The 72,089-nt window shown below is 32.3% G+C and overlaps 6 protein-coding genes across 6 annotated transcripts; 1 reads left to right on the forward strand and 5 right to left on the reverse strand.

The window, feature by feature from the left end:
* Positions 1 to 15,241: 15,241 nt before the first annotated feature.
* LOC125811827 (uncharacterized) lies at positions 15,242 to 20,394 on the reverse strand. Its single transcript, XM_049491383.1, has 4 exons — positions 20,041 to 20,394; positions 18,726 to 18,921; positions 17,384 to 17,515; positions 15,242 to 15,560 (listed from the first exon to the last, which is right to left on the reverse strand). The coding sequence occupies exons 1-4, from the start codon at positions 20,355 to 20,357 to the stop codon at positions 15,438 to 15,440; spliced, it is 768 nt and encodes a 255-aa protein (XP_049347340.1). The 5' UTR covers positions 20,358 to 20,394; the 3' UTR covers positions 15,242 to 15,437.
* Positions 20,395 to 21,687: 1,293 nt separating this feature from the next.
* LOC125811892 (cold-regulated protein 27) lies at positions 21,688 to 24,377 on the reverse strand. The gene is made up of 4 exons (XM_049491444.1): positions 24,124 to 24,377; positions 22,667 to 22,849; positions 22,322 to 22,559; positions 21,688 to 22,237 (listed from the first exon to the last, which is right to left on the reverse strand). Exons 1-4 carry the CDS (start codon positions 24,202 to 24,204, stop codon positions 22,101 to 22,103), a joined length of 639 nt encoding a protein of 212 aa, XP_049347401.1. The 5' UTR covers positions 24,205 to 24,377; the 3' UTR covers positions 21,688 to 22,100.
* A 2,252-nt stretch (positions 24,378 to 26,629) lies between these two features.
* LOC125811475 (uncharacterized) lies at positions 26,630 to 33,291 on the reverse strand. The gene is made up of 12 exons (XM_049490977.1): positions 32,671 to 33,291; positions 32,403 to 32,577; positions 31,519 to 31,602; positions 30,651 to 30,892; positions 29,508 to 29,739; positions 29,185 to 29,349; positions 28,773 to 28,904; positions 28,442 to 28,555; positions 28,061 to 28,108; positions 27,803 to 27,881; positions 27,356 to 27,412; positions 26,630 to 26,886 (listed from the first exon to the last, which is right to left on the reverse strand). Exons 1-12 carry the CDS (start codon positions 32,865 to 32,867, stop codon positions 26,825 to 26,827), a joined length of 1,587 nt encoding a protein of 528 aa, XP_049346934.1. The 5' UTR covers positions 32,868 to 33,291; the 3' UTR covers positions 26,630 to 26,824.
* Positions 33,292 to 38,375: 5,084 nt separating this feature from the next.
* On the reverse strand, positions 38,376 to 46,582 carry LOC125811342 (glutamate receptor 2.9-like). The gene is made up of 5 exons (XM_049490848.1): positions 46,274 to 46,582; positions 42,166 to 43,472; positions 40,543 to 40,858; positions 39,479 to 39,873; positions 38,376 to 39,062 (listed from the first exon to the last, which is right to left on the reverse strand). The coding sequence occupies exons 1-5, from the start codon at positions 46,566 to 46,568 to the stop codon at positions 38,640 to 38,642; spliced, it is 2,736 nt and encodes a 911-aa protein (XP_049346805.1). The 5' UTR covers positions 46,569 to 46,582; the 3' UTR covers positions 38,376 to 38,639.
* Positions 46,583 to 50,047: 3,465 nt separating this feature from the next.
* Positions 50,048 to 59,825, reverse strand: LOC125813594 (glutamate receptor 2.9-like). Its single transcript, XM_049493073.1, has 5 exons — positions 59,546 to 59,825; positions 55,651 to 56,954; positions 52,151 to 52,466; positions 51,061 to 51,455; positions 50,048 to 50,540 (listed from the first exon to the last, which is right to left on the reverse strand). The coding sequence occupies exons 1-5, from the start codon at positions 59,823 to 59,825 to the stop codon at positions 50,160 to 50,162; spliced, it is 2,676 nt and encodes an 891-aa protein (XP_049349030.1). The 3' UTR covers positions 50,048 to 50,159.
* Positions 59,826 to 63,394: 3,569 nt separating this feature from the next.
* On the forward strand, positions 63,395 to 67,931 carry LOC125811866 (protein DCL, chloroplastic). The gene is made up of 3 exons (XM_049491418.1): positions 63,395 to 63,919; positions 65,168 to 65,282; positions 67,447 to 67,931. Exons 1-3 carry the CDS (start codon positions 63,537 to 63,539, stop codon positions 67,621 to 67,623), a joined length of 675 nt encoding a protein of 224 aa, XP_049347375.1. The 5' UTR covers positions 63,395 to 63,536; the 3' UTR covers positions 67,624 to 67,931.
* The last annotated feature ends 4,158 nt before the right edge of the window (positions 67,932 to 72,089 follow it).

Here is a 72,089-nt window from a genome sequence, read left to right on the forward strand (position 1 = left end):
CTTTATGATTAAATATTAAACCAGATTAGGAAGTGACAAATAGCTAACACTCATCAAAAGAAATATTAAGTAAAGATTTTTGCATTGTTTTCTTTCTTATGAATAAACAATCAGGTGAAGTAATATTTTATTTAATTCCTTTTACCAAATTGAAATTATAATAATATCTTTTGTATTTCTTGTAAAATAATCCAAATCTCTTGAATAACAGGAACAATTCAATATTAGCTCGTCGAAATGTTATTTTGTTGGATAAATGCTTAACATTTCATGCAAATTTTATTTTATATCGAGAAAATACGAGAGAGATAATTAGGTATATAAGAATTAAGAAAGCAACCTTTAGATTCTAGCGATGGGTTCTAACATTGTTTGGACCTAGATGTAAAGCGGATAATATCACTAGTTGACTGAGCTATTACAGGTGGTATCAAAGCTACTACGCGCAATGAAAGAGCCACCTTAGGCTAAATGTGTGTCAATTTGACACCCTTTCGTCGAAAAGTACACCGTTTAGCTAGATAGCTTAAATTTTTCGGTTTATGTATATACTTAGATGTTGACTCTCTTTAAAAAAATTACGTATATCTACTTTTTCATATTTTAACATCTTTTAGTAAAATTTATGCCTCCATCGTTTACCACGCGTGCAACCTTGAATGACGTGGAGCAAATCTCACATCAACAAAAATCACAGAAGAGATATTGAGTATATAAGAGAGTAAGTCTTAGATCCTAACAACACGTTTTAAAATCATGTTGGCTTAAAATCAAAACAGACAATATACTGATGAGTTGACCTGTTACAAATAAAAATTAGTAATTCTTAGTTATAATAATGGGAATCTAAGCAATATCAATTTATTGTGGGGGAGAAAGAGCAAGTTGAATGGTCATGTACTTCCTGAATAGGTAATGGTTTAGGGATTCGGCTCCTCTCCATTTCTCTTCTCTCCATTTTCTCCAAGTTCTAGCTTGGATTGAAGACAGATGTCATAGTTTAGAATTAATGATTGAGATTTAATTAATTAAAGCAAAGTCCTAACCATAACTATTTACTTTCATATATTTCCTTCTTAAATATTTTTGCAATCCAACAATTCTATATTTACATTATATTTTTCCTAAATATATTTAAAATAATTTCTTTTCTTAATTACTTGAGTAATTTTTTGCTGATTTTTTACCCTTTTCCCTAACGTTTGCCATTTCTCAAATAATATTTACCAAATAAAAATTAAAAATTGTGACCTGACATTTTTTTTTTTAATTTTAAGAGTAAAATAAATTTTGTCACTCAATTTTAAATTCTTTCTTACTCCCTAAATGGAGTCAATATTGCTCTATAGATATTGTAGCTCTTAATACTCTATTAGAATAATAAAAACGTTAACTGTATTACAATTTTTTTTCAAAAAAAGTAAAACTATTTAATAAAAGCTTTAAATATGTATGCAGGCATTAAAGAAAAGTTTTAAATATATTAAGGGAAAATATAATGGATTGCAAAATATTTAAGAAACAAATATATGTGTCACACCCCGAGCCTACACCCTGGACGTGGCTGGCATTCGAGAACCATTGATGGCCCCAAGCGAACCCTTGGCCTGACTTACTTACTCAGCGAAAGACTTAACTCATCAAACATACATCTATGAAATAAACTGAAATGTTATAAATAAACATTCAACTGGCCTTTAAGGCAAACTTAAGTCTCAACATAAGATAATGACAATTAAAAGATTAAAGAACTAACATCTGACTATCTATCTATGAAGCCTCTAAACAACTTAGATGGATGTTGGGACAGGCCCACGACATCCTAATAAACTAACTAATAAAACTGAAAGTAATATCCTCCGGAAGCAAAGTTGCTCACCACAAGACTCTGAGTGCTCAACTGGATCAACGATGCGCTGAATGATGATCCTGGTTACCTGCGTCTGCATCATAAGAAAATGCAGGCCAACTGGCATCAGTACATTGAATGTACGAGTATGCGAATTAGAATGCTAAACATAACTTAAGCTTGAAGGGAACTGAAAAACTTACCTGGCTCAACTCAACTCAACATAACTGAACTCATTTTAATATAAAGCAGTTTAAAACAAGTGCAATATAAAGAAAAGTTGTTTAAAACATGATGTCAACTCTGTATGTATGCAAAGATTCATATTACTCTGAAATGTATGTAAAAATACAAATAAACTGTGTATATAAGAATACAATTACTTATGTGGGAGTTTCTCTAACCGACAACCATCACTTAATAGCTATAGTAATGATACAACGTTTTACCTCACGCTGCCAGGGCCGTCCTATACCTTGCCGATGGTATAGAATCTGAACTACTAAGTGGATCCACTAATCTATGCTAAAAAGCACTAAATGAATCATCTAAAAAGTATGACCCTTTTTAACCCATGATGGCTACATGGTTTACGGGGGCTGTGAGTTTGTCTAAACTCTCCCCCATATCGATGTTCAATACTACTCCCAAAATATGATACTAGCTTTTATGTTTAAAAATATACTTCTTTCTGTGATTTGAGATAATTGCTCAAAAACTTAGCTCAAAGGCTATCTTGAAAATCAAAGTTTCCTCTCTTGCTTCATTTAGAAAGTGATTACTCTTTTCTGAAAACTAGCTCAAAGGCTCTTTGGAAATCTCAATTTCCGTTCTTATTTAAATGTGAAAACATTTTAAACTCTTTGGGAATACTTAGTCCCCATATACTTCTTTGAAGAAATGAACTTCAAACTTTACTCTTTACTCTTTACTCAACTTGAACTTTAAGTCTTAAAACAAAGTTAAAAGCATTTGCGAAAGATTTCTTGAAAAGACTCTAAGAACTTCCTAGACTTGGATCTTGACTTTCCTTGAATTTGAATTTATGGATTCAATGTTATGATTCATGTTTTCTGGATGATTTCTAGATGTTTAGAATTCGTTTAGAGTAGTTAGAATTAATGGAAAGTGTTAGTACACTTTAGAAGGACTTCAATAGGCTAAACGACGAAAAACTGGTGAAAAACGATGATTTGGGCGCGCCGCGCCAGCCCCCCACTTTCTGGGGCTCCTTTTGGGTTCACTGCAGGCGTGCCGCCCCAGCCTCTCTGGTGCTATGGGGGCGCGACGCGCCTGGCCCTCCCCAGGTGCGTCTGACGAATTTTTCAACTCGTTTTCTGATCCTAAATCGTTTTAAATCGATTCATTTTCTCAATACTTTTTTAGATTCAGATACTCAAAGCATGTACACTAGAATCTAACTCGAAACAACTCTTAACATTGCTAAAACGTCTCAAGAAAACCCATCAATCACATGTAAGTTCAAGAATGAAAACAATTCAAGAACACAACTCAAGAATATCTAACTCTAACTCTTTTAGGACGAAAATCGTTGAATTAAATATGTTTGGCGCGTGGGTGAATGGACCCAACGCTATATGATCTCATATACCTCGTAAGGATCACCCCTTGACGAAATCCACGATCTTAGCTTCAAGAACTTGATGATTTCCTTGTTTCTCTTTCTCTTTTCTCCTCTTATTTTCACTTCTCTAAAACACTAACTCAATTTCTCCAAAGAGTAAACTGACCAAGTTCAGTTTAGACCCCTAAGTGATTACCAAAAACGAATTAAAATAAAAGGGTAAGTAAAAGACCAAACTACCCTTTAAAATCCGGATTGGACATTTCCTTATTTGAACAGCCCAACTTTCAATGGGTATATCTCACTTATACTAACTCAGAATCGCGCAAACTCGGCGGCGTTGGAAAGATTGTTCCAAGATCTTTCCTACGATATCTGGAGACACACCCAACTCATCCTGAGCTAGAAGTTATAGTCGTTTGATGTTGACCAAAAACTCAACATAACACACTTAACAAATTTTCCAGATTTTTAAATTCTTTCCAAAAATGATTATTTCCACTTTTTAATTTCTTTCTAGTTACGGGGTGTTACAATATGGAAGTAAATAACTATAATTAGGACTTTGCTTTAAATAATTAGATCTCAACCACTAATTCTAAACTATGACACGTGTCTCCACTCCAAGCTAAAACTTGAGAAAAATGAAGAGAAGAGAAATGGAGAGGAGCCGGATCCATGGTCATCAACTAAACTTACCATAAATGAAAGTTTCAAAACCAATTATTCAATATTGTCTACCTATTTTAGGAAACAAAATCTTCATAGGATCTCAATAAAATATTACAAATGAACACCTGTCCCAACACATAATGACACATGTAACATATTTCACTTTTATAATATATAGTGCAATGCAATGCTATTTCATGCATGTCACTCTCTTCATATTTATTTATTTGAAAAAGAACTCTAATATGTGGTGTCGTTTGTTCATTTGTCACTCTACTTTTAATTAATTAGTGATAACAAAAAAGTGATTGATATAATTAATGTCACCAACCAAGAACAAGAAGAAAGAGAAAAATCGAACAGGCAGGTGATTTTTTTATATGATTTTGAGTATTTTTCAACCCTTGAGCTAATGTTTTGAATTGAATTAGATTTAAAATTCATTTAATATATATTAGAATTGAATTTCAAATATTGCACATTAGTCCATCAGAATAAATTGTTCACGCATTGAGTATCAGATAATGTCCGAGTGTGTGGGGAGTTTGATGAATGAACCAAAGGTCCATTTAACAACTAGATTTTAATATGAAAAGTCTATAATTTACATGTCTGAACAAACTCTTTGTTTTAAACTTGAAACTAGCTAGCTAATTAATCTACATATGTAGATGCTTTATTATAAACACATATAGGAATGACTTTTTTTTATTTATTAATAGAAATTATCTATGTTAAAAGGAATGATGAATGGATAATTATGTATTTAAAGTGTGTGATCAGTGATATTTAAACGTTAAGATGATATGGTCATTAAATTATCAATGTAGGTAAAGGATCTTAATTCAAATTACATCTTTATATTCAACGGGTTTAAACCAATAAAAAAAATGTCAGTCTCACACATTAAGAGCGTGATAAAGACATTAAAAAAAGGATTGTTTAAACTTTTGATACTTTAATTATTGAATAAACATAAATGTTATTTACAATTGTAGAAGATATAATCAAGTCGAAATTGTCGATTCTGTATGTGATATCAGAATTAATTAGGTCCATCAATAATTTTAAATTTATGTGATATCAACACGCCTCTATATTAAATTGGCCACACTCTAGTCGAAAGATTTGGACAGGCAGGAAGAAGACATTAGTGTTAATAGTCCTAACTACATTTGTTGGATGGACAATTATCAGACTTGCTTTATTGTCTTCGACGATTGTCATTTCATAGCAATTTTTTTCAGGGTTGAATTAAATTCGAGATTATTTTCTTAATATGTTATCAGAGCAAAATATGTGTTATAGCTTCGAGTTTCATCACTATCCATTATTTATTTATTTTTTAAAAATACGTATTTAGTCAATGAAAAAGAATTAAACTTAGACGTGAGTAACCATATTGAAACTATAATAATTATGTAAACAAAAGTGCACACACCCCTCTCTACAATTTAAACTTTTCAATATTATAATATAAACGTTTTTAACAATGAATGATACTCAAATCCTCTCCCACTTGTCATACCCAAGGGCTCGTTTGGTGTGAGGTATAGTAACAAATAGTCCCGGGATTAAATTATAGTACCGCTTATTTTGTTGTTTGGTTGGCAAGTTCGGGATAACTTATCCCGGGATTAATAATTAGTACCGGGATAAGTTATCCCTCTCCTTGGGTGGTATAGTAATCCCGGGATAACTTATCCCGGGATAAAATAGGTAAATGACAAAAATGTCTCTTTCAACCCTTTTGTTATATCACTTTTTACATTAATGAAGGGCATTTTTGTAAACAAATAAATTGTTCTTAAAATTTATTATTTTGAATACAACAAACCAAACACTCAATAAAAAATAATCCCAACACAACTTATCCCATCATAACTAATCCCAACATAACTTATCCCAACATAACTTATCCCATCATAACTCATTTTCAAACCAAACGACCCCTTAATGGTGAGTTACCTTATATTTGTTAATGATATGAAATGATACAAGTAATCAATGTACGTACAAATTGATTGGAACAACATTAAGTTCAATTCCAAGAAAACAATCATGAAAGTTAATAATGGTATAATTTTTTTATATATTTTTTTTTAAAAAGAACGTACGTGTTGAACAAACAGATGTCGTCATGTCCAACTATCTGAAATTTCCAAATTTGTTCTGAGGAATTAGGCAGGAATCTTTTTTAAGATACTGTTTAGGAAGTTCTTGTTTTCCCAATTGAAGTAGAGGATACGTGTCGACATTTTGTTTGATAATTTGTACTTTGTAATACTCAAAATTCGACACCTAGCTAAAATATATTGTACTCTTTATTCTTCTCTATTAATGCTACTGATATTTTGCAGGTGAAAATTCCAATTATACATATTCAAGTATCTATGAGATGCATGATTAATTAAATATAGTAGGGTTGCGATATTGCTTTAATTATATTATATTCCTCATCTAGGTACATAACCCCATTATAATATTATTGAATGAAGTAGAAAATATTCCAGCTGAGTCAGGTGTTTCCATTTCCGTACGAATCAATATGAGTTGCCGTGGGATTGTTGGAATGATGAGAATTAAGATTCCTCTATTTTATTTAAGAGGTTTTGGGTTCAAGACCTGGATAATGAAAAAAAATCCTAAACGTTATCATTATAAATATTGTTTTGTAACGTGGAATTTGAATTTAATTGAATTCTCATATGAATATCAAAAGTCGAAAAACAATATATGTACTAATTTGACAGTGCATCGATGAGGTGACGCAATTGTAGAGTTGAAAAATTATGGTTAGAATTGAAATAATGAAGGTGTGTCATGTAAAACGGTAAAAGATAACATTTTGGAATAACGATAGTCGATAAATGAATTTTTTTCAAAAGAGACGGTAATAAATTGCATGGTTTAATTTAATCTACGTATCCGTAATAAAGAAAAGGTACAAAAATATCGAAACAAAATTTTCCTCCTAAATATTCCAGTCGAGTTCTGTACTAATTTTACAGTGCTATCATGAGGTGACGACGCAATTATAGAGTTATAAACTTGTGATTTTAAATGTGATATATTATTTTTGTAACTATAGAACTTTTGAAATATATGATCTTAATCAGATTAGAAAAAAAAATACATGTACTAATTTGACAGCGCATGAATGCTATGAGGTGACGTAATTGTAGAGTTGAAAAATATGGTTAGGATCGAAATAATATATGTGTGTCATGTGAAAGGTAATATTTTGAAACAACGATAGTCGATAAATAAAAAATTTCCAAAAGAGACAGTAACAAATTGCATGGTTTGATTTTAATCAACGTATGAGTAATAAAGAAAAATGTACAAAAATATCGAAACAAAATTTTCCTCTTAAATATTCTAGGCTAGGTAGGTGCTTCCATTAATTCTGTACTAATTTTACAGTTCTTTGATAAAGTTGTGATATTAAGAACGTGACATACTTGTTTTGTGATTACAGAACTTTTGAAATGTATGGTCTTAACCAGATTAGAAAGTGTACAAAAATTAAATTGATCGATAAATCAATCGAATTGAAAAAAATATTATTGGTTTATTGTTATTAGGTTATTGGATTAACAAATTTTAATGGTTTTATAAAAAAATAAATTATCGGGTTATCGGTTCGATATCGATTTTTAATATTGGTTATTGAGTAAATCGATAACTCATTAAGACTATAGTAATTTACTACTTTTACCTTTACCTAAATATTAAATATTAATCTCAATACCTTACTAGTTATTGTCTTTGCCCTTTAGCCCTCAATTCACACTTTACATTGACTTTGAGTTTACAACTTCACATTATAAAAATCAAAACCTAAAGTAAGAACCCTATTCCTCTTAATTTATTTTGTGTTGCACTTGTATAGTTCTTTTCATATTAGTTATCATTGGTTCTATTTTATGAGCAATTGTAAAGTTACATTATTATCTTGTCGCGTATAATTTGTTAGAAAAGTCATATATTTGTTTTATAAGCATTTTCTTATTGGTTAAATCGAAAACTGAACCGTTAAGAACCAAAATCGGTAAATTGAAAAGCGATAAAAAATATCTTATTGATTTAGCCTATTTAAAAATCAAAAATCAATAAATCGAATCGATAATACATAAAATCGAACCGAATCAACCGATCGATGCACACCCAGTCACATAAATTGAAATAAATATTAATAGTATTTGTAGAAATCTCACGTCTAGGATTAGAGAAATCAAGGATTGTATTGATAAAAATAATGTTGAGTTACAACCTTCTTATATAGGGAGAGAATTGTAGAGTCTTAAGTTAACTATACTTAGAGTCCTACTACAATACCTATTACTACTATAATAATAATAATGCAATTATAAATAATCTAATCCTAGTCGTAATATAATCCTAATCATAATATAATTCTAGTCGTAATATAATCCTAATTAATATAAGTAGTCTAATCCTAGTGCGACTAGATCTAATTCTACAACAGTGATGGAAACTCGTAGTCAGCTTCGTTGGACCTGTTCCTTTGACATGTTCCAATCGTCAGCTTCATTATTCTTCAACACTTCCCCTCAAGCTAGTGAGTAGAGGAACGGTTACTCCTAGCTTGATTCGAATACGCAGCAAAAAAAAAACTTTGAATACCCAAAAAAACTTATTTTTGTCAATGCTTAGGTATGAATGTGATGTCTATTTCTCTGGAGTTGATGTTGTTGTTTCTTCTTCCACTGCCTTTTTGGGCAGAGAATACCATGTTATGGTTTTGTTGTGACACATTTTCTTCATCTTCCCTTATATCAAAACTCGTGAGAGTATAAACAAATTGACTAAGGGTGGAATATGGTGTCTTACCTAATATGACAAAGGTCTTGTATTTGAGACCTCTAGCAATATTAATTATTTTTGTTGCTTGAATATAAGCTTTTTCCAAGTATTCCCACATCTCCTTGGCAGTTGAGCAACCCACAATTAGGTGCATTCTTTCTTCGGTCAAGGTGCTTGAGATCCAACTCCTTAGTAATACATCTTTCTCCTTCCAATCATCAATGGTGCCACTATCTTTTGCATTTTTCTCAACCGCTACAACTTTCCCAGCAGTCTGTCCAGTGGAACAATTACTTGTACTTGGTTAATTCTCTGTGATTTGAATCAATTGGGATATGTGTGTCATCTTTATGAGGTAGTTTGCTGGCTTAAGTTTAATAGAGCAAGCGACAATGAGTTGGTGAAGTAAGGAAGACGACATATTTTTGGTAGAAGTGGTCATTGCAACGTGTAGTTTTTTTTTTTTTTTTATCAATACTCAGAGAGCGGAGGAGATTTTATGCTCTGATACCATGTAAAATTAGGTCTTAGGCCTAACTCACACACCTAAATGCTAGCTCTAATCATAATATAATTCTGTCGTAATATAATCCTAATTAATATAAGTAGTCTAATCCTAGTGCGACTCTAATTCTACAGCAGTGATGTAAACTCGTAGTCAGCTTCGTTAGACCTGCTCCTTTGACATTTTCCAATTGTCAGCTTCCTTCTTCATCAACACGTGTTGTAAACACGTCAGTCGGCTGCGTTGAACATGTTCCAATCGTCAGCTTCCTTCTTCTTCAACAGTATTGAGATTTTTTAAATAATAATAACTCATTACAAATTATAAAGTGTTCGATATTTATTTTGGGGTTCGATTAATTTGAATTTGCGTTGGAAAGCTTCACTTTGGAGGATAATTTCAGAATGGAAGAGTACTTACAACTAAATCATAATTTTCTTTTATGATATACAATTGAGTGATTTATACTAGTGGTAATTTGAGGAGATTGGACAATTTTCATTGTTGATTTCTCCATGTATTGTTAAACACGAATTTTAAAAATAACGTATTGCAAAAATATAGGATAAAATTAAATCGAGTATAATAGATTTTTAAAATATTAGTGATCAATGCGTATCTTGAATAGATATTCTGAAATCTGGAAGTTATTGACAATTGGAAAGGCTACTATATAGGATATGTTCAAACCCTATCTTTTTTGTGTTCTATTTAGAAAGGGGTTTCTCTTTTAGTATTTTATCAAATTAAAGTAAAAATGAAAGGATGTGTTTGGTATGAAGAAAAATATTTTTTCAAAAAAAGAAGTAAATTTTTTATTTATTTTTAATGTTTGATAAATAAGTAATATTATCTCAAAAGTATTTATAAATCTGACAAAACCCAATAGGGGTGGAAGGTGGAGGCTTGGAGATAGAATTGTCAAGGAATCGGACGTGTTGGAGGGTGGGGAGGAGACAATTAATATGAAAAATAACTTATGAAACTTATTTTTCCTATTTTTATAATAGAAGTCATTTCATTTTTAAGAAATTTATTTTTCTAAAATAAAAATATTTAGATAAATACAAACATGAGAAAATCACATGCCAAGCGCACCCAAAGTCTTTCTGGATTTTTCTTTCCTTAGAAGAATGACTATTTTGGATAATAAATGATTATGAAAAAAAATTGAGGTTAAGGAAAATTAAACTCTATAACCAACTTCATTTGTTGGATTAAGGGACAAATAAAAGGCGAATACCATACATTATATTGTTGATGAAAGATTTGGACATGAGTTTTAACCTATATATAACTTTTAAGTTAGACATTGGCGTAGTCATAATTTTTTATTAAAAAAATTCAAAATACAAAATATAATATCAACATATGAAAATGTTTAAGAAAGTTCTACACTAATATATATACATATAAAATAACTTTAATTATATATATAAAAACGATACTTTGTTTTTTATCAAACTTCAAATGAACCCCGAATCCTTGTTAGCTCTGTTCCTACTTCTTATTAACTAGGTGCATCGTGGATTCTCACTATTCCAAAAGCAAAAGTTGCTGCATGCATGAAGCATATTTAATTATTATATGCTACTCTATAAATAAAATAGGTACTATATATATATACCTATACAAAAGCAGATTTTATACGATTCCCACCAAGATTTCTATACGATTCCCACCAAGATCCTTCTATCACCAACATTCAACACGATATATACATAAATGTACTAGATGCAAAGCTCCCTGTGTCAGCACGGACCCAACAAATTATATCAAATGATCACTTTTTGGATTTTACTTATTTGACAATATTCTTTTTATTGACATGGGACTTAATTATCATCGGAAAAACATTTATGAAGTATCTTTAAAGCATAGACATTAAAATTTTAGAAATATTATTTATATGAAGTAGACATATTGATAAAAAGGTGTCTATTTTTAATAGAAATGACTAGTTATATAAATTCGAATTTAAAATAAAAAGTGTATAGATTGACAAGCAATGTAAAAATATTATAGTATAAATTAATCTTCTCAATGTTGAATTTACTTTGAGTAAAATAACATGATTATGAAATTATATATATAGTCTATAACAACGTAACCATGCACTCTTTTTTGTTTCACTTGGTTTGATATTATTTTCTTATTAGATCATTTTGAAAAGATAATTCATTTGTTTTAATTTATTTGTCATATTTAATATTATTTTAAATTTATTTAAAAAAGAATATTGGTTTTCTCTCTTTTTAATTTGACAACTCTTTAATTTCAACTTTACACGTGATATGTTTAAGACCATAAGATGAAGGATATTTTGGTACATTATTTATATATTTTAAATTTAAGACTACAAAATTCAAAAATCTTATTTACTTTCTCAAATATGTGTCAACTCAAAATTAAATAAACAAATTGAAACGAAAAAAATAACATGTTCAGATATATATTTTCTTAAGAAACGGTTACACATTTTAATTCATAGATGAAATTTCCATAATTAGAGTTTTCTTCTTGGCAATGTATGATTCAAATGTTGAAGATATATATATTTAGTGGGATCCGTTTATGATTCTACATAAATATACTAGTACAAGCTATGCGTGTTATCTTCCCTATAAATAGGTACATCATCATGAATTACTTGATCTTCTTTTCCTCCAACAAATATATAGATAGAGTGAAATTGAATCGTCTTCATCGAAAAATTATATATACTCGTCAAATAAGAAAACAATATTTTTTTTGTATGTACATAAATTTTGGTATACTTTGATAATAGAGAAGTATAAGTATAGGTGAATCTTCTTGTCAGAATTTAAGTTATCCTGCCACTAGCTATCAATTAGTTTATCATAATAGAAATGAATTTAAGATTTGAACATCGAGCTTAGGATTCTACCACATCTAGCCTATTTGATTGATTTTAAAAAGCTTCCTAATTTGGTTTATTTGGGATTTGATAATTTACATGTTTTAATTTGGTCGGCTCAATTGGTTACAACAAAGTTGAGATTTAAGTGAAAATAGGATTGCAAAGTAATATTATGATCCTATATTATAGTAGTTCCAAAATATATTTAAAGACAAAAATAAAGAGATAATTTTAATTTTAAAAGATGTTGAAAGACATCATTAGAGGAAATCTTGCAAAATTAACATCACTATCTTTATCATGTTTAACTGTCGAAACATATACATTATTAAATGAAAGTGTCCCTTTTTAAGTGTTTAAATTGATTATTCCGTAAAATAATGGAGATGCATCCTAATGTGATCATTATAACAAATAAAAAATCAAGTCACGTAAAATATTTTTGAGACCAAAAACATGTCACACAGTTTGATAGTGGAAGCGTAGATAACAACAACAATAATATATTCTGTGTATTTTCACAAGTGGATACGTATGCAACTTTATTTTTCTTTTATGAAGATGGAGGAATTATTTTCGATAGACTTCGGCTCAAGTGAAACATAACAAAAAGTCAAAAAGTAATGAATAGATTTATAATTAACGAAATACATGTATTATTTGCGTGGACCCTGCATGCATAAAATGTCTTTATCTTTAACTAAAAACAAAATGTGTATCTTAATACAAAATTGGCGTCTTTATCATTGATATATAACTAAGATTGAGACAAAAATGATACTAATACTATTAGTATCTACATTTCCCCATTTGCTATGAATTTCTCCAATCTCTATCAAGCCGCAATTTATTTATCTTTTTGTATCGTTCCAATTTTATTTCTTCAAGTTGATAATGAATATTTATTTTTGAAAAAAAACGGCATTTTTATATAAAATCTCATCGTCAATATTCGAAGATAAAGCATGACGTAGGTGACTTTTTTTTTTCTTTCACCAAATTTTCCAGGCTCAATGGATGCAATATGACAAAAGGGGGGACTACTAAAGAACAATAATAAGGTAAAAGATGGAAATAATGTGCACTTATTGAATGCTTTGTGTGGTTTTATTGTACGGTATGGAATATTGGATAATATTGATCTATCATCTTGATTGGTCGAGTAAAAAAGAAAAAAAGATAGGATATTAAAATGATGTTATCATAAGTCAAAAGAAAAAAAACAGTCCACTATCCTACACTAAGATCCCGCTATACGTGAGGTCTGGAGAAGAACATACTATTGTACTTTGTCTCACATGACAACAATTTTATCAGAAGAATTATACTACTGGCTAGGGTCTATTGTACTAAATCTTATAAGATGTTTTAAAGCATAGTTCAAACTCGTGACCTCTTAGTCACATGAGAACAACTTTACTAGAAGAATCATACTACTAATTAGGGTCAATTGTACTCGGTCTTACAAGATGTTGTTTCCACAATTCAAATTTACGACCTCCTAATCATATGACAACAACATTTACCAGTTGTGCCAAGACTACTTCGATGTTATCATTAGTGTACAACATAAATTTAAAAAAAAAAGGAGTATTTTGTGGTTGAAATGAAAATCTAATTGATATGAGTATCCCATGAAGTCCACTTTGACCAATGAGATTTTCATAATTTACGGGCCACACAACATACTTTTTTTTATTTTGCAATCAATTTCCAGCTGGAGGGAACTTTGAAAGTGAATGAATTATTGAAATGGATAGTGTTCTTGGTAACATGGATATTATAGGAAACAAAAAAAATAAGAAAAATCTCTAAGGTTGTTGTAAAATGTAAGCAAATCAATGATTAGTTATTTTGGAGTTTGACAGCTCCTTCATTCCCACTAAGTTCAGTTATGTGAATGAAACTGTCTTGAATTTGGTTTGTGACTTACTTTGTGAATGTATGGACCATTTTTTGCTGCATAATTGTAGAAAGATGAAAGTGAAAGAACAGATTATTCTGAGACTCATCTACATAGATATTTACATACATAACACTTCCTCTGATTCAACCTACCTTTAACTTTTTGTCATATTCATGAATTTGTGCATCAAAATCATGGATATGCAAGGACCAAGTGTAATAACTCACTCCAATCGAAATTTCATGTTCAAAACAACCTTTTTTTCATAAGAGTGGTGTTTCTGCACACCTCGACTAATGCTACCGGGTATGTGCTACATCCTACTAGCACAGGTACACCAAGTGACTCTGTCTCCCAAAAGTTAAACAGATGGAAAGAAATCATCTAGTGTTCTCAACGAGTCAGTTAGGTAGATTCAAAATAGCAACAAACTTTCAAAGACCATGAGTTACCCAATCATAATCATTTGTATTTCCAAGTTAATGTACCTTACACTAAAGTTTTCAAGAGTTTATAACTAGAGACTCTCAACACAACATTAGAGAGAGTTATTGCATTATCTAGTTATGGTGTGGAGGCATCTCCTAGGGAACTGAGAGTATGAGGATCATATCAATAAGGATTTCAGAATACTTAACATTGGGTTCCAATACATGCTCTTAAGTACACAAACTAAATTCAATTCACAGTTAGAAACCTATATTTAAAGTGCCCAGAAAATACTCTGTAGATTTAACAAGCAATTTTCGCAACCATAAAATGTAACAACTATGGGATATATGACTTTTGAATTACAAGAAGAGAGCTCACTCGACTGGAAATGTAAGTGTTGTAAGTTTACCAGCTAGGCCCAACGATTAAATTCCATAAAAGAAGTAGAGTGCATAACTGCAAATTACATCGATTAATGTCATTCCTATACCTATAATGTAAATTCAATGAACAAGTATCATTGTACGTAAAAACAAAATGGTAACCTTAAATGTTACAAAGGTATCCACCACCACCAAACCCCAACCCTCATCCCGCCCGCCAAAAACAAAAAAGAAACAACCCAGTAAGTTTAAGAAATTGGGAATACCAGGGAGGCTGAATCAGCTCCTTCCCAAGTTTTGAATTAACTCAAGAATTAGAATGCAGTTGGACCAACTGGTACTCGGAAAATTGAACTGGCCCATGCTTCATTTCATCACAACCAAACACCAATCTTCATAACCTCTGTTGATATGTATCCTCACGAATAGGAACCCCTGGTCCATATATCAAACGGCAACGATCATGGAAAGAACCAACTAGTTTAGAGACCACCTCCTTAAAGAACATGTTTGCTACCTGCGAAGGAGTATTGCACCAATGCCTTTAACTAAGTTAAGATGATACAACTTAATCAATCAACTGAAAAAGGAAAAGGAAAAGATAAAAATAAGGTTTATGAAACTTCCCGACAATTTTTCTTTAACAGAAATTACAGCAGAGAAAAATCAACTTCATAGTAAATTCAACATTCTCATTTCTCTTTGTTGAGGTGCCTCTAGTTAACCAAATCCCATATCCAGCCTAAACAGTTGAACTTTTATTTTTGATAACCAATAGGAAAAAAAAACCAAAATGAAGGAGTATTTATAAAGTACAATAACTATCTAGGTAGCTCAGGTTACCATGTTGGAGGAGAGAACTGGCTTCATTTATCATGAATATTTGAAACAAGAATTAAAAGATCTGATAATTAGTTTAGAATATCATCCAATTTACTATAACAAGAGCAAGATTTTCTTAAAATTCACTCTCAGAAGAAAGAATGGGACAAACAGCTGGAGAGAAAAAGGAGGGATGCATCTGCCTTGTACCATCAAGAAAACTGAAAATGGCTTAGCCACCCCAAAACATGAGGAAATTGAAGCCAGATAGATCACCTCTTTAGGATAAAAGACACGATGTTGGGGTTCTACTATTATAACTGCTACGACTCCTTAGGCGAGAAAGAACCTTTGTTATAATAGTGAACAAGAACTCTTGCTTGAATATACCACTATTCCTGATATCATATTCCTGATGAGATGTGCATCGGCCCTATGGTTTAACTCACGGTGGATTCCGTGCCTGAATATAACAGTTTCGCCTTCAATTTGATTAGGGGCATGTTGTCCTTTCTCCTACACCTAGTGCCTTATTTCTTAAAGAAGGCATCTGTCAATTCAATTGGGATTTCAATTTCTTGCAGTTTACTCCATTTAGCAATATCCAACTTATCTTCCTGAAAGTCAAGTGCCACACTGGATACGCATACAGTTACCTTTCTAAAAGCTACTTTCATTTCTACTCTTTGCTTCTGATTCAATAGCATGGAGACTCATGCAAAGGGTTAACAGAGATAGGCAAGTCAAGCGGTAAAGCAGTAAATCTACTTAGAAAGGCACTAATAGCTATTCACCCACCAACAATAGCGGCAAGGCAAGAGTGGAAGGAGAATAGAAAGAAGGATCAACCCGAGTGTTGTTTGGTGTGAGGCTGAGGAAGTTGTTCTAGTTCTGGACAGGAAGGTAAAGTATGGGCTTAGGGCTTTTGAATTTGAAATGGACTTGCAACCGAGGGAGAACAGAACTAGAACAGCTATAAGTCACAGTTTCAAGTTGTGGAATCAGATAAAGATGCTTGCATCAGGGTAGGTTGCCTACATTACACCTCCTTAGGGTGCAGCCCTTCCCCAACCCTGTGTGAATGCAGAATGCTTCGTACACCAGGCTGCAATTCTGCTACTGTAGTAGCAATAGATGAGTCACAAGCTGTGAAATATAATTATAGGAGGTTAATCGATAGAAGCTTTTAGTGGATGATTTTCACATAGAAACAAAAGAGTGTGAAAACTGAAATGTGATTTCTTCAATTGTATTCAAAATAGTACAACAACCAACTGTTATTTTTCAACCAGACTCTTATGGTTTGATTCCACAATACATCAAGCATATGTAAACAATTAACAGAAGAACAACTCTGAAGTGCAGGGAAGGCAGATCTACCTCGATAGAATAAGCTAAAGATCTAGAGTACCTCCGTCTAGCAAACCCCAAAAGTTTGCATCAGTGTAATTAGCATCTTCAAGATATTCTTACTCACATGGTATTAAAAACTTACTATATTAAAAATGGAAAAATTACCTGTCGATATAACGGAGATTGGAACTTAAAATCTACCAAAAAGTTAAGGTTACAAGATCCTGGAATTGGTCCTGGGTTGAACTCCCAGATGTTAATCAAATGATCAAAAAGGCCAGTATCAGTAGCAGTTGTCTGCAACAATGAAAAAATTATGTGTGATAGAAGGTAAATTCAGATATTTCAGAATGGTCATAGAGGTAAAAGCACCCAAAATCATCTGATGAGAAGAAGGGCCTCTCATTAATAATACATATATCGTAAAGCTTTGGAATCTAATAGACACATCAAGTATGTTTAAATTGACTTATTTAAGATATAAACAATAGAGGATAGTAACTTTTCATCCATGAACCAAAAAAAAAAGTATGGACCAAGTCAAAAATCATCGTGACCTTCAACCACATTACTTAAAATTCCTATCATCAATAGGGAGAGTCGTGGGCTAACTCGACCAAAGGGAGAATCATTCGATAGGTAGGTTGATCTCCACTTTTGGATTCCTATTAAGGGAAAGAGTGAGACTTGTCTATTCCTACGATTGGACGTGTCTTTTAAGGCAGATTAAGGTTCTCTAAACCTCGTAGATATCCCTCCACTGGGTAACCTTCACTAATATACATCTACAACCAAAATAAAAAAACCCTGTTAGATACAGGCCTAATGTAAGCTTACAAAGAACGCCTAAACCTTGACCTAACTAGTTGGAGTCCCCTACATGGATATTCTGCTATTTATGCTTGGTTTTTTTCACTAGATCCGCATTAAATAAAAAATATCGTAAGTTGTTTGAGACAACTTCCTTTCTCATCTAAAATATGAATGAGAAATATTCCTTTTTATGGAAATTATGGTTGTTACATAGTGCTTATCCCAGAAAAAGAATCGGAAGAAGCTGTAATTGTTTGAAAAGAGAGAGTGGATGAAGCTGTAAAATAGTTAGCTTTTAGACTCTTTCCAATCCTGGTCCAACTTCTCAAGAAACATCCAATGCCATCATTTTATGTGTGCTTTTCAATAGACACTCAGATTCAATTAGAAGGATATCTGACAACTAACTAATTCTCAAATGGTACACTACACTTTAGTAATTGCACGATTTTGCAAAGGGCTCAAAAAACGAGTTACCATTGATCTTACTAAGATTCAGGACATATCAATTCACAGCACTCATATAGAGTAATTATTGTAAGAAAAACAGTAACTGAAACATTTTACAAAAACATAAATTAAATTGAACAAAAATTTTGATACGCTTAATTGAAAGAAATTTAAAAAATTAATAAATACTATATTTTTTATAGGTAAAAGTTAATAAATACTATAGATATATAACCAATGCTACCTTTATATATTTTGGTTTGTTTAGTTCCACATGAGACACATAACTCTCAACGAGAAATTTGAAGCCAATTTCTAGCTCAGCATCAAAAGATCCATCTGGATGGCGTTTTATGATCTCTGATCTTTGACACCAGGGGAGGAAATCTTCATACAAGTCAACAGCAGCAACCACAGCATATAACTGCTCTGGAGAGTATCTAATAAAAACAATACAAGTTAGTCGGTAAGGTGAACAATATTCCTCATAGCAGTTGGGGGTTGAATTACCTTACAGGAGTATTCAGCATGTATCCCAAGTAAATGAAAATTAAACTCAGTTTGTTTGCAAAGTTCAAAACAAAAAGAGATTGAGCATGCAGAATCAGTTATCAACTTGGACTGAAAATTTTACTGCTAAATTGCATAGGTTTTCTTGTGCTTAACTTAGTAAGTAGAAGTGGAAGTACAGAAGGTATATCCTTTGTCTTATAGCTCAAGCAAAATTTCCCAGCAAAGGCCAAAGAGTGATCACCAACAGTTTTACTATTTTAGCCCTTAAAAAGTTTGAAGAGTAAAAACATGTTATTTCTTCTATGAAGTGCATCCTCAATCAACTCTTACACTGGATGAGACGATGATTGGGCAAGAAGCAGAGACAATAAGCCATATGTTTTTACATTGCAGAATTACAAGACATTTATTGGATTTGTTCATCAATCTCAGAGGTTCTAGTTTGGCAATGTCAGGAAGAACTCCTGAAGTTATAGCATGCTAGAAAGGTGAAAACTGCAACAGTAGCAAAGACGAATGGAAAATTGTCCTTGCAATTATTTGGTGGAGAATATGGAGGTAGAGGAACTCAAAGTATTTTTAAGATACAAGTAGCAATTTACAAAAGCTTAAGATGAATTGTATTCTTCTCTTTAGTTTTATGTATAAATCTGAATATATAGATGATTCTGAGGCAATCATAGATATATAAGGTTCCTTGTAAGATGAGCAAAGTAGTTTTGTGTAGTTTATTTGCCTATTTCTTTTTTGGGAATCTCACGTAGTCACTCCATTTTGGTTACTAGTGCAATTTATGTGCTGATGTCTATATACACACAGGATGACAGGAATATGTTACCTTCTAAAAAAAAACTCAAACACCCTAAAGTAACTTCTTGATTTGGTGTCTGACATGAATAACATATTCGTCACTTTCACAATGTTCACCACAATTTTACAATGTAAAGATCACGCAAGTAACCTGGATTTTGCTCATGATAAGAAACAAAAGTACATGAAAATATTTTCGGTATCATAAAAACAGTAAATGGTAATTAAGGACTTACCCCAAGACACGCTTCTCCTCATGTATTTTGGTTAACATACTCCCCTCTTCCCCATCACCACAGCCCAAAAATCCTCTGCTTTGAATTACAGGCCCAATTCTATAAACTTCTCCAGACGGCGAGGGCTTAATCAGCTTGCTACCCGCATCACAACCAGGAGAAACTGAAGGAACACCAACAATGCCACTCAAGCATCGAACTTGAACATGATTTCCTAATCCCCAACCATAATTATCAATCCCCAACCTCCGTTTCAACACATTCCGATGCGTAACTAAATGCCTAATCGCCTTTGATGTTGAAACAAACGACGGCATTGCAGAAAAAAATTTACAAACAATTCAAAAGTTTCTCTTTTTTCCTTCCTTCTTTCGTGAAACTACAATTGAATGCAGACCCAGTAGGGGGAAAAAGTACTGAAATCGCTGATGATGATGATGATGAATGAATTTTTTACCTTCTGTGAAAAATAAATTATAATTGAACAGAGCAAAAACAAAAATTGGGGGAAAAAAGGAAATTGAAATTCGAATTGATAACGGAACCCTAATTGAAGATGAATACGTACCTGGAAATAATGGAATAGCGAAATTTAAGCGGAGAGATGAAGAAGGCAGTAGTTTTTTATTTGTTTATTTATACTTGTCCGTGACGCAATGAAAGTCTTCCCCTCCACCTGTGATTTTTGGAGATTTTTCATTACCCGCTCTATTTTTGGTGTCCTAAGACTCGGAGATTGAGTTATTGCAACATGTGATATTTTAGGAGGGAAGATAGGAATTGATTTCTCTAGCCAAAGTTTTTTCAGTCAAGATCGTTGCATTAGATTTGCCTACACAAATGTAAATTGCAAGTTATTGCAAAAAGGTCAATTAACTCCGTCCACATAAGATAGCAGTTGTGGGTTCGCTTGGGTTTCAAAATATGTATCTATTATCCACTTGATTTATAAAAAGAAGACTTATAGTCAAATATCATTCGGACATCTAGTTTATAAAATATGTATATAGTGGATACTAGATAGGTAGTCATATATATTTTATACTAGTTATACATATATTGTACATTCCTATACATATCTATAACATATACGTCGTGTATATTGATAAACTAAAGAGCCGAAGCATACATTTACCTAAGTTTCCCTTAATATTTGTCACTTAAAACCTTATACTTAAACATTTATATACATTTTATTTATTTATATGTCGTAATAGTAATACATCGAGGCATAAGAATAATTTGAATTGGTACATCAATTATAGTAGTAGATTCTGAAGCTTTATACAACGTATTTATCCGTTAGCTTGAAAATTAAACTTAATGAAGTTTGAATTGCTCCTGTAAATTTTAGGTAATATAAATTGAACTTCATGCCATTGTTTACAGTTTTAACTGTATTTTGTGGTAATGTTTACAAAAATTTCCATTGGCAAACCATCGATAATATTGACACTATGTTTTTAGCTCATAACTTTCAAAAGTCTATTGCAATATAATAATGTCAATTCATGATATGATAGTATATTTCCAACCGAATTTTTGATGGCTAACACTCGAAAAAATTGACAATTTATAGTTACTACTTATTTAAGAGTTCACTCAACTAACTATTAAATATGTCGATGGTAAATGAATAAATCAGGAAAGGCATGTAAGATACAGCAAGCATTTTTTGACAACATTTTCCCCAAATCTGTACAAGGATTAGAGGTTCGATGGCTACTCGAATTTCCAACATACAGATAAATAAAGAGATAAAAAACCATGACTAGTTCCGGGCAAAACTGTAGCAAAATCTTGATCAACCTATAGCAATAGTTTGAAACGCGACGTGTTCCCACCTGCTGTTTTTACATTCCATTTGTCGTTCTTGGTTAAAGAGGTTAGTGTCATCATAGTCATCGCTGAAAGCCAAAGACTTACTCCGTCGACTCAAGAAGATCCTTAAGATTATCAGTCATTGAGGATGTGCAAAATGGAACTACCTGGATGATACATTTAAAGTATGGTTAGTCGACAATCTAATGTGTGCCAACAGAGTAATTTAGTGCTGCAAATTAGCTGGTCCAACTCATTACTTGATCACTGCTTGTACCGGCATCTAACTGAATTTTTGTCCGTTTTGTGCTGTGCTCCCTGCTGCTAGACTGTCCTCCTTCAAGATCTTCATCGATAAAGTTTTGATCCATCACCTCTGAAATGTTACAAGAATATTGTTAATGACTTGATATAGAGATCGGAGAATTATTAACACGTGCTGATTGAAAATCTCAGTTACCTGTAACATAATCTTTACGGCACAAACCGAAGTCAGATACGGGAGATTGATTCTGTTTCACTAAGGTAGTGTTCCCCTGTAGATCTGAAATTACTCTCATTTGATGTCTGCCTGTAGATTTGTAATGCTTAATCCAAGGGTTTGCCAATACAGCAGCGGATTCGTTTGTTTTATTTAACTGAGGCTCGTCTTTCTTGAAGTCAATTTTGGTCCAACAACCATCTTGAAACACCTTATACTGTGATACGAAAAGAGGTATAAATGGAAGGGACGAAATCAGATTCTGAGTGAGGACGAAAAAGCCAATTATATAACAGGGTAACGTTCAGTCGAATCGAATCAAACCTGGCCTGAAGGATTGGCATGCTTTTGCCTTGAGAATTTATGCCTTGACAAGCCATCATTTTGGGAATGCCGACCAACTACGTCTAAGGAACCATATAAGTGGTTGACAAATGATGCTTCCATAGACTTGAGATACAAACTATGCTTCTCGTCAGTCCATTCCACGCTCTTTGGTCGAGAATCCTGAGATGGGATTTTCTTAATGAGAAACTGAATTCTAAATGAACCACATTTTCCAACCCTACTTTGCCTGTTAATTTAGAAACATTGCCTTCTGGCTTCTACTATCAATACACTAAAGTTATTTCCTTAGAACCTGGAGAACGAGGGATGGGGCAATGGATATCCTTATTTTGAATACAACAACTACACTTCAGTACCAAATAAATTCGGATCATTACATGAAATCTCATTTCATAACATCATCACCTTATTTTGAATGATCACATAAAGGTAACCATGCAATTAGCATAAAAAAGACACATAAAACATGATAATTAGGGGGGGTTGGAGAAGCATATGCTTCACATTATTTCAACAAATTCACACTCTCAGTCACAATGCACAATAAGAACATAATAATATCATCATCAACAAGAAAACAAAAAAACAAGGCAACCACACAAGAAATGCATTTATAGGTTAAAAAAAAAGGAGGAAATATCGGTGCACTAACCTACCACTATGCGCTTGTATAGGAAAGGACTGGACCACAAGGGTCTATTTTACGCAACCTTACCCTGCATCGTTTCTTAGGCCTAACTTTGAATTTGGTGGATTTTTTACGGAAGGTGGAGAGAGGCAAGGCCAAATTCTTTGGTTCTTATCCTCATTCCTCAATTCAATATACTCGTGTTTAGCATATGTAAAAATCTCTTACATGAATGTAAGACAATTTTCTTGTGTATACACTTTTTAACAATTAACCCTGGTTAAGTGATTTGCACCTTCAGTGGGATACCTGCCACCATCGGGTACCAGGTAACTCTGTTACTACTAAGATTTGAACTTGAGGCCTCGTGATGCTCAGCCAACTTCATCGACCACTAGGCCACACCCTGGATGCATATGCACTTTCATTTTGAATTGTTGATTCTTAAGGATAACTGTTTAGTTAGGTGTAACTGTGTAATTACCATGTTTAGCCTATAAATAAATTCTAACTGTTGAACATGCATAATCTAAGTCCTAGTACAAACATCTTAAAATTACTTAGCTAACTCATCTTTATGTATAACTAAGAAAAAAATAAATCAAAACACAGATTTACCCCCAAAAAATGCTAGAAAAAAAAAATTGATCCAACTAAAAACTACATAAACCATCAACTTACCAGAATTGTTCACAATATATATATATATACAGTTCATAAAACACAGAAAACCTAAAAAAAAAAAAAAAAAAACACTTTCATACAGATATATGATTAAACAGACTATATATATATATATATATACCTCCATAGTCAAAAATTCTTCAATCTTATGACCCAAATTCTTAGTAGAAGTTTTTCCTTTCGAATCCGATAGAGTTTCCATTATTTTATCTTCCAAAAAAAAATTATAGGTTAGAGTATAATTTATTATATGAAAAAATTGGAAATTTATATTGTGAGAAGCGAATGAATTTGAGAGGAAGAAAAGGGAGGAACTTTTGGTAGAAATAGAGGCTCAGCTGTCACCGCTTTTTCCATGTGTCAAGTGAACACGTCAACTCTAAGTTTACACAGATATTTTCTCAAACCCCATTTACTACTGCTACAAAAATATCCGGTCCATCACAAAATATCTTTTGTTTTCATTCAATTCCAAAATTGCCTATTACCAACAAAACATCTCGGTGTTCGATATTTTTATTGGAGTGAAATTATTATTTTATTATTATTAATTTTAAAAGATTGAAATTTAGTATGTTCAATTATCTTGTTACAATTTCTATCTTTTGACCATGTGATTTGTTTTGTTTTCTGCTACCAAAAAACAACAACATTTATTTACCCTATAGTGTTTATAACTAACTACTTAAATAGTCCTTTTCCTTATCTTATAGCTAGCGGTGGACCTGAGATTTGAAATTATAAATTATATGATTTGTTGCTTTCAAAATACACTACTATCAATTGTTTGTATTTATTTATATTAGCAAACTTTTTAATATATAATAATATACTTAGAATAGTTATATACATGAAGTCTGAAGAAAATAGAAATATATATATCCATGTCGTTTGAATCAAAATTATTGATTATGTAACTTTATATGTCAAGAATTACGCATATTAAAAAAGTCTTTTGATTGTTTAGTAAAATCGCAATCCACGTTCAATGCTTAAATTAAGAAAGGTATAGACATGTTTAATAATTAATTAATTAAAGCTACTTATAAAAAACAATTACACAGACTAAATTGTTAATCTAATAGTTATTATAACTTCACTTTGCAGTGGTACATATAAATTCAAATCTCACCAAGATTTGTTTCTTCTTTATTTTCTCTCTTTGGCCCACCCTACCTCAAATATTTTAATTTTAAAAAACATAATATATAGTCTGCTATGTATATATGTTATATAGTATTTAACATAGGTAGGTTTGATATTAATTTAGCAACTTTTTAAAGTGTAGGCTGATATTAATAAATTTATAATTAAGTCAGCAATAAAAATAAATTTACGCTTACCTTATTCTTATTTTATGGAGATGAAGAGACAATTTAGTTAGCAACACTTAGACTTATTTCATCAATAATAATTTTAATTATTTCCATTAAATTTCTAGATAATGCGATGATATTATTCGAATAAATTGCCTTAAGTATTAAGATAAAAGAAAAAAGAAGAAGTTAGAATTGTATGATTATTGATTCAATGAGTCAATGTCAGGCAAGATGTGAAAGGAAGGACAAGGATATTTTTCTATCTTAAGAATAATATCAGCTGTTGTTTGTTGAATGGCTCCATAAATATCATTCATTTTACAACATAGATATTATTTTTTCCCTCCTTTTTGAGTTAGATATTTTCTCCTCCTTTTTGACTTCTTTTAAAGAAAAGAATTTGATTCATTTTTATTTGTTTAAGCTTGAAAAATGGAGTAGTTGGTTTATCTACGTGTTCTATAGATATTTTATAACTCAAAATCAGTCAATGACTTAATCAAAAGGATTTATCTTTTGTAATTTCCAAAATATAATTCTTTATACGTAACTATTTATTAGCTATTCTAGTTTCGTCATTCACCGTTAAATACTTTTCATTATATGTTTTTTCATAAATAATTTGAAGAACATTTCTATTATTTTAACATAAAAAGAAAGTAGGGAAAATTGTATGAAATAATAAATTATTAATTCAAATTAAATGTTATAGCCATAATTTATTTTATATGTAATTCGCAGCAAACATCCCCTTTTTTTGTCATCTGATTCGATATACAATTACCCATTCGGTATACAAATGTATAAAATGAATTTGTGTTTGTATAAAGCGAAAGAAAAGTGTATATACAAATACAAATATATATATTTTCGTCCTATACACTTATAATTATATAAATACAAATCTTATTATACAAATTACAATGTATAAATGAATTTATACAAAACTGAACAATTTGTATAAAATTGATGTATCTAGCAAATTATACAAATCAAAAGCTCCAAAGCAAACATAAAATTTGTTATGGAGCGTAATTATGCAAACTATAGCTATAACATACAAATATGATTTTAATGTTTGTTATATGTTAAAGTTGCTCAAAAAAGTATATGTCGATATTATTAGTTTCAATACTTCTATCTAAACAGGTTAATGCTTACTTATAAAATTTAATTTAGCACTTAAAAGTGTTTTTCAATACTTGATAGTTATCAACTAAAAAGACAACAAATAGGCTCTTAATATCATAATTGTAGTATTAGCAAAACTGATAATTCCATATTAATATAATCTGATAGAAAAATGGAAGAAGAAAAAAGGATTGAATATGTTATAGTGTATGTACATTAAGAATTACTGTTACATTAATCAGATGGGAATAAGACCAAAAGTGGAAAAGGGAAAAACTCAAAATTATGCAGAACTCAAAGCTTATAAGTTTATTCTCTTTTTGTACAAAAGAAATTTGCCGTTACTTTGTCAAAATGAACAAGCAATTGAACTCATAGAATATGTTGTTCTTCTTTCTGGTTCTCTTCTATTGTATCTTGCAAGTCTATTCGACCTGCAATAAATAACGCGAAATCATCAATGGGTGTGTTTGGTACGAGGGAAGTCATTTTCTACAAAGATATTCTTAACAAAGATGTGTTTTTCTGCCATTTGGTTACACATACATGCACCAAAACAAAAAAAGGGAACTCGTTTGAGATGGTTAGTACAAGAAGTCAAGGAACACGATGAGAAGCCGTATGACTGATATAATGTAAAGATGTGTAATGTGCACAAACTTATTTGGGAGAAATGGAAGCATCGTGATCAACCTAAAATAAGATATGATAGTGCCCCTCTATGTGTTCCTCGGAGATAGTCCTCAAATCAGTCCTTGGATTCATGTTTGTTCAAAAATCGATAACTATCTAGACCAAAGATCTAGAAAAACTAAGGTTTAACAGCATGCTTTTCGTGGTTCAAATCTAATCTAACGTTGTGAAAATCAATAAACATGTACAATGCAAGAAAAGTTACCATACCGAATAAGGACACTAATGAGGGAGGCTTTGAATGTCCATTAGAACTCATATCTATGCCTGCACAAATAAGACATGTGTTTGCATTCAGAGGCAGATATATAACATAAAAATGAGCAACAGAAAGGGATGTTCAATTTTCTATGATCTCATTCACCCTTCTCTTCAGGGTACCCTTTTCCAACAGATCCACAATAATGCCTCACGTCCTAGCAAATAAATACTCAAATGTTTTTGCCAAAACTAGCAAGAATTCAAAGGGTGGAGAAGAATACTGCACCAACGCGTGCTTCTATATACTTAAATCTTCTTAGATACGGTGTGAGCCAGAAAAAGTGTGTGGAAAGTGTATTTCTACATCATGATTCATGTCAAAGTAACTTCAGACCCCTTCCGTACAATAGAAAGATGCTGCAAAAAATTGAAGATTTAAAAGCAGCAGCAGCACACCTGAAGTTTCAGCTGATTTGAGGATATCTGATTTCTTGAAAGTAAATCCAATAAAATTGGAATCTTTTGATGTCAGCATCTACATGATGGAACAAATCAAAATATATACAAATTATTTCTTATATATTTAAGTGCATCACTACTTCAATCATGTTTACAGTACTTGTTTTATATTCTCGCCCAATTGGCGAAATGTTCATTTTTTTTCTGAGATTGGTAGGAGGGTTGAAGTATGCACTGTCAAGAAGTAATCGTTACCTTTCGCCAGGGTCCAACTCTTGGTGTTGTTGATGAAGGATCTTCTACCTATAATATAAAATGAAAAATTAGCACAGTCAAAGAACAAAGCAAGCATGGTTTTCAAAAACAAGAGAAGCATCGTAATATAGTAACACATGGAAAAACTGAGATGCAGAAAATTGGAAATTTTACTATTGCAGAATGCCAAGATTAAATGGTGTACTGAGTTGGAATGAAAATGCATGATTTGATAAGAAGCCAAAAGGAGTCCACCGACATTCAATGGTACACAGAAATGCCCAAATTTTTTAATTTTTTTTTATGTCAAGGGAAACCCGCCGCCGCTACCTTTTGGGTGCGCACAGGGTAAAACCCCTTGGGGTCTACAAAAGTACTCACCTCAGGGAACTTCTCAAAATTTTGAGTATCCAACTCTCCAGTAACAATAGGTTTATAGGCAGCCTCCATTTCATAAAGCATGTCCCAGTTGACTCCTTTGAACCAAGGATGTGCCTGAAAACACAGTGACAAATATTAGTATGAAGACACAAACATGGATGCAGCAGCATAACCACTCACAATAGATCTTTGCACACAAAGTACAGTAATTTCATCAATGATAGATGAAAACTGTATGCATTCCATTAAGTGAAACAAAAAATCTAGAATTAAGGAGCATATTTCTGCAGATAGTTCCTGCACGGGCACTACTTCATTAGTAGATATTCACCTTTATTTCTTCCACTCCTCCGGTCCCCAATCTTGATTCAACATCGCACAATAAACGACAGATCAGATCCTTAGCCTCATCTGATACTTTTGGTTCGTCTGGGAATTTCAAGCATGTTCTCCAACTGATTATCTGATACAACAGAAACAAATATGATATAACCCGAAAAATGAGTATATTTTGTAAATCTTAACAAGATGCTGAAGCACAATTTTGAAAACATTCCTTCTGAAGAAACTGAAGTCTACAAAAACAACCATTTCAATTCCAATCTTTTCCGATTGCACTGAAAAAGAATTCCTTTTGGAATCTTGGTTTACAAAGCTCTGCCTGAATCCAATTCGGAGATCAATTTAGAGGCCCCGATTGTCCCTTATTTTCATTCTAACAACAAACAGAAGAGTTAAAATACCTTGCGTGCTGTCATTCTTGGATGTTCTGAACAGAAGGGAGGATACCCAACAAGCATCTCATACAGGATTGCCCCCAATGACCACCAATCACATTCAATTCCATATCCTTTTTTCAACAAAACCTCCGGTGCCATGTAATCAAGAGTTCCAACGGTAGAATATGCCTACAGAAAACATTTCACACATAGGTCAATTGAATTAAGGACTGACCATGGATTGATCAATTAGAAAGGAACAAGAATAAAGCACATAATTTTTGCAAGCTGACACAATTATAACTTGAAAATGCGAAAAGTGCACTAGAATGTGAGTTCGTGAATACCAAGGCACGACGGTTGCGTTTCCACTGCTGTATTTGTTCTTTTGGCATTGGCCATGAAGCTCTATCACCACCAGAATGCCCTTCAGTCCCGTTAATAGACTCCGCATTCGTAAGGTCTTCATCTTCCAATAATATTGATGAGTATTTATTTTCCAGGGGTTTACATAAGCCAAAATCTGAAAGCTTTAAATGGCCATTTCTATCTAGTATAAGGTTATCAGGTTTTATGTCCCTGAAAGAAGAATAATTTCTGAATCAGCTGCATGTTGGAGGATGATTGCTAAGCTTTAATACCATATGCACATAAAAAAGAACAGCTAATAACAAAAAACTGTAGCATCAAATTGCAAGACCAAGACACCTAATAAATACAATTGTTAATCAGGAGAATGAAAGTGAGTAATTCTCCAACTAATGAATAAAGTTGTACTATAAGATTAATCAGTAACCCTTGAGACACAGACACGAGAAAACGGAAAACTAATTGTAAGATTGTTCTAAATGGAGGTGCTGCTTCCGGAAAGTTCTTAGCATAGCTTAAAGCAATGGGATATCTGAAAACGCCTCGAAACGTCCTCACTTTAACATAAGTTCCGTAGTATGAGAAGTGCTTTTGGAGATTAGAGACTTTGTTTTGCTCCCACAGCTTCGTTCAAGTGCCAAAGGTTGAGGGGCTTGTAACTTAGGTCACAGGTTCAACCCCTGCATTATTTTTATTTATTTTTGACAAGGTAAAAGGTGGGTTTAGGAAGTTTCCTCTCTTTGATCACATTATCACAGCCAGTTTGAGCCCTGCTCTAGGCGAAGTAAGCCTCATATTTAAGTGGACAAGGGTAGGGGGCCGGCATTATCCTTGAGTTTCCAAGGATGCGATTGGTCCTAAGGTTGGCTCCAGACGGATTTCTCCATCATAAACAAAAAATTATTAGAAAGTTTTTACTTGATGATACTCAGTAGAAGAGGAGTGTTATATCAACAGTAGCATGACACTTTTCTGCCAATAGTAATAAACACATTATCATTAATTTGAGCTGCAAAAGGTACAAATGTATTTACTGGCAATCCTAGAGGGTACAGCAAAACAATCACGTAACATGCAAGATCGAACAAATAGGCAAACTATTTAATGCATTGTTAAGATACCTATGTACATAATTGTGCTGATGAATAGACTGAATAGCCAAAGTACTCTCAGCAATGTAGAACCGTGCAACATTTTCAGAAAGAACATCTTCTCTCATCAGTAAGGTCATAATGTCACCACCAGGTAAATATTCCATTATGAGGTACAAGAAATCTGAGTCTTGGAAAGAATAGAAGAGCTTCACTATGCACCGACTATCAACTTCCACAAGCAAATTCCTCTCAGATCTGACATGCTCAACCTAAAAGAGCAGTATAACTTTCATAAATTAAAAAATGTATATAGTAATCTACACACAGAATTTAACCAAGGAACTCACAAATTGCCATTGGACCAATTAAGTGACAACTAACAATTGCTGATGTGCACAAGATATTCATAAACCCAAAAGAGAAAAAAACAGCCTCTTACAAAAAATAATAAATTTCTACCTCTTACTTAGTTCAGTTTTCTCAAGAAGTAAGAGGCAGAAAATGAGGGAAATCGGGTAACCTTTTAAACAATTTTAAACTTTTAATCAAGTAAAAGGTTGTTACTCAATTTGTTCAAGTGTGGATTTGTCCAGAGTAGTGTTTAAATTATTCTTTTATATACCGGAAAGTACATTCCATGCAAGCGATTCATAAGGGCAGGTGTTTCTCCATTCCAATACTTAACAAAACATGTTAACTTTTAGACATATATCTTATAAGATTAAATCCTTTTTTTCTCAAAACATGCTCCTCTACTATCTATGAAGTTTTAACAACAGCTAGTAGCGAAAACATGGTGATTTTACAAATTATTCAAGCAGCTTCTGCAAGGCCCCGATATCATTGCATAAACGTTTCGGAAGAAAATTGTGTCATTATATATTCCGTTTGTCACCTGTCCACGGCTAAGCATGTCCGATTTCTTTAATTTCTTCATGGCAAAGATTTCTCCAGTACTTTTGAATCTACACAACCTAACCTGCATTAAGAAACCAGATAATTTAAGAAAGCACCCTACTGAAATCTGCTTCATCAATGTCCATACGAACATTGGCAGTGTCATGTATGCGGCGAACACAAGGCAAAAGCCCTCTAATTGAAAATCGAACTTTCTGAAGATGTTAAGTGCACATCTGACACAAGCATAGTTCTTCTTTGTATGACATGCTTATAGTAAAAGACCGACTTCCACGTTAGATTAAACCAGAGACCATTGCTTAGAACGACATTCAAGTGCTAAAAGAAGTGGTTGATGTTGTATAGACATTAGATTAAAAGAAAAAGTTATCATATCATATCTTCCCCATTTGGCAGCATCAAGAAAGATTGCAAGATAGGAATTATGATCGGGACGAACACTTCTCTGCAACATTGTCAAAGTGTAAGCCTTGAAAAAAGAAATGTTCGATGCAGATTTTACAGAAGATAACACCATGATTCTCATCTTACCAGTAAAATGATCTATTTGATCCATTAAGAAACAAGCAAAAATATTCTTTATGGCTTTATCATTGCATTCATCAATGACACAACCTTGAAAGATGAATATTCAGTATCTGGACATACAACTAATTGAAGGATCTTATTAGATCACAACTCAAAGAACTTAAAACTACCAAATTTATTTTCAAAAGCTTACAAAGACACAAACTTTAGTCTTACTAATCATTTACAGAAAAAAACAATGCATACTCCAAGTTAATAAAATTTGAGCCACTTAAAAGTACTACTCCAACTACATCCCAAAACAGAATTGGGAATTGTAAGCAGAAATTTTACCTCACCAAAGGCACCTTTACCAATAACAGTCAACTGTTCAAAGTCATCAATCCCAACTTTATGCCTCTGCAATCTCATATACTCAGTCTCCCTCTTCTCCAAATTCCTAAGCATCTTCTCTTGCTCATCACTCGGTACCTGTGCTTCTTGAGCCTTCCTTTGCAACGCCCATCGCCTAAAAATAGCAAAAACAACAAAAGGGTCAAACAAAAATCAACCAAAAAACACATTGCTTCAACTCTCCAACTAAATTCCTCAAAAAAAGAACCTTTCTTTGCGATCTTGCAAGCCTTGAAGATAATTTTTATAATGATTCTCAATAAACTGCTTAGCAGCAGCAGATTTCTGCCGTGTAACTGGTGAAGAAACAGTGAATTCAGGTTCCAAATTATTGAAAACCCGATCAGGCTTCATGGGCAAAGCCCCTAATTTCACTGTCCCATCAGCTACACCCTCCATCTCCATTTGATCAACAAAATCAAGATTACCCCAGATCCAAAAAAAAAAAAACTAGACCCAAGAATAAACAAGTCAAAATAATTAATGGGTATGTATTATTTTCATCATAGTACAAGAATTGTGACAGTTATAGAAGTAGGGGGAATTAAAGAAAAAGGGGAAGATGGTAATGGAAAGCTGTCAATGTCAGCAGGTGAAGGAAGGGGTGGGGGGGCGGGTTTGGGGGGTGGGGTGAAGAACCAAGAAGAGCTGTTTGTTAGTAAATCCCAATGAGAGATCTAAGAGATATGAGTTGTTTGTTGGATTGGTGGGCTATGAACTGGAGAATTCAATTGAAGGAAGAAGCTTAGCTGTAAGGGAGGTGAATTGGGAAGAGTGAAAAAGACAGAGTACAAGTAGTGAAGCAGAGTTTACAAGCTTTGGATGCATTATGAGTGTTTCATTTTACTACAACATTTGAGTTCAAGTTTGATTTATTTGTAACAAAATGAGATAGTTTTGGCAAGGACATAGCTGAATATAATCCTTTATAAAGATAGATTTTTTAAAATATAAAAATAGAGATATTTAGTTATAATGAAAAATAGATTTTTAAAAGGGCTACTAATACAATTTGATCTGTTGAAGGTGATTTTGATGTTTAATTTTGAAGAATTACGATTTTATTGGTGACTTATTCTAAAGAAGTTTGTCACCTTTACTTTGATTAGCTAATCAAGTGCGTATGATTTGTGTTGATATGCTCGTTTTCATTTGTTTTGTTAACAATCACAAAATTCAATATTATTCTTGCTCGCGTTACTTTTTTTTACTACTTTGACTAACGTCGACATCCCAAGAAGGAATGATTTTTTTTCCAAAGTTGACTTTCTTTATCGAGCGACTCTCTTTGAGACAATAAAAGTGATGGTTAGGATTGAGTTGTCTGAAATAAATGATAAAAAATTTCGGGCTTAATTCTAATAAATACTATGTGAAGTGAGTAATCACTTAGCCTTATTAATTTTTTTATATACTCATAATAATTGATCGACACCAGCCTCCTTCATACTTCAACTAGTGAACAAATATCTTTAAATGGTCGTAATCGTCGACAATTCAGTCAACATCTACCCAGGGGCGGCTCAACGTAATCGGAGGCCTAAAGCGAAATCTTAATTAGAGGCCTAAAATCTAAATAAACTTCACATGCATTTATTTAAAATTTATTTTTCTTACATTTTTAAATGCAAAGTATTACTTAATATTTTTTATATATAAATGATTTATTCGATTTCTTTTTCAATTATTAGTTTTAAATAAGATTTATCAATTCAACGTTGAAAATATAATTTTACTCGGGCAATCATTATATGAATTGTTAACATAGTTCTACAAGTAATAAGTTGACAAATTTCAATTAAGTATAAGAGTTAGAACCATAGCTTTGATGAAGTTGATAATTTGGTTACCCCACATTTTACTATGGTTGTTGTAATGCTTGAAAATCTATGAAGAAATGGAAAAAAGAATTTACAATTCACTTTGTTAAACACTTTTCGACTATTAATTGATATTTTTGACAGAATATTACTCTAACTTATCAAAAATTTAAAGAAGAGAGTGTAAAAGGAGTTAAAAAGAATTAAGTAATGTGAGTATTAGTGGAGAGAGTGTAAGAAATAAAACAATATTTTCTTGATTTCTTCTATTTGAATGAGGTTGAAGAAAATAAAATAATAATTTTAAATTTATACTTTTTATTATAAATAATCAATATTTTTTCTATAAAAAATTAACACATAATATATTTTTGATAAAAAATTGAGGCCCCCAAGGCCAATGCCTTATTAAAGTATGCATAGAGCCGGCCCTGCATCTACCATAGGCTCGACAAGTCCTCCTAGATTGCTCAAATGTAGTGTATAGGATCTTTTCAATATCGATGACTCTTGATGCAACAAAGGAGAACAACTAGACAAGCGACAAACTATTGTTCATAAGTTGGTCTTAAGTTTGAAAATCGAATCTAGTTCTTCACCTTTCTGGATATAGGATAATCTTTGATTCTCTACGCTCATGATGGTTACAAAATGAAATTCACTCTATTGTCTAATATATATATATATATATATATATATATATTATTTTAATTTATGTGTCTTAGTTTAACAAAATGTTTTGAGGAAAAAAAACTTTTAAATCATGTAATTTTAAATTAAAAATATATCATATCTAATGTCTTTTGATTATAATTTCAAATTTTAGGTATATCAGGATGTTTGAAATTTACCGAATTACTAAATATATATATAGAAAATTATATATTCTCTCGATAATTTTTTTTAAAAAAAGTTTGACACATAATTTTTTATTTCTTTTTAAATGAAATATTAGTATCACTTTCAGAGTCAAAAAATTGGTTGACTCAATCAAAGTATTGACTTGGTCCTCTTAAGAATGACCAATTCATTCCAAGAAATTCTGATTTCTTCCTTGTTTTACGTAAAGGTTACGATTTTGAAGTTAAATTAGGGCAAAGGCTCTATTGACACAATTTATATTATTATTAGGTATTAAACTTTTTTAAAAAAAGAATAAATAAAATAATTAAAATTCGGTAAGAATTGAAGGAGTTGAATTATGACTTGTATATTATCCATAATTTAGTTTAAGTCATTTTTAACGGGTCAACAATCCATTTATTTATTAGCTAAGCTAATTTTAATTCACTTGAATTCAACTCGACTCACTTATTTGATACCTCAAAATTTCATCCACGAATATGTGAGATGTTTTATAATGTCTTGCTATATTAATTGATAGAACGGACTATTTTATCTATGATGATCTTGAAGAATATTTATAAATTAATTTTTAGAGTTAGAATTAGGTCAAAGTTCTATTTTCTTAAACCTAAAACTAATGGGTTTTTTTCTGTGAGCTTTTTGGGTATGTTAAAGGAGAATGACTTCTTAAATTGTAAAATGATAACTTTTCTCTTTTGAACTTGAATTGATGTAGTAGGAATAAAGTTATAGTCTTGGTTAAAAATCACAAATTAAATAAATCTATTGTTTGCTTGATGTTTCTCGACATACTAACATAGATTGAGCTAGAATAGATGATATTCCTTAATCGGAACTTTAAGATTTAGTTTGATATAAAGAAAATCTTGTGAGTTAGGGAGCGCTTACCTCTAAATTAATCTTATGTGTGATGAATTTAAATTAATAAAAATTAATATAGGTATCAGACATCAGGAATAGCTATGTGGGAGCAAGGAGTTCATTCGAAACCTTTTCGATAGAAAATTACATTATATATAATTGTTGAATCTCGTATGTTTACTTTTTCAAATTTTAAACTTTTAATAAAATTATTGACTCTACCACCTTCGATCATCATAAAAAAAGAAGAAGTTTTTACACGTTAAAATAACAAATTGATATCAACGATAAATAAAATACTTCTAAAATTACAATTACTAAGTAAACTAATAAAACAAATGGAATTTTATAGCACCGATCAATTAGTGGAACGTCTTAGAACTTTGGATACTTTTTTTTTTTTCTTCAAATGTCACAATCTACAAAACAAAATATCTAACTTGGGAATGAGATATGTTCAACTCAACAAAAAGAGGTGTCACTTTTTTACAACTTTAATTAGTTCTTCTTTATCACTAATAATTAGTGGGGGATTAAAGGTAAAGTAAAATATTATTATTATTAGTTGACTTTGGAAAAGACAATTGCTGAAAAAAGAAATATCAATAATGTGAATAATTTTTTTTTTTCATGGGACCATCTAAGGCTTTAAAAGATTTTTGATATATATTTGGCAATATGCACTTCACATGGACATAAAAATTGTCACAAAAAAATATTCTAAAGTGTTAATTGGACCGTCATATAAATTGGTTAATTAATAAGACAAGAAAAAGAAATATATGTCATGAAGCACTTATATAGATGGTACTTTCCATATTGAGATTTTTAAAAATTGTTCTATGAAATTAATTCACTATTTTTAGAAAATTGTAACTTTAGAACATTTCATTCTCAACTAAAAGTTTAGTATATGTTTCTTGTACGACACAACAATATATAGTATGAGATGCAATATTCCCTTATCATAAAATAGAGAATAATGTGATGATGCGTGTCAACTAACGAAAAAATATATTGATTCATAAGTTAAAATTAAAAGCGAGTTACTGAACATACATCATTCAAAGGTCTGAAATATTTATTTTACCTACTTATTTAACAAATTTATATAATACAATGTATCTTGTATTTGTCATATTGAGGAAGATATGCATTGAAAATGTTTCATTGCGTGTCGTAGTAGGCAAAATATTTGGGGTAAATTAAGGAGGGGATCTTAATTAAAGCTAGTTGTATTTAATTACTTACTTCATTTCAAAATAAATGATATTTTAATTTGTCATTCTATTTAAAAATAAATAATATTTTAGAATTTTGAAAAAGAAATTGATTTTTATTTTATTAAAATTACCTTTTTTATATAACTAAAAATCATTAATTAACTTTTTCTTTAATTAGAAACATGTTAATAAAACACTTCTTATTTTATAGGATCGTTTAGTTTCTTAAGAGATGTTCAAACTAAAAATTATCGCTTATTTTAGAATGACGGGAGTATAAACAAAGAAACTTAGTAATGAGATTACTATGTTGAAGTATTGATATTAACATGGGTTGTGATATAGTGCTAGGACTGTTTAACCTTTAATCAGAAGTCTCGAATTCAAGTTTTAAATATGGAGAAAATTTTGTTGGCGAGTCACCCCGAATGAAACCTGCAATGTGTAATTCAAATTTAGTCAATGCTCCAATGCATGCTCTGAATACCGGATGAAAAAAAAAAAGTTGAAGCATTGATGGCCACTACAAATCTCACGTGTGATTAATATTGTTATGACGGTGGCCAACGTCCACGTGTGAACTCTGCAGAAATAATGAGCATTAGCCCACTAGCTTGTTGGGCACATTGGAACAATAAAGACACGTTAACTAAGCCCAATTGATTCGATGAATGAAATGAACCCACGTTGGTGAAATACGAGCTTCTTAATTATATATGGCTTGAATAATTTTTATTTTTATTTTCGAGCTAGCTTTTCGAACGTAAATTAAGCTTTATGCCTAATTTGACATGATATCAAAGCTAGACAAGACAATGAAACTTGGAATAAAAATGTCCAAATCTGGGCATGGGATTGGGGAGGGAGTGAATAAATGTAATGAATCTACATCGGTGAATGACACAAGAACCGGAGACTGGATCACATTCTCAACTGAATTTAGATTTACAAGTCTCATATTAGGAGATAAAGCACACTAACAAAAATGACTCCATACCAATGACTCGAATCCGAGATTGGAATAAAACATAGGATCATTCTGCTGCTTGAAAACCTAACAAGAACAATGCCTCTCAACTCCCAAGCTGCTAGCATTGGACAAATTTTTTCAGATTAAGCCTAAGAACATATAAGTTGTTCAATCACATAATCATCAAGCACATTTTTGGACTCTTAACCATACACAAACTCACATTTCATTGGTTAATCACCAAAAACATCTTAAGAATCAACAAAAAGCAAGTAGAGCCTCCAAAATGTATCATTCATATTAACTTCCACAAAGATCTTCTTTGGCTCATAACAACTGGTGATCTTGAAAAAGGAAGAAAAACACATATTTACAAGAGAGACGAGAAAAGTAGCATTGGTCAATTTCTGTCCAAGATTTACCAGCTTTTGTCCCATCAGAATACCTCTGTGATTTCAACATTCTGTTGATTATTTGGTCTTTGTTCAATCACATTGTTGCTATCTTTAACTGATCTCGATCCTACTATTCTTGTATAGCACTGAGTTAGAACCAAAGAAGCCCATCTAAGAACTACATTTGCACTATTTGCAATTATAGAGCTTAAATAAAGCCAGTGTTTTCTGACTAAACGAGCGATTGAGATCAAAAATACGATTCCACATATAACACCTGAAATAAGTAATGGACCTGAGAACAACTCTGGTCCTAATCCAGGATCATGTTCCACAGCTGATGAAGAAGAGCAATTTGAAGAAATAAGCATTTGTTCTTCTAGTTGTCTGATCTCTCCACTCTGCGAGACTTTAAGAACAGCTTCTGAGATATCAACTGCTAAGGGAGAACCCTTTGGAAAGACCTGATAGATTAAAATATCAAGAGTCAGAAACTACTTAAGGATTTAAATAGGCAAACAAAAAGGGTTGATTTCGCGCATGGTCTCCAAACTTTGTCCATTATGATAAGAGTAACTAAATTATGTTGTCATATTAGAGCAACTAAACAATAAAATCATTCATTTTTGCCTACTAAATTAGCTTTGTCACATTAAAGTAACTTAACTTTACTCGCTGTAAGAGTACAGTCACTATACGACAAAACCGTTAGTGACTTACCTTACTATTATAGCGAGTAAAGTTCGGATTTCAAGTTGAAAAAAGATGTGACTTTACTATGACAGTGAGTAAAGTTCATTGAGTATACGTGAAATTAATCCTCTAAAGATGGAGATCATAAAAAGATTGGAAAGCTAAAAAGATGTAATATTGATCTTACAAAGCCAAATCCACCAAGTTTATAGACCGGTCCTGACTTGGTGTAACCTTTGCAGAACTTAGCAAGGAAAACTTTGGCATGTGGAACTACAAAGAAAGCAGCAGAAATTTCTCCCTTCTCAAAAGCATTAGGGTAGTCATTGATTGAACTGATTTGCTTGATGTTCTCTGGCTTGAATTGCAAATTCACCAGATATTTGATTATAAATGACTTGTTATTGCAACCAACTGCAGCATTGGTCCTTAGAAGATAGTCAACATTTAGTACAGAAGGTTCCAGCCTAGGAACTGTCATAATGGAGGAAAGAAGTGCAGTAAAGCAAGCTGTGACAATGACAACTACACATAGCCATGTAGTCAGCACAAGTCGAGATAGATTGCTTCTGATCAATTCTCCTGTAATGATTTCCCAAATTGGAGTTATAAGCTTTTGAATTAGACCAAAGTGTAAGCAGTAGTTTTGTATATCTTTATTCTAAACGGAAAAAGTCCAAATTTATTTCTCCATTATACAAAATATGTCAGGTTTTACCCTCCGTTGTACTTTGGATCTTTTATATGTTTACCGTTAGCACATCTTCTCGGATTTGCCCTAGACTTTAAGGAAGCTCCACATAGATAAGGAAGGATCCCATGTGTCAAAGCATTTCAGTAAAGAGTTCAGAATTTACTCAACTACTTTTGACTATGGTTTAACATTAGTACATTACCATCTGTTATACTTCAGATGGAGACAAATACTAGAAAATTTGCTAACAAAAAGAGTATAACAAAGAGGAAGATTAGGATATTTCATATAGTAAAAGAGTACTCTTTTTGCCCTTTTTTCTGTTCTCCATTCGTTCCACTTTATTTGACATAGTTTGACTCCACATGTAGTTTAAGAAGAGAAATAAAGACTTCTAAAACTTGTGGCTTTAAGCATGTCATAACATTCATTTGCTATGAAAGCTTCTCATTAAGGAAATATAAAAATGGGACATTGTTTTTTGTACGAACTAATAAAATAGTGTGAAAGAAGATGATAAAGGGGAAGCATAATGCATTTCTAAGTTTGAAACTTACTTTGTGAAAAAGAGAGAACAGTGACAGAGAACCAAAGCATGGATCCAATAAGCTGAGGGAAAGAACCACTGAAATCCGGGTTGTCATTTACATACTCATTTAACCAGATGACAACTCCTGTAGACATGCTCATCACTGCCAGCAGAATCCACAACTTCAACTTGAAGGCCTTAATAACAATAAACTGGGTCTTTTTGAGTCTTGGTCTTTCAGTCACTACCATGACAAGTCCAGAGTCAATATAGGGCTGTGAAAATTCTGCAAGCTCATAGCGATCAGGCAATATTTCTGTGTCACCTACCGCTGCATCCAGACTCTATTCATGAACTGGTGAGTATTTGCAGATGTTAAAAAGAAAAACACTAGCAACAATGAGTTCCAAGTAGCAGATTTTACTAATTGATGATGAAGAAAATCTTAAGGGAAAAGGGTCAAACATACCCCCCGCTATACGAAATATCTCAACTTTACCTTCCCTTATACTTTGGGGTCATTCATACCCTTGTCCTTAGCAAATGACCAAGACCATCACCAGATTCATCTCAAGAAGAGGATTCCAAAATACTAATCAAAATTGAATTTTGATGTCATTTGCCTTGCCATTACTTCTGGTACTTTCTACTGATGATGTTGTTGTCAAATGAATTGAACTGTTAGTTTATTGAGAATAACTCTAGTATCCTAAGTTTTTTCAAGAATAGCATTTCATTTGACGAGAGGTTTTTTGTTACCCTTGACCTTACCCGATCTCCAATTTGAAGTATAGCAGATAGTAATTTTTAAAAGCAAATTACTCCCTCCGTTTCAAAAAGACTGACCTCATTTCCTTTTTAGTCTGTTTAAAAAAGAATGGCCTCTTTCTTTTTTTGGTAACATTTTAATTTTAGCTTTTCATGTGGCATGTTTAAGGCCACAAGTTTAAAGGGAAATTTTGTGCATTTGACATAACTTTAATTTAGGACCACAAGATTCAAAAGTCTTCTTTATTTTCTTAATACTAATAACTGAAGGAACGAAAAAACCAATAATACTAATAACAAAGAATAAGATAGTAGGAGAGTAATAATAATAATACAGAAAAAGAAAACTAGACAACATTACTGACCTTCTATCCTAGTCCTCGACCTCCATATCTTCCTATCTAGGGTCACGTCTTCGGTGAGCTGCAACTAAGTCATGTCCTATCTAATTACCTCTGCCCAAGATTTCTTCGGTCTATCTCTACCTCTCCTAATACCCACTAAGTCAACCTCTCGCACCTCCACAGTGGGGCACTATGCATCTTCTTTTCACATACCCAAACCATCTCAACCTCGCCTCTCCCATCTTGTCCACCACAGAGGCCACCCCACCTTGTCCCAAATAGCTTCATTCTGATCCTATCTCTCCTAGTAGCACATATATCCATCTCAATATCCTCATTTATGCTACTCCCATATTTTGGGCTGGCGAGTACTTGACCGGCCAACACTCCACCTCATGCAACATAGCTGGTCTGATCACCACTTTATAAAATGTGTTGAAACTTTTTCCAAATTTTAAAATTTGAACCAGAAAATGCTTAGAAATGCTACACACTAAAAGCAGATGCAATGGTTAAGTTAGAGTCATACATGTACATACCTTGTTTGAAACTCCTTCAACCATTTCATCATAATTACCATAGAAGGGAACAAGAACATAGGGCAGATAATATGGAAGTTGCCTTACCGCTGCTTCAAAAACATGAACTGAAAATCCATCAATCAGAGTCTCATTCCTCTCTTGGTTAAATTTAACTTTCACAAACTGATTAAATGCGCCCCTTGCCGGTACCCCAATCCTAAGTGGTTTTTCTAGGCCACCAATTGTCCACCCTTTTGGAACAGTTTGCTTACCACCAGGCCACAAAATTGACCCCAAATCCCCTTCTAAACCGTTGCCAATTTTCAACTTCATCCCATTGTATTCAACAAGATCCTCAGAAAAACCAAACTCTGGTGACCAAAATGACACTTCTCTGTAGCTTTTGCCTATCACATTAATGATCCTGAAGGTTGGCTTTTGATATAACATGCCATTCTTGAAGCTAACTTTCCCACTTAAACCTTCAAAATCACTCAACAAAATGTTTTTCACTAGTTCACTTGAATCACTTCTGGATAACTTCTCCATGGCTTTAGCAGTTGCCCATGTTGCATCATAAGCCTTGAGAGCATATGCGCTAGGACTTGGATACCCTTCTTCTTCTTCAGGATATTCTGATCTGTACTTTCTCCTGAACTTAACATTGAACTCTCTAAAAGACTCAGTTTTTTCATTAACATTTGCCTTAAAACCAATAACACCTTGCATGTTCAGTAAAACAGAGGGTTCAACAGAGTCAAGAAGACTTGCCATATTGTCTGAAACAATCCATACATAATCCTTCCCCATCATTCCCATTTCTGTTGCCACCTCAAAAAGAACCAAACCAAAGTGTAAAGAACATTGTGCCACCACAAAAACTTTAACATTCTTGATTCTTAAGTTCTCCAGCTCTTCTTGAATGAAAGATTTTGCATTTGAAACAGAGAACAAAGGAGGAAAAGCTAAATGATATTCAATAGAAGAGTCAACAAGTTTGAGTGAATCAGAAAGGTGAGTGATTAGCCCAAAATCCAAATTGGAGAAACTGTTACTAATTTCATATAAAGCTATCACCTTTCTCCATTTGAAATGTCCAATCAATGCAGCAAAGCATTGCATTTGGGATTTAACATCATTACTCATTTGGATTAGTGAAGGTAGTTCTGTGAGTAATATTGTCGAATAGGTGGCAGCTGGACTTAGAGAAATAATGGGAATACCCTTGTAGGCTTCATCATCAAAGTCAGAAAATACAGCAGCTTCTTGGTGTGTCAATGGTCCAAGGATGGCATGTACTTGCTTCTTGTTGGCAAGATAAGTCGCTGCAAAATTTTAAGGTCAGTCATGTATCTTTAACATAGTTTTACATAATATGGTCAAACACTTCAATACAATATCAGAATAGATAAAGATTATAGAATTGAGTTTTACCACCATTCTTTCAATGTGTCAATTATCGAAGACATAACTAAATAAATAAAAACTTGCTCTATCTAATGATTTAAGTTTTTTTAAATGAGTACAACAATTTTTTGTTATTGAATCAAAGCTAAATCCAAAGGTCAATGATTTAAGAGGGAGGCTAGGGATGTACAAAAATCGAATCGAAAAAATATTATTGGTTTATTGTAATGGGTTAACGGGTTTTTAATGGTTTTACAAAAAAAATTATCGAATTTGCAATTTGATATTGGTTTTTAATATTGAGTTATTGGGTAAATCGATAACTCATTAAGACTGTAATAATTTACTACTTTTACCTGTACATAAATATTAATCTCAGTATCTTACTAGTTAATAGTTAGTGTCTTTGCCCTTTAACCATAAATTCGCACTTCACAATGACTTTAAGTTCACAACTTTACATTATATAAAACGTCAAAATCTAAAGTAAAAACTTTATTCCTCTTAATTTCTCTTTGTGTTACACTTGTATATTGTTTCTATTTTATGAGCAGCTGTAAAGTTACATTATTGTCTTGTCGCGTCAAATTTGTTAGAGAAGTCATATATTTTTTTATAAGCATTTTCTTATTGGTTAAACCGAAAATTGAACCGTTAAAGATCAAAATCGAAAACCAATAAAAAATGTCTTATTAATTTAGCGTATTTAAAAAATGAAATCCGATAAATCAAACCGACCAATAGGAGGCATAGGCAATAGGGTAGTTGGAGAGTCTAATAATCAAATCTAATGGTAGTACACATTAATTATTTTTATACTTTGATGTGAAAGGATAACTACTTAATAGTATAAACAAGTATATACTCTTGATTTTTGAGATTGTTTGGTTCACAGATTAAGTTATTTTGGTATTATAACTTTGAAATTATGATTTTTGGACTAATTTATCTTTAACAGGGATGTGGGATAAAATAACTTTAAGTTTTATGAGATAATAGTGGGATAAATTGTATTTAACCAAACAAAGTAAAAATTTAATCACAAACTTAATTTAGAGATGTTCCACCTTACGTCACGAACCAAAACAACTTGAATGGTATAACTAATTGGCAAAATGGTCTGATGAACCCTTATACTTGTATGTGCTTGTATTCCAAACCCTCCTACTTAACATTTTGTCAACTAAACCCTTAAACTCGTTAAAACACTATATTTTAAATATTTTTCTCATTAGATCTTTGTGCGTGTAATCCAACTTCTTACACATGTAATTCCATGTCATTTTTCAATGACACGCCAGAAATTAAATATTAAGAAAATAAAAAAAATCAAATATTTAATTTTTGTAAATTCTAATTTTTTTTTTAATTAGTCATGTTCTTCAACCTTCATATATTCTTACAATTTGAGCACCAAATTCATGCCAAATAAATGAAAATCTTCTTTATTTGACTTGAAATTTCAACTACAAGTTTACTAACACAAATCCAATGAGCCTCAATCACAAATTTGAATTAATTTCACAAATTCATAAGACTCATTTGTTGTTCTTCAAGCTTTCTCAAACTTATCAATGGAGTTCTCAACTTTTTCAATACCCACCATCACCCTTTACGTTAATGCATATCTTACCTCCTCTTTGAATCTAACTAACACAAACAATGGTTTCAATTTTAAAAATAAAAAAAGACTAAAAATTTAGGAAAATGGGGGTTGAAAAAAGAAACTAATGGCGGAGTTTTGATTTGTTGCAAAGAGGAAAATAGGTTGAAGAAGAAAAAGAAAGTGTATGACGAGTGATTTCGAAGAAAAAAAAAGAATGGGTATGATGAGTAATTTTGTTGAAGAACACGAGAAGAAAGTTTAGGATTAGGGTGGGAAGAGTGTTGGAGAAGAAGAGAAATTTGGGCGGGGTGGGGTGGGGCGGGACAGGGTGGGGTGGGGTGGGAGTGGGTTAATGAAGAGATAAGCTTTTTTTGATAAAAATAATATTTTAAAATAAAATATAGTGTATTTACGCGCTTGAAAGCTAGTGTATTCACACATTTTTCCAACTCAACAATATTTATGTCACATAGATTTAGTCAATGGTTAGAGGGGTTTCAAATATTGTGTTTTAATAAGTTTAAGGGTCCAATTGATAAAGTATAGAGTAAAAGGGTTCAAAATACAAACACATACAAGTATAAGGGTCTATCGGACCATTTCACCTAACTAATTTTAGTATAAACAAGTACTATGCCTTTTGTATCTAAAAAGCTTGTTTACTCTCTTCTCTTTATGAACCAATTAGTATTAAATGACTTGTGATAACAATATACTCACTTATAAACTTTTCATATATGTATGATATATACATGTTATTTATACTTAAAATTACCATAACAAAATATTTGTTTAGTACACAGCAAGTTTTATACAAAAGATTATTTTTCCTATATAGGTGAAAGTGTGAACCAAAAGGACTCCTTATGAGCTTGCGAGGACTTGATGATGTTCTCATCACTTCCTCATTACCTCTATATCAAAATAGGTTAGATCGAAGATTTGAAATTTATGAATTCTAAATTTTATAATTTGTACATATATATACTAGTAAAATGAATTTTTTTCTGATAAACTAGTATATTTAACACTATATTTCACACCAGGATAAGAAAGTAAAGAAAATAAAGAAGATAAATGATATATATAGAGAGAGAGAGAGTAAGAATTTACCAAGGGAAGCTGCAGGACCATGAGAATAATAAGCAAAGTTGAAACCTAACTGTGAACATTTGGAATTTTGGGCATTGAAATCATCAACAGCCATTTCCATAGCTATCTTCTGCTCTTTGCCAACTCTTGTTGTTGGATTAATAATTGCTCCTATTCTCCATATTATCATGTTACAATCATCATATATTGAATCATTAACATCATTTTTGTTATAAGCCAATGAAAATGCTACATGATGAATCAATAAGAAATAGACCAACAAGGAGAAGACAGTATTAGCAGTAGCACTTCTCATTTTGCTATGGCTAGACTATTGGTTGGCGGTTGCTGTGTCATATATGAAGGGGCTAAAAGAAGGGCCGCAATAATTTATGTCTCAGTTTCAAACAAGTTGAAATTGGTTATATGAATCTTTGTTTGAATTCATATCATATCATCATCATAACAAATAAAATAAAATAAAACTGAAAGAAGCATTAAATAATAATGATCATAATAATGCTCCCTCTGTCCCTAATTACTAGTCCACTTTTGAATTGACACACCTATTAAGAAAATAATGATTGACATAGTGAGTTTACCATTTTACCCCTATTAATTATGATGTGGATGAATTAAAGTTTTCAAGAAGTTCTACTTTTTTAAAGTAATTAATTGAGGATATAATAGGTAAAAAAAGTTGTTCTTTCTTGATTTGTCAAAATGGACAACTAAAAAAGGAAAGTAAACAAATAATTAGGGACAAAGGAAATAATAATAATAATAAAAGTTCCGTTCAAGTCTAAAACTTATCCACAACTAGTAGTTATCACTATATGGATCTTTATTTTATCTTTAGCTAAGTCTGTATTGATACCAAATATTTGAAGGTCTTTCGAGACCATTTCTTTCCATATGATTTTAGGTCTATCTCGTCCCCCTTTAACACCTTCACTTACCATAATTTCAGATCTACGGATTGATATATCTATAGATCAACACAAAATATGTCTAAACTATCTCAAGTGACCTTCTCAATTTTTATCCTCAATATATGCTACTTGCACTTTCTGACTGGGAGATGAACCAAGATCTCTTTTTGTTTTCCTTTTAACTTACACTTTAATATCAGTTAGTTACTACCTCCTACCGGTATCATTTATCAATACTATTCCTAAAGTTTTAGGTATATGAAAAGAATCACTAATTATAATATATTTTGTTTGTGTCTGTTTGAAATTTGTATCTTTGATTTTCTATAATCTTCACATATTTCATTGGTCCCCAGCCCAATTGCAGAAGGACAAAGACTTTTTATAAGGAAATATAAACTTGACTTTTTCAAATAATCTTCCTTAGGACTTGTTCAAACTCACTGGACATAATAAAGTCGGTGTATACTAGTCAAGCTACTACAACTATATTGCAAATTAAATTCAACAAATCCATATATAATTAGTGAGTTAATATACACATGTCACTAATAACTACTACATCAACATAGCAAGTTCATCAACTCAACAAATCTAGTGTTAATTATGTGTTTTAGTATAATTTTGATCAACTTCAAATTTGCGCCATGCATCTAAATCCTTGACTATTTCACTGGATATCTATTATATATTTTTTATCAATGTTAATATCACATAATTTTGTCTACTAAAATCTAGATAGATGAGGAGAAATCGCTTAACGCTTTTTTTTGTTTTTTGTTTTTACTGAGACTTAATTAAAATATGATTTTAACTCACTTCATTGACCACTAGATCCAGTGGCGTAGATACACTCATGTCAAGGTGTCCAATTGAACACCTTTCATCGAAAAATTATATCGTATATACAAGTAAATGATAAACAAAGTGGTTAAATAACATATTCTGGACACCCTTGACATAACAATATGATATAGTCCAGTGGTTTCAGGCACCTTGAAAGAGCAAAGACACACAAACTTAAAGTGTTTGTGTGTTTGAATCTCATTAATAGCAACTCTTTTTTCCATTTTTTAAGAAGATCAGACTCTAGCACCTCGATACAAATTTCGGGCTCCGCCACTTACTAGATCATGTCACATAAGAGGGATTAAGACTCTAAAGGATCGTTTGGTTGGTGAGATAAGAATAACAATTCTGAAATAAATGCAGAATTATTTTATCTCAAGTTTGGTTATTAATATTAATTAATCATGTTATTTTATCCCACCATTTTTACTAAATTAATTGTTAAAATTAGCTATTCATATAAAATGTAAGATATATAATTTCGTAAAATATCCTTCTTTATTCCATCTCGCTTACCAAACCTAGGAATTCATGAAGGATCTTCCTTATGATTTGTTCAATACTTGTTGGATATGTCGTTTGATTTCTTGATTTATATGTTAATTTATTTAATTTTGTGTCATTCTAATTAATTATTGAGTATTTCCGATATTTTTGGGCCATCTAGAATCTAGAAGGGTCCACGATAAATAGTAGTACTACCTCTAGTCAATAACTTATGAACATCAAATAATACAAATTTATCATGGTTGAGTTACGAGTGAGATTAAAATTAAAATAAAAATATATTTATTAATTATGATTTACTGATAAGAGAGTATGTAAAGACATGTATAAAATATTCTTTGAATTGATATAAAATATTTATTTAATATATATATATATATATATATATATATATATATATATATATATATATATATTTAATTTGTTTAAATCGTTGAAACAACTTTCAGTGCTTAGATATTAACATCTTTATATATATAGCTCATTTTAGGTTTAATATACATTATTATAACTCACTTATTTAATTAATTAGGTCAACTTGGACTATATTACGAGTCCAAATCAATTGATAAATGACCTTTGTCTAAACAAAGAAAAAAAAAGATAAAAACTATACTCTCTTTCCTAGAAATTTACTTTAATGTTTAATTAAAGAAAATATTAACTCGATTGTTTAACCTAAAGTTTAGAAGAAGGAACAAAGAAAATTATAAATTATAATCCACTCATATAAGTAATAAATTCAACTTTTCATTTTTGGTTTAGTCCAAACAAAATTTAGATAGGCTCATCATGTCTTGATTAAGTAGGTGTTTGGATCTAGGATTAAGGCTAAAATTTGAAGTTTTAATTTACGATCCGTATTTATTCATAAAAAATAATAATGCTGACTTACAATGACTCAAAGTAATGTTATTTATTTGTCTTTTTGATTTTAATAGAAAAATACATGTTTAAGTTTTCACATTGAAAAATTATCAATATTGTATGAAATAATTATACTAAAGTATAGTACATTATAAGCTAGGTTCAATTTTTATATTTATTATATCAAATAAAGTTAAATTAATAATTGTTATATTTTTTAAATAGAGCTGTTATATTAGTATAAAATTGAGGAAATTTTGAATAAATTGGAATGTAACGTAACAAGACCCGAATCCGAATATCCAGAATCCAGCCCGCCCAATAAAGCGTTCAAGCTTACTTCTTTACACTAATCTTCTTCCGCAAATGGTAAAGCAGCCGGTGATTTCGCCGGAGTCAGAGACGTTATCAGCCGTTGAGGAGGATTCCGGTGATGAAGTTGTAGATGGAGAGGGTTGGGTCGATTAGGAGGACCCGAGTTTGATTCTTCATTCTGGAAAGTAAGGTCTCAATTTTGCTTCTCTTTCAGAATCTGCTTAATGTTAGACTTGTTTACTGATTTATATATGTATTGTTCTATGTGTGTGCGTTTATTTCTAAATTAGGATTATACAGTACATGTGAAATGATACAGAAATTACGTATAAGGAAGAAAATAATATATTTACAAAGAGCACATTAGATTGTTTATTAGACAAGAGAAAAGTAGCTGTTGATCAATTGCTGTCCATGATTTTCCAGCTTCTGGTTCATCAAAAAACCTCTGTAATTTCAACATTCTGTTGAATATTTGGTCTTTGGTCAATCACAGTGTTGCAATTTTTAACTAGAGAAGTCCATCTAAGAACTATATTTGCACTATTTGCAATTATAGAGCTTAAATATAGCCAGTGTTTTCTGAATAAACGAGCGATTGAGATAAAAAATACAATTCCACATATAACACCTGAAATCAGTAATGGACCAGAGAACAACTCTTGTCCTAATCCAGAAACCTGTTCCTCAGCTGATGAAGAAGAGCAATTTGTTGAAATAAGCATTTGTTCTTCTAGTTGATTTATCACTCCATTCTGTGAGAGCTTAAGAACAGCTTCGGAGATATCAACTGCTAAAGGAGAACCCTTTGGAAAAACCTGATAGATTAAAACATCAAATTGTCATAAAGAAACTAGTTTAAAAATTTAGGCTGACAAAATGGTTAATGTTGCCTATGGTCACTCACCTTTGTCCATTGTAATTAAGTAACTAAATTATAATTTGTCATATTTAAGTAACTATAACTGTAAAATCCCTAAATCTTAGCTATTATAATTGTAAAGACACTAAATTTTCTTTGTCAAATTATAGTAACTGAACTCAACCCACTATAACAGTATAATTACTAAACATTATCCATTGAAACTTTAAATCTATCCATCTAGGGACTTTCTGTAAAGTTCAATGACTTCAATGTTATCGTGGGTGAAGTTTTGTTACTCCGTGACAGAAAATTGATTAATGACTTTGTTGTTATAGTAGGTAAAGTTCATAAAATGACAAAAGTTGTAAATTTACTGTTATAATAAGCAAAGTTCAGTGAGCATATGTGAAATTAATCTGTTAAGATGGAGATAGGCAGATTGAAAAGCTAAAAATATGAATTCTTGATCTTACAAAACCAAAACCACCAAGTTTAAAGACAGGTCCTGATTTGGTATAACCTCTGCAGTACTTGGCAAGGAAAACTTTGGCATGTGGAGCTACAACGAAAGCAGCAGAAATTTCTCCCTTCTCAAAAGCTTTAGGGTAGTCACTGATTGAACTGATCTTCTTGATGTTCTCTGGCTTGAATTGCAAATTTACTAGATATTTGACTATAAATGAATTGCCATTGCAACCAACTGGAGCATTGGTCCTTAGAAGATAATCCACATTTAGTACAGAAGGTTCCAGCCTAGGAACTGTCATGATGGAGGAAAGAATTGCAGTAAAGCAAGCTGTAACAACCACAACTACACATAACCATGTAGTCAGCACAAGTCGAGACAGATTGCTTTTGATTGATTCTCCTGTAATGATATCCCAAATTGGAACTATAAGCTTTTAAATTAGACCAAAGTGTAAACAGTAGTTCTGTATATATCTTTATTCTAAAGGGAAAAGTCCAAACTTTTCTCTCTATTATACAAAATATGTTTGATTTTACCCTTCGTTATATTTTTGATCATTATATCTTTACCATTGGCACATCCTCTCGGATTTGCCCTCGACTTTAAGGAAATTCCACATGGATCAGGAAGGAATCCATGTGTCAAAATATTTCAGGAAAAAGTTCAGAATTTACTCAAATACTTTTGACTATGATTTAACATTAGTACATTACCATCTGTTATACTTCAGGTGAAGTTCCATTAAGGTTCAAGGACAAATACTAGACGATTTGCTAACAATAAGAGTATAGGAAAGAGTAAAATTAAGATATCTCGTATAGTAAAAGAGTAATTTTTTAATCCTTTTTCTTATTCTATACTCCTTTTGTTCCTTTTTTTTTTGACATAGTTCGACTCCGCATATAGTTTAAGAAAAGAAATAAAAACTCTTAAACCTTGTGGCTTTAAACATGTCATCACACTCATGTTCTATAAAAGATTCTCTTTAAGGAAATATTGAAATGTGACATTGATTTTTGTGTGAAATAATGAGGAAATAGTGTCAAAGAAGGTGGAAAGGAGAAGTATAATGTATTTCTAAATTTGAAACTTACTTTGCGAAAAAGAGAGAACAGTGACAGAGAACCAAAGCATGGATCCAATAAGCTGAGGGAAAGAACCACTGAAATCCGGGTTGTCATTTACATACTCATTTAACCAGATGACAACCCCTGTGGACATGCTCATCACTGCTAGCAGAATCCACAACTTCAACTTGAAGGCCTTTATAACAATAAACTGGAGCTTGTTGAGTCTTGGCCTTTCGGTCACTATCATGACAAGTCCAGAGTCAATATAGGGCTGTGAAAATTCGGCATACTCATAGCGTTCAGCCAATATAGAGGTATCACCTACCGCTGCATCCAGATTCTATTTCATGAACTGGTAAGTATCGGTAAAAGTATTTGCAGATGTAACTAACAATAATGAGCTCTAAGCAGCAGACTTCACTGATTGATAATGATGAAAATCTTAAGGCAAAAGGGTCAAAAAGTACTCTGTTGTACGAAATTTCTTAATTTTGCCTTTCATTATACTTTGAAGTCATCCATAGTTCCCATTATATTTTTAAAGTTACGGGTTCATATCTACTATTTGTTGCAATTTTAGTAAATTTTTACACATGATTTTATGCTTTGTATTGAAAGGACGAGTTCAGATGAACCTGGTACCATAACATTAGATCCACCCCTATCGATTATCCTTGACCCTAACGTATCTCCAACTTGAAGTATAATAGATGGTAGTTGTAAACCATAGTCAAAAGTACAACAACAACATACCTAGTGTAGTCCCACAACGTGGGGCCTAGAGAGGGTAGAGTGTAGGTAGACCTTATCCCTCCCTACCCTAAAGGTATAGAGGTTGTTTCCGACATAGACCCTCGGCTCAAGGAAAAACAGTGTAAGCAGTCCATAAAAAGAAGTGGCGGAAGTTCAAGACTTCAAGAAAACCATACAATACGATAGTCAAGGTACAAGAAATCAGATATTAACAAAAACAATAGATACTAACAAAACTTCAACAAAACCATACGATAGTCAAGGTATAAGAAATCAACAGATAGTAAAATAAATTGAAGGACAAGAAACTACATGTGCAATACTACGAGTACTAATATGAATGGACAATAAGACAATGCATTGATACTTATTACCCTTCTACCCTAATCCCTGACCTCCACACTTTCTTATTTAAGGTCATGTCCTTGGTAAGTTGAAACTACCCATGTCATGTCTAATCACCTCTCCCCAATACTTCTTAGGTTTACCTCTACCTCTCATAGAACCATATGTAGCCAACTTCTTGCACTGGGGCATCCATGCATCTCTTTTTCACATACCCAAACTATTTCAGCATTGTTTCCCATATCTTGTCCTCTATCGAAGTCACTCTCACCTTGTTTTGAATATTCTCATTTCTAATCTTATCTCTCTTGGTATATCTACACATCCATCGCAACATCCTAATTTCTACAACTTTCATCTTTCGAATGTCAGAGTTCTTGATTGGCCAACAACTTCGCCCATACGACATAGTTGATCTAACTACTGCTCTGTAGAGGTTGCCTTTAAATTTTGATGACACCTTCTTATCAACAAAGACTTTAGATACAAGCCTCCAATTTATCCACCTTACACCACTACGGTGTGTGACATATTCGCCAGTATCTTCATTTCCTTGGATAATAAACCTTGAATACTTGAAACTTCCTCTCTTTTGGACAACCTATGTATAAAGTCTTACTTTCACATCAGCCTCATACATTATATCACTAAATTTGCACCCTAAGTACTTTGTTGTGGTTCTGCTCAACCTGAATCCTTTAGATTCAAGGGTCCGTTTCCAATGCTCCAACTTAGAACTATCTAATCCACAAGTAACTACAACATGGCATCTCACCTTGAATTTTTCGTGTTAATATATCAATTATCAAGACAAACAAAGATGGGCTAAGGGTTGATCCCCAGTACAACCCCATCAAAATTGGGAAGTGTTCTAGGTCACCTCCCACAGTCCAAGCAACTCCATTGAACCTTCCTTAGGTCTTTGTCGTAAGCTTTTTCTAAGTCGATGAACACAATATATAAGTCATTCCTTACTCTATGTTGTTCCACCGATCTCCTTACGAGATGAATGACTTTTATAATTGAGCTCCCCGATATTAATTTGATGTGGTTCTCGGAAATCACCACATCCATCTTAACCCTTTCTTTACCACAACTTGATATCCTATGGTTGTTACAACTTTGAACGTCACCCTTGTTCTTGTACAACAGAATCATTGTACTCCATCTTCATTCTTCAGGCATCTTTGCCATCTTGAAAACAACATTTAACAACTTAGTTAGCCACTCCATGCCTACCCAGTCTGAGCTCTTCCAAAATTCCACCGGAATCTCATCTAGCATGGTCGTTCTATCCCTACACATCCTAAGAATAACACTCTTAACCTCTTCAACCTTTATACACCGACAATACCCTTAATCGTGACACTTCTTTGGGTGCTCCAACTGTTACAACACAATGTCTCTCTCCTCTTCTTCGTTCAAGAGTTTATAGAAGTATGACTGCCATATTACTAGTACTTTGTTTTCCTCAACCTCGATGCACTTTACTTGGTCTAGGTCATGGACCCTCCTCTCTCTCGCCTTGGATAACCTGTACAACCTCTTAACCCTACTCTTGTCCTCTAATCCAACATACATGCGTTCTAAAGTTGCCGTTTTCCCCTTGTGACGACTAACTTTGCCTCCTTCCTCGCCATTTTATATCTTTCCCTATTCGTCGACTTTTCCTCCTTGTCTTTACTTTCCACCCATTATGCGTACACCGCCTTCTTTACATCTACCTTCTCTTGGATTTCTCCATTCCACCACTAGTCCTCTCGATACCCACCAAATCGGCCTCTTGAGACCCCGCGCATCTCTAGCCGCTTCCCTAATGCAACTAGTGATCCTATTCACATACTGGTTGCATCCCCACTATTCCCCAAAGCCCTCATAGCCATCAACTTCTCTACCACCTCTAGGGCATTGGCCATAGTCAAGCTACCCCATTTGATTCTTAACTGATCATCCATGACCCTCTTCTTCCTCTCCCTCTTGATCTCCAAATCCATCATCTTGAGTTTATGTTGGGTCATAAGATCCTCACTCAGGATAACCTTACAATCCTTACAAACACCTTTATCACCCTTCCTAAGGAGCAGATATTCTATCTGCGTAGTCACTGTACTACGGAAGGTAACCAACTGCTCCTCCTCTGGAAAACTCAAAATATCTACCACCAGCCCAAAAGCTCTTGTGAAATCCAGGAGTGAGAATAAATAATCGATAATTTTCTTGAAATTTTGTGACACGTGGAATCCACCCAGTTCACGTTGGAGATCCTTAAAGTCAACCACAATTACAATTTGTTAATGACACCAAAGTAAAACAGAGTAAAATTAAAATATTTTGTATAATAAAACATAGATCTGAACCTTCTTCCAAAATCTGAAAAATTAGACCAGAGTTCATTAGGAAATGCTAAGTTAAAGAGTCATGCTTACCTTGTTAGAAACTCCTACCACCATTTCATCATAAGTACCATAGAAGGGAACAAGATTGTAGGGCAGATAATAGGGAAGTTCCGTCACTACTGCTTGAAAAACATGAACTGAAAATCCACCAATCAGAGTCTCATTCGTCTCTTGGTTAAAGTTAACTTTCACAAACTGAGTAAATGCACCCCTTGCAGGTACCCCAATCCTAAGTGGTTTTTCTAGGCCACCTATTGTCCACCCTTTTGGGACAGTTTGCGTACCACCAGGCCACACAATTGACCCCAGAGCCCCTCCTAAACCGTTGCCAATTTTCAACTTCTCCCCATTGTGTTCACCAAGAACCTCAGAAAAACCAAACTTTGGTGACCAAAATGACACTTCTCTGTAGCTTTTGCCAATCACATTTATGATCCTAAAGGTTGGTTTTTGATATAACATGCCATTCTTGAAGCTAACTTTTCCACTTAAACCTTCAAAATCACTCAACAAAATGCTTTTCACTAGTTCACTTGAATTGCTTCCGGATAACTTTTGCATGGCCTTAGCAGTTGCCCAAGTTGCATCATAAGCCTTGAGTGCATATGAGCTAGGACTTGGATATCCTTCTTCTTCAGGATATTGTGATCTGTACTTTTTCCTGAACTTAGCATTGAACTCTCTAAAACACTCAGTTTTTTCATTAACATTTGCCTTAAACCCAATTACACCTTGCATGTTCAGTAAAACAGAGGGTTCAACAGAGTCCAGAAGACTTGCCATATTGTTTGAAATAATCCATACATAATTTTCCCCCATCATTCCCATTTCATTTGCCATCTCAAAAAGAACTAAACCAAAGTCTAAAGAACACTGTAACACCACAAAAACTTTAACATTCTTGGTTTTTAACTTCACCAGCTCTTTTTGAATGAATGATTTTGAATCTGAGAGGGAGAACAGAGGAGGAAATGCCAAATGATATTCAACAGAGGACTCAACAACTTTGAGTGAGTCTGAGAGGTGAGTAATCAGTCCAGAATCCATATTGGAGAAGCTGTTTCTAATTTCATATAAAGCTATCACTTTTCTCCACTTGAAATGTCCAATTAAGGCAGCAAAGCATTGCATTTTGGACTCAACATCAGTACTCATTTGGATAAGTGAAGGTGATTCTGTCAGTAAGACTGTTGAATATGTGGAAGCTGGATGTAGAGAAATAATGGGAATACCCTTGTAGGCTTCATCATCAAAGTCAGAAAATAGAGCAGCTTCTTGGTGTGTCAATGGTCCAAGGATGGCATGTGCTTGCTTCTTGTTGGCAAGATAAGTTGCTGCAAAATTTTAAGTCAGTACACCAAAGCTGCATTGCATGTACTGGATGTTGAAGATAATCTATCTATCTATATTTATTATTAAAGCTAGACATAGACAAGGTGATGTGACCGTTTGATGGCCAACATTCCTATTTTTCATCTTATTTTTTTTTAAATATATTTTTTTGTGCAGGTCCAGAGTTTGGCTTCTAATAGAGATATGTATCTTCTATTTGACTTGTCTCCCCCCCCCCCCCAAGGATGTTGGCATTTAGCATGTGTTTACAAATTTCTTACTTCGTTTACTAAGATTTCTGAACTTTTCGACTGGACCGGGTGACCCTTTTTACTCAGGCGGCGGCGGCAGCAGCAGTGGAGTAGAAGCCTAGAAGGATGAATTTGTAATATTTGAACTTGGATTAGAGGGTAGAGATATGAGAATTGGTGTAAGGAAAAATTGTTGATATGCACCCAATGGTGTCGCCAGTGGTCAATGAAGTGGTTGAGCACTCTTAAGGTTGCTGGTAGGAGGTGCCAGCTCTCCGCGGAATTAGTCGAGGTGCGTGAAAGCTGGCCCAACACCATGGTCATAAAAAAAAAAAGATGTTGATATATAGTCTTTTTCTTTCTGAGAGTGAAGATCAATTCATTATAGAAGGAAGTTTAGTTGTTAGTATGTCAATTCTTTATACTTGCTAATGAATAAGTTAGTAGGTATTAAAAGACCTTATCAACTTCTACAAAAAGTATTGGCCTTTTGTGATTGTCATTTATGGTACAAAGAAATCACAGATCTAAAAGTTCACTTGACTAATTTTATCAGCATCGATAAACTCGGTTTATCAGATTTTTGCAAGTATTCATGTTAAATTATTTTTTATCCATTTGAACATTATACTCTTTTGTGTATGAGCGTCTATGTATATACATAATTCGTATCATAAAACAAAGCGACGACTTGATATCTCCTTTAGGGGTCGTTTGGTAGAGTGTATAAGAATAATTGATGTATTAATAATGCATGCATTAGTAATGCTTGCATTATTTCTTATACATTGTTTGGTTTGATGTATTGGAAATAGCAAGCCTTGTATAAAGACTATTAAAAAAATATTTGTTTACAAAAATACCCCCACATTCTTTTACAAAAATAATAATAATAATAATTATAATAATTATAATAATTATAATAATAATAATAATTATTATTATAATAACAATTATAATAATAATTATTATTATAATTATAATTATAATAATTATTATAATAATTAATTATTATTATTATTATTATTATTAATAGAGGGTAGTTTTGTCATTAGTTAATCTAATGCATGCATTAAAACCATTGCATTGCTAATACCTAGAAATCCATTGTATTAGCAATACACACTTTAATACAAATTAGAGTGTATAACTAATGCAAGCATTAGTTATACATAGGTTGGAAAAGAGTACCAAACAAGGTACTAGTAATACACAGTGCTAATGCATGCGTTATTTTTCCTAATACACTCTACCAAACGACCCCTTAGTCCAAAATATTTGTTTCATCTTTTAAAAGTAGTGTTATTAGTGATGATCTTAGCTAGCGTTGTTCATGGTTATAGTTAAAAAATCAAATCGAACCGCAATCCAAACTAAATCGATTAAAAAAACCGATATTTGGTTTGATTTGGTTAGGTTTGGTTTTACATTTTGAAAAACCAATACTATTTGGTTTGGTTTTGGTTTTACTAAAAAATAACCAAACTGAATCGATAAATTATATATATAAATTTTATAATTATTTATATATTATTCATAAATAAAATATAAATATTTTGTTAAATTTTAAGTAACTCAAGTCTTTAACTTTATCATTTTCTCAAGCCCAACACGTAAATTTTATCCCATCTATTACAATCATAAGTCCAAGTTCATCAAAATTCATTACTTTAGTCTTTACCTATCATACCTACACGTTCTGTTAATTGAATCACTTTGTTCGTGTAATGATAACTTTAGTATTGTTTAATTGCTTAACTGAATCAACAATAGCTTTTCAGTGGATTGTTCATGTACTAGGTGTTTGTGTCTATCAAGATTCGTATGTCCTAAAAAACTTATTACTTTCAAACTGAAAAAACCAGAAAAACTGAACCGAACCGTCAATAACCAAATCGACGGTTATTTTTTTCGTTTGGTTTGGTTTGGTTTTAGAAATTTAAAAAACCGACTAGATTGGTTTGGTTTTTGTTTTAACCAATAACCAATCCAAACCGAACCACGGACACCCCTAAATTCTTAGCAATGGTGATATTAGCTGTTTATTAATGGTGATGTGATTACACACTTTTAACATGATATCAGATTAGACAAATGCCCTAGGTTCAAGTTTCACCATCACTCATTCATGTGAGGGAGTGTGGTGCAGATATAATCAAATAAATGTAAACTATACTCTATCTGACAACATATACTTTTACAATTCTTGATCTAGTTCGTTACACATGACTTGTCCCACGTAAACTCTCTTGTGTGGTTTGTGGGGACCCAAAGGATCGCATGTAGGTTCCCTTGTCATTTTAAAAGAAGATATATGATATAGAGAGAGAGTAAGAATTTACCAAGGGAAGCTGCAGGACCATGGGAATAATTAGCAAAGTTGAAAACTAACGGTGAACATTCAGAATTTTGGGCATTGAAGTCATCAACTGCCATTTCCATACCTATCTTTTGCTCTTTTCCCACTCTTGTTGTTGGATTAATAATTGCTCCTATTTTCCATATTATCATGTTACAATCATCATATATTGAACCATTAACACCTTTTTTGGTATAAGCCAATGAAAATACTACATGATCAAACAATAAAAAATAGACCAACAAAGTAGCTTCCCTCCTCATTTTGCACCCATTTTTTTTTAGACTCTACTCATGGTTGGCAGTTGTTGTAGTCATATATGAAAGAACTATAGAGAAGGACCAAGACTTTTCTAAAATATTGACATCTCGACTATTCCATCTGATACTTATTTATACATTAGGTAATTCTAAATCCTAAAATTTAAATAAAAAAAAAAAAGAATCACGACTTAGCATTTTTTTAATCTTTATTAAAATTTAATTATTCTATGATTTCACGTCGTTAGACCAACTGCACAAGGAGTGATTAAGACTTCAATAAAATTGTAGAATTGACTTTTTTGAAGAATCTTCCTTGGGATTTATTCAAAGTTCAAAGTGATTAAAGAATAAGTGGACATAATAAGGTCGGTAGAAGATAGTATGATAGTCATACTACAACTATATTGCAAGTATCCGCGTGCGTTTATTGAGTAGGTTTGGTGAGTGATTTTGTACGTAGATACTTGCGATCGATTTTCTTTATTAATAGTTTTTTTCGTCAGAGTTTATCGTATTAGGTTTGCTTAGTGCAACTTACATTTTCTATATGATTTGCAAGCTATTGTATTGAAGTAGATTTATTCGAAGAATAACAATTGTGAATTTATGAATTTCAGAAAAAGAAATATTGCAAATTGAACTAAACAAATCCATAAATAGTCAACGAGTTAAATATAAACACGGCACTAATCACTACTGCGTCAACGTAGCAAGCTATTGATCAAGTCAACAAATTCATAGTTACTTTATGTGTTAATATAAATTGCATCAACTTAATTCTAGAAATATATATATACTTTTTGGGGGGTTATTGATTGGTACATGTGGTTTGCGTATGTATTAGTTCAAGAGGCAGAGTTAGATAGAGTCAACGAATTTTATCCGAATCCTTTTTGATGGTAATTACACTATTTTTATATTAAAATATCTTTTTAGATATATATAATAGATATTGAATCTCCTAAGTTTATTTGTGTGTTTACTTTTTATATTTCTTAATTCTATTAGTGAAAATTTAGCTCCGCCAAAGCTTCACCCATTTCAACCCATCAAAATTTGGGTTGATATCTATATCCCAATATTGCTATATGAGAAATGTTGTTAGATTATTTTTTTATTTGCTATGTTATATATAACAACAATAAGGAAAACTATAACAATTTTAATAGGTGCTAAAAAAACTATAAAACAACAAATAAAACAGTTAAATTTTAGTAAGAAATAGACGAACACAGATTAAGTTTTGATCCGCATTTAATTAGCTCATCAACTTAAGCAATTTTTGAATATGTTAATAACTCATCTATTTATTAACTCAATTCATTTTAATTTGTTAAAATTCAGTTCGACTCACCTATCTTCCGCCTCTACTTTGATATTTTTATTCTAGAAGGAAGAAAACTTTTAGTGAAGATTAAAATTCAATCTTAGTACCCATATTCTGGGAATGGTCCACGAATCTACACGTAAATAGTCCTCTGAGCCAAATGGCTTCTAAACTCATTTGCTATTTGTTTGTTTTGTTTCAACAATTCAACTTACACAATTTCCAAATATGAAATATTCCTTTAGATTTTTTCTAAAGAATAAAAAAGAAAAGGAAATTAAAGAGAAGAAAACTATTTTGCAAACTAATTCGAACTCCCTGAATGTATGAGTGGCTTGATAAATAAATAAATAAATAATAACATGAATATTTATTTTGTGTAATAAATAAGTAAAAGTATGACGAAAAAAATATCTTACTTGTTTAAATAATCGTTTAAACTTTGAATGGTTAGGTGATCAATATGCTTATTTATAGGGAAAAAACTTACCCGCACCACCAGGTGTTTATACCAAACCAATCTAATGTCCATTATTAAGTGATTTAATGAAGTAAAATAAATTATAAATTTAAACACATGGTATGCATGTATTGGCTATTTGGCTTGGTGTAAACACCCGGTGCGGATAAGTTTTCCCCTATTTATAGGTTAATTTTGATTTAATATGTATTAAATCATTTGTTTAATTGTTCAACTTGAGCCAATCAACGACTTTTGACTAAACAAAGAAAAAAAAAAGAGGTACATAATGTATTGCGAATACTGTACTCTTTTCAAAGAAATTTACGTTATTGTATGATTTTAATAATCGTCTGTTAAACTAAAATTTAAAAGAAAAAAAGTAACAAATTGACGAGTCACGTTAGGATCCACTCATAAGTCATAAAATTCATTTATGAATGTCCCATTTAGTTGAAACAAAATTTAGATAGGTACAATTAGGGCGTATCTAGGAGGACGGGAGTTCATCCGAATTTTTTTGATAAAAAAATGATTTTATATATATGTGTGTGTTTGTATTTTGAAATCATTGAATACAAGACTAGAAGTTGATTCAATTGTTTAGGTGAATTGATGTTCCGGGTTCAAATCCTAAAGACTATATTATAAAGACATGAATAAAGATAAAATAGTCAAACATCTCTTTTAATTAATTTTTTAAAGGAATGTGTAGATGAAAAACACAATAAATATTTTGAGATTGAAAGAGTAATAACTAATCTTGTGAACTTAATGTGACAAAGAAAAAGTTTAAAAGAGTCCCTTATCTTTGAATAGAAACTCAAAAATTATACTTATAATTCTTTCATATAAAGCAGCAAAGCACTAATAGTTATATTTGTAATATAATTGGTGCACTTTTGATTCTCGTCTAGATTTTTATCTATTTTTTAATGTTGATTTTATCCGCAATATAGTGTATGGAATGCTTACCCATCTTCCTATTTGCTTTAATAGAAACAATAATTTCATGTGAGAGAAGTTGGGAAGAAAAATATTCCTTGTTCCGCTTAATATATATCGGCATAGTTAAATCAAGCATTTACTTTTATTTTTCGAACTATTCTCTACATTTCTCAAGCTTAAATTGCTTTAAAACGTATAATAACATGAAAATCTCGCAAATACAATTGAAGACAAGCTAAATTTTAAAACTCAATACATTAAAAAAAATTAAAAATAATATAATAAGATAAGGTCAAATCTAACACTTCACAATGCAACGATAACATACGTAAGTAAGGTATAATAAACAAGCTTCTAGTAGCCCCTAATATCAACAATTTCATAATTGGTTTTGATGCTGATTTGATCGCAAGTCACTTCACACTTACTTTATTTATATGAACAAAGAATATTTTTCTTTTTCGTATTTAAATTCTATATAATTAAAAAAAGTTTATTCAGAACCTCTCCTTGAAAATATGAGAGTAAGAAAATTAAAATTGAAATACACATGACTTTCAGGCTTATTCAAATTGATTACACGCATATATAATGAAATTTTATTTTCAATTTAAAGAAAAGAAATATATATGATACATTTTCTACCTCTAAGTTCTCAATTTATTATCTCATTATAAATAAATGACACAATAAAAAATAAGAAAAAATAATTTTTTTTGTCTAATGTAACATGACCCGAATCCAGTACCCGATATCCAAATATCCAGAATCCAGCCCACCCAATAAAGCGGTCAGCTTTCTTCTTTACACTTATCTTCTTCTTCTTCTTCTTCACGGTAAAGCAGCAGTTAGTTTTCAGCACTGTACAGTACTTCGCCACGAGAGACCAAATTCTCCTTCTTCGATTCTACAATGTTGAATACTGAAGTAAAGCAATAAACTTTAACGAAAGGCGTTTTCGAATTTCAGGCGAAAAATGGCTTCAATTTGTACTTCAAATTTTCACTTTTTATGCAGAAAAAACAATCCTAGCCCTATTTCTCATCATCTACTATTATCTCCGTCTTCTTTATCCTTCTCACGTTGCGGAGGATTGCGGTTGTGTCGTTGCGCGGCGGTGAAGACCGGTTCAGAGGGCGGAGGGATTCGGAGTGATAACGCGGAGCTGTTGCGGAAGCCGGTGATTTCGACGGAGTTGGAGACGACGTCAGAAAGTGAGGAGTTGGTGAAGGAAGAGTCGGATGATGAAGTAGGGAAGAAGGGTGGAGATGGAGAGGGTTGGGTTGATTGGGAGGACCAGATTTTAGAGGATACTGTGCCGCTTGTTGGATTTGTTAGAATGATTCTTCATTCTGGAAAGTAAGGTCTCAATTTTTCTTCTCTTTTAGAATCTGCTAATTTTAAAGACTTGTTTATTGATTCATATATGTAATATGCTGTGTGTTTGTGCCTTTATCTCGAAAAAATAGAGACTTTCTGGGGATTCTGCTACTGCTTCATGTTTCTTCTCAACTGGAAAAAACTACTGTATTATATGAACTAGTAATTAAAAAAAGGAAACTTTGAATGCAGGGTAAACAAAGTATGCTCTCTTTCTCTTCTTTGACTGCTCATTGGTTGTCCTCCGGTGCCTCTTCCCTGGATAATGAAGTTTTTGTTTATTCAATAGCAAAGGGAAATTAAATTGTAAAGAAGTTTGGTTTAAATGTGTGATGATCATAACCATATCAATATGCTCTGAAGAAATGGAGCATTAGACCCCTCATAGGATGACAACGTTAAGCTGCTCCAAGTAAAGGGAGATATTTCTGTTTGGAGCTTTGACCTGGTGAAATTTATATATCTTTTCTGCTCCAGCAATTCCAAGTCTGTCAAATCTTTTCTTATAGCTTTGCTGGTAAACTGAGTCCAGCTGTCCATTTTGTTTGGTAACTTCAAAATTTTTAAGTGGTTCTCAGTGAAAAGCAACTACTTTCTCATTGCCATGATTTCAGCAAGTCAGAGCAAAATACCTTATCTCTAGCTTAGGTAGTTTATGCCCTTATGAGTCATAAACTCCAACTCTTCACAGCATGAAAGCATTTGTAGAATGTTGACATCTGGTTGATGAATAGTACCATGGATTAAGTGAGCCTTTGAACTGCTCAATCGAGTCACCACATTGTTTTGCTGTAATTGGAAAAATAAAAAAATTATCTTGGAGATCGGATTATGGTTAACCTTTCTAAGGTTAACTTGGTGGTCAGTCTGTTTTCATCCCCTTTTCCTTTCTTTTCGTTGGAGTTGTTTCTGAGTTGTTGACAGAGATAAGATAGTTATCAACCTCTCTCTGAGTTGTCTATTCTACAAAAAACCTTTCTCAAAAAAAGAAGAAGTCTATTCTACAAAAAGATACTTACTTGCCTCAAGTCAGATGTCTTGTATGTAAATGAAATATGAAATAATGCAGCGCCATAGTTTTGAACCCCCAAATCCTATATAAACCTATGCATACTTGATAAAAAATGTTTAAATATTTCTACAATCGAACCCAACCCCTGAAAAAATCATTGATATCATTTTTTGTTTTTTATTTTCATTTCATTTGTTCAATCTACAATTTTGCAGATATGCAATTGGCGATAGGTTAAGTCCTGATCACCAGAGAACAATTCTACAAAGATTGCTTCCATATCACCCGGAATGCGACAAGAAGATTGGCCCTGGAGTTGATTACATTACTGTATGCCATCCTCCTCCTGCTTCATTTACTGATCTCTTGCATTGTTATCTCACATCACATCTTTCTCTGTTCACTTGGTTTGATCTCTCTATCTCTCCATGCACAAATGCTTCTTCTTGACAGAAAGACTGGATAACTTCCTTGCATGCACTTGAAAGTTGAAACTAGTGTGAGCAATCTCAAATTAGAGATAAAATAATCTTATTTTTAGGTGAAGGATTAAGAAAGGGTTTCCTATATTAGTAGCTTTCTTAAACTCTATTCATATCATGGTGAAATATAGAACTACCAGCTTCTTTAGTTTTGATGAGGAAAGAAAAAAATATTACTAGATAGTACTACCAACTATTTCAGTTTATATTGCAAACATTATATTTTGCCCTCTTGGCAGCATTTTCTGTGTTATGTGTAACCCACAACACAATTACCGTCTGAAACTTGTTAATCTGTTAGCCGGGAACTTCATTTATTTTTAGGAGCTCTTTCATATTTGTTGGATATTGTATATTGTTTTAGGTTTATGGAAGGTCAACACTGCGATTTTTTCAAATCAAAATAATGATTGAGCTCGACTAAACTGCCTTTTAGGCCTATTACCTTGCTCTATTTTATGATTTTGAGGTTTAATAGAACCAGGAGAGAACTATATTGTTATACATACCAGTGCTGAAGCCAAGGGTATCAGAATGTAGCAAAAATAGCAGGAAAACCCAGTCCACCACTAGGAATGGACATGTAACCTGTTCTTAGGGTTGAAACAGTATCAAATCCAATCCATAGGCGAATTGCCCCAACTACTGTAGGGGTAGGCGTGCTTGTGAAAAGCTTTGAAAGTGCAGAAAGGGACGACGCCTTTGAGGTCAAATGGAACTACAAACAGTAAAACAAAGGGAAGTAAATGGAATGTGGAAATTGCGAGTCTGAATGGTGTAATATTTTAGGGAAATCCAATGTAATATATAGTGATGAAGGGTGTTCAAGGAGATAGGGAATAGGACAACTGTGGAAGAATCCATGGAGAACAAACCTGTGAAATACTCCTCCGTCCCATTTTATGTGGCACCATTTGACTTGACACGGTGTTTAAGAAAAAAGGAAGACTTTTGGAATTTGTGGTCTCAAACAATTCTTAGATATTTGTGTGGTTGAAAGTCATTTCATTAAGGGTAAAAGTGGTATTTTAAAGTTAAATTGTTTCTAAGTAAGGTGACATTCTTTTTGGGACGGACTAAAAACGAAAGGGTGCCACATAAAATGGGACAGAGGGAGTAACTATGATGTACGTCATGAATGAACAAGATATGGAATATCGATTGCAATATGTTTTGAACAAACGGTTCGTGAATTATTCCACGGATGACTGATGAGATATATAAGCCTATCATGAAGCTGACAAAATAATGAATCAGATTTAAAGTTGAATAAACTGACGGAAGTCAAGAATATTTTGGGAATATCTTGGTGACAAAATAAGAGAAGGCAAAGACATTATAAATGAATGTTGAGTAAACTGGAAAGTTGATCAGAGGGAGGTGGCCAAAAGAGCAAGTCATACTTGAAAAAGACCAAATACAATATCGCAAGGGAATTGTGGTGTTTGAAAAATGGGTTCAGGACAAATTTTCAGTTATAGAAAACAAGATTTTAGTTTTAGGGTTTTACAATGTACTTAAGGAATCTAGTAAAGAGTTGGTAGTGCAATGGAGAACTATTTATCTTTAAGTTGGAGTACATCTTTGGGGTTTGCATACACTTCTACTTGTCAAAAATATAAATAAGTGAATAAAGGAATATAAATAAGTAAACATAACTAAGCCTAGTATTTAAGTGGTGAGCAACCACTTTGGTTTTTGGCACCCCGTGGTTATTCATTTACCTAGGATAGCCCCCGACCCTTCCTCCCAAGGGGTTTTTCTACTGTCCATTAAGTGGGAATTCCCTATTCAAGCACATTTCAGCAACTTGTAATCCCTTTCTTTTAGGATAAGTAGCTCATAGAACCGTGTGACTTTAGAAATAGTTTTGGATTGTTTTATGTGCTATTTCCAGGAAGTGGACTGTACTTTTAGATTTCTACTACTTTACATGTGCATGTAGAGTGCGTGGAGAGATTCTCTTTTGCAAATTTCTTAACATTGCATATCACTTGGTTTTTGCTTGACAGGTAGGGTACCATCCAGATTTTGAAAACTCAAGATGTTTATTTATTGTCCGCAAGGATGGTGAATCAGTGGACTTTTCATACTGGAAATGCATAAAGGGGTTAATTAGAAAAAACTATCCACTCTATGCTGACAGTTTTATCCTCAGGCATTTTCGGAAGCGGAGGCGTAATGACTGAATGTATCATTCGGAAGTCGTACCTACCCTGAATTTCATGCAAAGGAGATTCTTTTACTATTGCCGAGCACATTATGTTGAGTGTCGATCAAATATTTTTGAGGGTTGTGATATAAGTTCGTCTTTATTGGGAGACTACTGCAATCTACTCACCGTAGAATTGCCCTTCCAATTACTTTGTCTAAAAATCTACACTGTAGAATTCAAGTTAGTGTAAGTTTTGCTTAGATGGTCAGGTCTCATACTGTTGCAAAAGAAGCATTTTAATATTTTACAAAGTGTTGAAGTAAAAGCTTACTTTCCTGCCTTTTAAGTTTTTTTTTTTTCCTTCTCATTTTCTCCTATCCCTGCTCTCTTCCCATGACCTTTTGGTTGGGTTTTGGCAGTTGGAGGTTCCTTCTTTTCCTTATTGAAACATCATTGTTGTATCAAGATGTTGCAGTGATCGGCGTAGTCGAGTTTCAACAAGGATAATTTACCTATTCTGGTAAGTAAATTGCAGTCCAAACTCAGTTGGCATTTTCAGATTTAAGTTTAGTTTTTTTCTGTGGCTAGACTAGTCTTAACCAGGATCTAATAGATAAGAGAACATGCTATGACTTTTTGCAGAAAAAATGACAATCCTCCATTCCACAAGTAGCTATTATTTTTCACCAACACAAGTATCGAGTAACTTAATTTATATAAATTTACATAGATGAAATTATCTGCTAGTGTTTAACCATGTCATTGACACACTCGTGAGTGTTATTAGGTGCACACCAATTAGTCCAGACATGACGATTATAAAAAAAAAAAAAAAAAGGTAATTATAGTCCCCGCATAGAATACGTGTTGTGTTGTTCACTAAAGCATTAGTAACATCCATATGACCTAAGCTCTAGAATACAACAAATTGGAGATCTTTTGAAAATTTCAGCTAAGATATTATGACTAACTGACGTGTTAGAAATGTGTGTCTGTCCTTGTTTTATTGATTGCCGAGTTCTGCAACTCTAAGTCAAATCATCAGACAGAATATGCAGATCAGTCGATCAAGAAAATACATAATTAGGTACTCCCTCCGTCCCTTTTTAGTTGTCCACTTTAGAAATGACACACAGATTAAGGCAACAATGATTAGTACAGTGAAGTTACAATTTTACCCTTATGACAATTTTTCACTTCAAAATTACAACCACTTATTTGAATTAAAGTGAAATAAATTGGAGGGAAACAACATACACTTTTACAATTTTCAAAAAGTGTAAATAAGGGTATAATAGGAAAAAATTTGTTGTCTTTTCTTGATTTGTCAAAATGGACAAGTAAATAGGGACATCCAAAAAAGGAAATATGGACAAGTAAAAAGGGACGGAGGGAGTACTACTTATGGTGCAATAATAACTATCGTTTCATTAACGAAGCTTACGATAGATGGATAAGTACCCTTTTCTTCTTTAACTAGTGATCCAATACTTTGTTGATAAAGTAGATAAAAGTCTGAGAGATCAAGACTTTAAAAGTCAAGTAAATATAAAATGTGATATAATATTGATTCACCTAAGTCTATGAGTGGAGCTATACGGTATCTGTATTAATGAGAGAAGTTAACAAATAGTACTTGATAAAATAGTTAATGTGCGTGAAAACTGATTCGAATACTATATTTTCTATTAGAGTTTGCACTTTGCAACATGGTGCATGTATTGATTTGACATTATCAGTTCACAAATCAAACTAGTGGTGCTAGTAAGATATGTTGAATTCAGACACGTAGCATGCAGTGGTGCGCCTAGTGATATTTTTTTGGGCAGTTGAGCACTAAAGTTTTAAGGATATTTTTGTTTACTAATCACTTATGTCATTTTAATTGTCGTAACTTAATTCACATTATCTAGAAGGGATTTATCCACAATTAACTTTAATTAATTTTATAGTGTAAAAAATTGTTTTGTTATTCATGTATATTAAACCTAATAATAATAATAACAATCCTATCTAGACTAAGCGGTTTGCTCCCAAATAAAGCATGATAAATCCAAAAAAAGAGAGGATAAATACAGAGGACTAACGTGAAAACACAAACAATTTCTTTGAAAAGAAAATTACACTTGGTACTATAAGAAGTTATGTAGTGTGCTTTGAATGTAGCTAGAATAATGGTTTGATTCATAAAAATGGCGTTGGAGGTGAGCTAGTCTTAAATATTTGATCTCGCTTACATCATAATTAAGATATCAAGCTTAACAAATAAAAAAAAATATATCAATTAGCTTAACAAAGTTTGATTATTGATTTTAAAGACTTATTGCTGATAAAAATTGAGAATCAAAAGTTCAATATCATCTATTTTCAAGATTATTAAAAGCGATATTTCCTAAAAATAATGACAAAGGTGTTGACTAGGAACATTTTTTGATAGGGTTTTGATAAATTAAAAAAAAAGAAAAAGGAAGAAGGAGTTTGACACTTTTACGGCAAATACTTTTGGATTGGTTTTGACAAATGGCTTTATTATATATGTCTCTAGAGGAGAATACTATATAATAGTATATAGTTTGAGTGACTAGAAATATTTCTATTATTTGGTTTGACATAACAATGACGAGACGCAGTTCAGGTCAATTTCTTAATCAACTGCATTTTTATGTGGGTACGAGCGCTCGTACAACGCATGTGTCGAGAAATCAGTATATATATACTACTATATAGTAACTTTGTTGTATTCAAAAGGAATTTGCTTGTATTTTTCCGAACAATATCTAAACACTAAAAGTAAAAATCGATTAGATGCAGGCCTCCTCAAGTTATATATATATATATATATATATATATATATAACTAAAATTTTGGCACTTACTTATAATACATAATATATTGTCACTATATAGAAGTAAACTGAACTTTTGGGACTGTGTGTTAATAAAAGTGACAATTACATATTTAGGATATATGCTTCTTCCTTCCTTACACTTGGGAAATTAAACAATGAAAACGATTGATGGACTTAGAAAACTACTATTGCTTTACTAATTCTTATGGAAATAATTAATGAGTGACACATGTATGTATATGCATGAATCATCCTCGATTGTTCTCACAATTGGTCTTAATTTATTAGTGCTTTAAATTCATAAATAACATGGCATAAAAAAATCCATAATGTATATAGCTTAAGTGTTGTGACTTGTTAACATTTGGCAATAATTTATAGGTTGTATAATTAATTACATCATTGTCCATCAAAGTTCAAACTTTTCTCTTTCTTTTTTTTTACCACTTTTAGCCATGAGGATAGCCCCAAAAGAAGGAGGAGGAGGAAATTCAAAGAAAAGGATATGAGTTCCAATTATAGTCTTCAATATTGAAACTTGATGTTGAGACTTGTATATGGTTCCTCTTTTCTCATTGTGATGATGTACGAGTTAGCTTACACACATCTTGTCTATTTCACTAGATGACCATCAACATATATAAATATCAGATAACTTTAATGATGATCAAGTTAGCTTACGTGCATCTTAACTAAATATCCCATTAGGTGGCCATCAATAAATATAGATGTATATAAAATTAACTCTATTTATCAAGGCTTAGGTATATAGAAAGAAATTATCTAATATTTTCAATTCCTACTGAAATTTAAATCTGAAAATCTCTTCTTTTTTCACCCATTGATCACTAAGTCACACTCTTAATCGCGATGTTTGTATAATCTTTTATCAGTTTAAATTATTCATTTTCAGTCGAAGTAAATGTTTGTATCATTATATATCTCTTGACAATAGTGTTTGCGTTTAATAAAGCTTAGCCAATTTCACAAAATAAATTGAAGTGTAGTTACCCTAATTATACATCTTTCTATATGTCTCCTTCTAATTGGAACACCAAGCTAATTATTGATGCATCACCTATTAGGATGTACCAGATGTCTAAATCTCACCAAATGATCATTTTCATTTTGTTGAAATATTTTGATCAACTCCGAGTGTGTGCGCCCGTTCACATTACCAGCTCTAAATCTAAATAAAGGAGGAAGGTTGCTGAGAGTAAACGAAAATAACCTCGCTATCATATAAAAATAGGGATAAAGTTATGTACATCATACCATCTCTAACTTTCACTTGCATAGTTATATTGGATTTATTATTGTTAATCTATTCGCTATTTGCGAAAATAAAAATTATTGATGTAAAATATATTTGTTAAAAAAAAAACACTTGATGTAATTGTCATGCATATATAAATCCTTCGTCATATATGGTCGAGATATTGAGGTGCAAAAAGAACTAAATTAAAATATTTGGAATTTCCTATCTTTGTTTTAAAATTGGAATACAGGAAGGAATTTTTGGGTGTATATTAATGAGTTTAATTTCATCCTTTAATTATAGTATTTATTGTGATTGCCATTTGTGTATTCAAATATTTTCTAAATATGTTTATAAAATGTATCGTCTCTAATGGATACACTATTTACACAAA

Source organism: Solanum verrucosum, unplaced genomic scaffold (genome assembly GCF_900185275.1).
Source record: "Solanum verrucosum unplaced genomic scaffold, falcon-dt-bn FXZP01000235.1, whole genome shotgun sequence".
Classification (NCBI taxonomy): domain Eukaryota; kingdom Viridiplantae; phylum Streptophyta; class Magnoliopsida; order Solanales; family Solanaceae; genus Solanum; species Solanum verrucosum.

Excerpts from the sequence above, each read along its gene's own strand:
- LOC125811892 (XM_049491444.1), bottom strand. The coding sequence starts at position 24,204 with ATGGAAACTCTATCGGATTCGAAAGGAAAAACTTCTACTAAGAATTTG. Across the intron at positions 22,850-24,123 it reads AAGAATTTTTGACTATGGAG|GATTCTCGACCAAAGAGCGT; the intron begins GTATATATATAT and ends ATCCCATCTCAG. Across the intron at positions 22,238-22,321 it reads CCGTAAAGATTATGTTACAG|AGGTGATGGATCAAAACTTT; the intron begins GTAACTGAGATT and ends GTAACATTTCAG.
- LOC125813594 (XM_049493073.1), bottom strand. The coding sequence starts at position 59,825 with ATGAGGAGGGAAGCTACTTTGTTGGTCTATTTTTTATTGTTTGATCAT. Across the intron at positions 52,467-55,650 it reads TGGTAGGAGTTTCTAACAAG|AATCTGGATGCAGCGGTAGG; the intron begins GTAAGCATGACT and ends TTCATGAAATAG. Across the intron at positions 51,456-52,150 it reads TGTTCTCTCTTTTTCGCAAA|GAGAATCAATCAAAAGCAAT; the intron begins GTAAGTTTCAAA and ends ATATCATTACAG.
- LOC125811827 (XM_049491383.1), bottom strand. The coding sequence starts at position 20,357 with ATGCCGTCGTTTGTTTCAACATCAAAGGCGATTAGGCATTTAGTTACG. Across the intron at positions 18,922-20,040 it reads GAGGAGAAGCGTGTCTTGGG|ATACTCTCCAGAGCAGTTAT; the intron begins GTAAGTCCTTAA and ends TGTTTTTATTAG. Across the intron at positions 17,516-18,725 it reads ACAAACCAAAATATATAAAG|ACAACTGCTACTGATACTGG; the intron begins GTAGCATTGGTT and ends TCATTGTTGCAG.
- LOC125811342 (XM_049490848.1), bottom strand. The coding sequence starts at position 46,568 with ATGAGAAGTGCTACTGCTAATACTGTCTTCTCCTTGTTGGTCTATTTC. Across the intron at positions 40,859-42,165 it reads TTGAAGGAGTTTCAAACAAG|AGTCTGGATGCAGCGGTAGG; the intron begins GTATGTACATGT and ends GTTCATGAATAG. Across the intron at positions 39,063-39,478 it reads AACTTGGTGGATTTGGCTTT|GTCTTTCCAAAGGGTTCTCC; the intron begins GTAAGATCAATA and ends TTAATCTATCAG.
- LOC125811475 (XM_049490977.1), bottom strand. The coding sequence starts at position 32,867 with ATGGAGATGGAGGGTGTAGCTGATGGGACAGTGAAATTAGGGGCTTTG. Across the intron at positions 28,109-28,441 it reads ATTTTGAGAAGTTCCCTGAG|GTAGAAGATCCTTCATCAAC; the intron begins GTGAGTACTTTT and ends TTTATATTATAG. Across the intron at positions 26,887-27,355 it reads CTCATTAGTGTCCTTATTCG|GTCGAATAGACTTGCAAGAT; the intron begins GTATGGTAACTT and ends TATTTATTGCAG.
- LOC125811866 (XM_049491418.1), top strand. The coding sequence starts at position 63,537 with ATGGCTTCAATTTGTACTTCAAATTTTCACTTTTTATGCAGAAAAAAC. Across the intron at positions 63,920-65,167 it reads ATGATTCTTCATTCTGGAAA|ATATGCAATTGGCGATAGGT; the intron begins GTAAGGTCTCAA and ends ACAATTTTGCAG. Across the intron at positions 65,283-67,446 it reads CTGGAGTTGATTACATTACT|GTAGGGTACCATCCAGATTT; the intron begins GTATGCCATCCT and ends TTTGCTTGACAG.